Source organism: Salvia miltiorrhiza, chromosome 8 (assembly GCF_028751815.1).
Source record: "Salvia miltiorrhiza cultivar Shanhuang (shh) chromosome 8, IMPLAD_Smil_shh, whole genome shotgun sequence".
Classification (NCBI taxonomy): domain Eukaryota; kingdom Viridiplantae; phylum Streptophyta; class Magnoliopsida; order Lamiales; family Lamiaceae; genus Salvia; species Salvia miltiorrhiza.
This window is the reverse complement of record NC_080394.1, coordinates 45660791-45732879: the sequence shown is the minus strand read 5'-3', so window position 1 is coordinate 45732879 and position 72089 is coordinate 45660791. Positions and strand designations below refer to the sequence as shown.

At 43.2% G+C, this 72089-nt stretch overlaps 1 long non-coding RNA gene and 2 other non-coding genes across 3 annotated transcripts; all 3 read left to right on the top strand.

Annotated features, from left to right (window-relative positions):
• Positions 1-27178: 27178 nt before the first annotated feature.
• On the top strand, positions 27179-27284 carry LOC131002060 (small nucleolar RNA R71). The gene has a single exon (XR_009094141.1). It is a non-coding gene; the product is annotated as a small nucleolar RNA R71 (small nucleolar RNA).
• Positions 27285-32489: 5205 nt separating this feature from the next.
• LOC131002110 (small nucleolar RNA R71) lies at positions 32490-32595 on the top strand. The gene has a single exon (XR_009094186.1). It is a non-coding gene; the product is annotated as a small nucleolar RNA R71 (small nucleolar RNA).
• A 9463-nt stretch (positions 32596-42058) lies between these two features.
• LOC130996804 (uncharacterized) lies at positions 42059-45119 on the top strand. Its single transcript, XR_009092816.1, has 2 exons — positions 42059-42327; positions 44257-45119. It is a non-coding gene; the product is annotated as an uncharacterized LOC130996804 (long non-coding RNA).
• The last annotated feature ends 26970 nt before the right edge of the window (positions 45120-72089 follow it).

Below are 72089 nucleotides of genomic sequence, written 5' to 3'. Positions count from 1 at the left end.
GCCCCCAAGAGTGAAAGTTAACAATTTTGAGCTGAAAACGGGATTGATCACGATGGTCCAACAGAGCCAATATGGTGGACAAGCGATCGAAGACCCTAATGCACACCTGGCGCATTTCCTGGAGCTGTGTAGCACGGTGAAGATGAATGGTGTCCCTGATGACATTATCCGTCTTCGTCTTTTTCCCTTCTCACTGCGGGATAAGGCGAAGTCGTGGTATCATACGCTGCAGCTGGGAGACAATATCGTGTGGGAGGACTTGGCTCATGCATTCCTACGCAAGTTTCATCCGCCTGGCCTTACGTTGAAGTTGAAGATGGACATCGTGCAGTTTCAACAGTACGATGGAGAAAAGCTAGCGGAGACTTGGGAGAGGTACCAGGAGAAGCTCAGAAAGTGCCCAAGCCATGGTTTTGATGAAGGCACGCTCGTGATAATGTTCTACAATGCCTGCGGGGAGCGTACAAGGATGCACATGGATACAGCTGCAGGTGGCTCTCTATTGCAGAAAAGCAGTTCTGAAGCATGGAGCATTATTGATAGCATGGCTTCTACAAGCTACCAATGGCCATCTGAGCGATTACAATTGAAGAAGGTTGCAGCTGCGTCAAGTTCTGATCCTATGGCAGCAATGGTTACTCAACAGGCAGCGATGGCTACACAGCTGGCAGAGCTGACTACAAAAATTGGTGAGTTGAATGTTGGACGTCCTGAGCAAGCTGTGATAGATCCGTCAGTCATGGAAGATGTCAATTATGTGAATGGCAGAAATTATGGGAATTTCCAGCATGGACAGCCAGGAATGTATAGCAGAGGTCAGCAATATCAGCAGGGCCAGCAGCAGTTCCAGCCAGGAGCACGCCCGCATCCGAATCTTTCTTACGGTAATCCAAACAATGCTTTGCAGCCTCCACCTGGATTTTCTGTGTCTAGCGGAGGAGTTATAAATGATCCGAAGAAGGTATCAATGGAGGATATGATGCAGCAGATGTTAATGAAGATGACTGGGATGGAGACAACTGTTAATTCAAGGATGACTAATTTGGAGTCTCAAGTGGGTCATATTGGAAATAATTTTTCAGCACTCTCCAAGCAAGTACAAATGTTGGAGACTCAAGTTGGTCAGATGGCCAACCAAGCAGCTGCGCAGCACACACCAGGAAAGTTTCCTAGCAACACTGAAATAAATCCCAAAAATCAGTGTAATGCGATCCATCTTCGAAGCGGGACTGAGTACCAGAATTTTCCAGAGCTGCAGAATGACAAGGGAAAAAGCAAAGTAGTGGAGAACGATGATGATGACTTGGAGGAGCTTGCAGCGAAACAGCCGCCTACCCCTAAGAATGATTCGAGCTCTTTGGCTGTGAAGGAGCCCAATCCTACTCCTACGTTTCCCAGGCCAGAGTACAAGCCTGTAGCGCCTTTTCCGAATAGCCTGGCAAAGCCGAAGATGGATAAGAAGTTAGCCAAGTTCATGGAGATGTTTTCAAAGCTTCACATCAACATTCCTTTACTTGATGCTTTGAGAGATATGCCAGGCTATGCCAAGTTTCTCAAGGACGCAGTCTCCAACAAGAAGAAGTTGGGGAAATATGAGACGATAAATCTTTCCGAGGAATGCAGTGCTGTGCTACAAAGAAAGCTACCATTGAAGCAAAAGGATCCTGGCAGCTTTACTATCGCGTGTATGATGGGAGGACAGAATTTCGCTCGTGCTCTTTGTGATTTAGGAGCTAGCATCAATTTGATGCCCCTTTCTATTTTCAAACGCTTGGAGATTGGAGAGATCAAGCCTACCTCTATTGCATTGCAGATGGCAGATCGTTCCATCACATATCCCAAGGGAATTGTGGAGGATGTCCTAGTTCAGGTGGAGCAGTTTATTTTTCCTGCAGATTTTGTAGTCCTGGACATGCCGGAGGACAAGAATACTCCATTGATCTTAGGACGTCCGTTCCTAGCTACCGGCCGTGCTCTTATTGATGTGCAGGATGGAGATCTCACATTTAGAGTCAATGATGAAAAATTGACTCTATCTATCTATGATGCTATGAGAAAACCAGCCGAGCCGCCGCTGGATGAGTGCAACATGATCGACTCTCTGATAGCTTTTCCTGCAGCTGTAGAGGATCCTTTGGAGGAGTGTATCACACAGAAACCTCCACAAAAGGAAGTTCCCCAGAATGAAGTGATTAATTTGGCTGACAGTTTTCTAGCAAATTTGGAGGATGAAGAGGTTGAGAAGAATGAGCTCCCCAAGTTTGAAGCCAAGAAAAAAACTCCAAAACCAAAGGAAGTTCTGACTTTTGAAAAGTGTTTGTTTTTGGAGCATGATGGGGGGTCATTGAAAACCCATACCCCCAAGAAGAAGAAAGTGAAATTCCGGATTTTTCGGAATAAGAATGAAAAGGGGGCAATGCTTGTGGAGGATGTCCGAGCCAAGAAAAGTGTTTTGGTGGAGAGGGCACCTAAGAGTAGAAAAGCTTTCCAATGGTTAGAGTGCTGTTTCCGACCTCCATGAGTTTTTGAGGTATCGTCGAGCTTTAGACGTTAAATTAAGCACTTGTTGGGAGGTAACCCAACCGTTTTTGTTTTGTTTTTCTTTCTTTTAGTTTCGTTTTGTTTCCTTTTTGTTTTGTTTTTTTTTGTTTTGGGTTTTTAGTGCAGCGTTGAGCTTGGAAGATGCGGGAACTCGCGCTTGGTTCATACCACCACCATGGAGCATTTTTTCTTTTCTGTGAGTAGTGACACACATATCATCATCCCTCCAAACTTATTTTCGAACTTATGTTCTGTAATAAGTTTGGGGGAGGGGGGTGAGAGTAGATATGTGTATCACTTTTATCTTTTTGTTAGCTTTATTGTTTTATCCTGCTTGGTTGGTGGTGTGTGATTGTTTTTGAGATGGTTATTACTCCATTAGAATTTTGGTGAGGGGCTTATGATGATTTCTTTGATAAAATTTTGTAGAATTCAAGATTATTTGACAAGTTGAGTATAATTTGAACTAATTTGCATAGTTTAGGGTGATTTTGACCTTGATTTTGGGACGTTGAATAAACCTGTGAGGATTTGAGCTATAACTGTTTATCATGCACAGTTTATTCTTTGTTGTGAGTTTTGTCATGCATGTGGTGATCTTCTAGAACTTGCCATGGTTTCTGTGTTGAGGTTGCTGTTGTGCCCAGGATTAGGAGATGATTTTAGGCCATCTTTTGTTAGCCACAATTTTTCCCAAACACTGTCCTTAAAAAAAAATTATCCTTTGTTATCCACTTTGAGCCTATTTAGCTTTTATTCTTTAGCCGGATGATAGGGGGTGATGTAGTATATGGGGATCTTTATGTGGTGAATATTCATAGTGGGGTGTGAAAAAGAAGGGATGATTTTGTGATACTATTTACTCTTATAAGCTCTAGAAAGTTGTGAAAAGAAAAGAAAAAAAGAAAAAAAAAAGAAAAAAAAAAGAAAAAAAAAAAGAGAAAAGAAAAAGAAAAAAAAATGTGAAGTCGAGAGTTTATTGAGATATTTGTTTGAAAGTCGACTTTGTTTGTTAGAAAGAAGTTGAGAGCATAAAAGAGTGTTTAGTTCTGCATAGTGATGATTAAATCCCTTGAGTTGTGTTGATTATGGTGATATTGTTGGGTGGAAGATGAAAGTTATTCCATGCTTGATTCGTGAAGTCATAAGGTTGGTGTTCTTGATTTATTTGAGTCACTTAGCCTATATTTCCCTACCTTAACCAATGTCCCTACATTATAACCCAAAAATAAAGACCTATTTGATCTTAGTCTTGGCACATTTTTAGCGATGGAGATTGTAGACGATTGGCAAGCCTATGGTAAGTGATCTGCATTGCATTGAATTCGATGAGAGTATACACGTCCCATTCTACACATTGAGAGTTGAGTGATACATATACATAGTGAGATTCAATTGTTTGAAATTCAAGGTTGATTTTGCTTTAAGTTGTGTTTAATTGGTGAACTTTGTGTTTACTTGTTGGAGATTTGAGAATTCTAACTTTCTATTTTTTTTCTGAGGCCTCTGTGATCCAAATTTCTGCCCATTCGTGTTATTGATTTTATTCTTCCCATTATCCGAGGACGAACAATGGCTTAAGTTTGGGGGAGTTGATAACACTCATGTTTCCATGGTTTTTAGTGTTCATATGATGTTATTTTATAGGAAATTGAGTGTTGGATGATTGTTTTATGCTTAATTTGCTTTATCTTTTGAAACATGATTCTTACTCGAACTTTGAAGGAAATTTCAGGTTTATTGAGTTCGAATTTGGAAACTTTATCTGAAATACAAGTTGTAGATCGTCTCGATAGGAGTTTGTGAGCGCAAACGGATTGCAAATCCGAGTTCGGACGAGAAAGTTATGACCGAAACAAAAACATCGCGCGCAGCAGTCAGAAGCCGGCGATCAACCGGCGACCCAGCCGGCGACCGCCGGCTGATGAAGGAATTTAAGGCAGCAGCCGGCGACCCAGCCGGCGCCCGCCGCTCAGCCCGCCGAGAAATCGGCGTGGCTGGCGATCAGGCGGCGCCCGCCGGGCGCCCGCCGCGTGAAGACCATTTTTTGTGAAGAAACCGGCGACCGCCGGGTGCCCGCCGGGGGGGTCGCCGCCAGTCCGCTATTTTGCGTTTTTATGCGTTTTTCAAAGTCTGTTCGAGCTCAAACTCTGTATTTTACCCTGACACTATAAATAGGTCTTCTTTTGACCTATTTTGGGTTCCCAGCTTTAGTTTTTCAGTTCCCAAACTTTATTTTCTCAGTTTCATAGCTTTAGATTATTATTGCTTTCCAGTTTTTACAGCTTGGATTGGATTTCCACAAGATTGAAGATTCAAGCCGCTACAATTATTTTATTCAGAGTTTTATTTAATTCAGTTCTTTCAATTGCGTTCAATTTAATTATGTTTATGTTTGATTTTACTATGTCTGGCTAGTTTTTTTTATCTGAACCTAGGGTTTGTACATAGCTGATTGATTATGTGTTTTTGATTTATTGATATCAATTTGCCCTCCAACTTATGATTCATGATTCCTGGTGCTTAATCTCTTGTGAATTATCTGATCAATGATTTACATGTTTAGCTGTTCAGTTTGAGTCTTGAATGCGATAATTGTTCAGCCGATTCAGGAATGCATGATATAGTGTTAGCCTTGAGTCTTGAATGCGATAGGTGAAGCTATAGGAAGCTATTCTTTATGTGCTATTTGGAGTTAATTTATTCCTTGGAGTCTTGAATGCGAAAAGGAATTAATTAATCTACGTTCATAGGTGGTCGTTAGAGACGCTTGTGAATAATATAGTGATCTTTCATCAGGGTTGGATTAAAATTGGTAATTGAATCAATAGGTTGAATGCATGTAGTTGATTAGTAAAAGTACATCCCTAGGGTCAGAGTTTTCCTACATTTGAGTTAAGTAATCGTTATTTATATGCTCTTTAGTTTTAATTTAGTTAAATTTAGTTCGTAATTCACCTTCATAATTGTTTTACCTGCATACTGTTAGAGTCTGTTTAGGAGATAGCTAAAGTAGTTTCGTTGTGTCAGTCCCTGTGGATACGATACTCGGTTACTTAATTTGTGCTACAATTGCACCGTGTTAGTTGCGGTAATTTGTTGCTAATAATTTAGTGATCAGGTTTCCCATGTGTCTTTTTTTTTTTTTTTTCTTTTTACTCCAATGTAAGTCTTGCTCTGTACCTCAACTGATGTCTCATTAGTCTTACCTTTAATGAAAAGAAGTTCTTTTGATCTCAACCTGAAGACAATGACTCTTTGTCCAGGCTCTGACTAATGTTTTTATGTTTTCTCCTCGTTCCATGTTAGAACTGTTGTGTTCTTTCTCTTAGTACAAGTTTTTAGGTTCTATATTTAAGGGGGAATAATATTCACCCTGTTTTAGGACTTGTGCTCTGAGTTCAGTCTGTTGTTTGTCTAGAACTGTTGTGTGGTTTTGGCATCATCAAAAAGAGGGAAATTGTTGGGAACTTTATGGAATATCCTAATCCTTGTTTTGATGATACCAAAATCCATAGGACTTAATTGTAATGGACTAGAACCTTTTGAACTCAAGTGTTAGAGTTCGTTTCTAGTTTAGTTAGCGGTTCTGAAGACTGAAGACTGAAGGATGAAGGATTGAAGAATTGAAGACTGAAGGTACCAACTGAAGTATCAGTTGAAGAATCAGTTTGGAACTGATTACTTAATGCGTGCCGTGTGGATTCAACGGACTGATACTAAAGTCAAGTATCAGTTAAACATTCTTCCTCAAACTGAACCTCCAACGTTCAAAGGAAGCCACGTACTCCAAAAGTACAGCCGCATTAAATGTAGAGATCTCAGGATCATCCATCTCGACAGAGGTCATTCCTATTTGGTGGCTACTTAATTTATCAGAGACGTCACATCTCCTGCTCTTCAACATAGCCATTCTCACCAAACAAGGAATCTCAAAGATTGAAGCCTCAGCCCAAATTCAAAAAGCTCTCCAACAGAAGAAATCTTGAAGACGTTCTCCGCCAACGGATCTATTCAAGACCTCTCCTATAAATAGCGCTCGAGGATCACTTCAATCTTCACCGATTCAACGACATAAGCTAAAACTCTGCCAAAATAGTTTCTCAGCCAAAGCTTAACCTCACAAAAGCTTGAATCGAAGAAGAGAATTCCAAAGCCAAGTCACTGCTGATTACACACATTCTCTTAGACCTTAGGCAAACCTCTGTTCACCCAGAAGCCTAGGTCAAACTAGCTGTCCAAAGAACTTGTTCTTTGAAGTTTAGTTGGCAGGATTTCAAACCTCCCTTCGAGATACTGAATCGAGTGTTTGAGTGAAAAGGAGTTCAGGAAGGTACTCTGACTCCGTGAGATCCTAGTGCAGGTCGTGCTAGGAGTGAGAAATCCAACGCGAGTAAAGTGTTGGTACTGAAGAGTGGATCTTCAGTTGTGTCGGTTGTGTGCACCCGGCTAAGCCCACTGATTGGTTTGCAGTGCACCAGTTAAGCACTTGTAGAGTGGATTGTTGGTCTGATCAACCGACCGTGGATGTAGGAAGTGTTTTTCGAACCACGTAAAAATCTCTGTGTTATTTACAGCTTTAAGTTTTACATTCATAATTGTGATCTTACATTTGATAAACTGAATTCTGATTAGCTGCAAAGAGAAACCTAAGATTAACAACGTGCTCAACTGAGGCTATTACAAAACAAAGTTATTTCCGCTGCGTATGTTATCAGTCTGACTGATCTATCCTCTGATAGTCAGGAAGACTTGTAACATCTCCGTCTTAGCAAACTCGACTGAAGCCTTAACGTGCATCAGTTAAGTTCCAGTAACTTAACTGATAACTCCTTACTGAAGAGTATTTCAGTATCAGTCGTCAACCCTGTTTGGTCAAAACTCCTTTCTGTTAATAGGTGTCTTAGTTTGCTTGTAAAGTTTTGTTTTGATCTCTATTTTGAGATCCCTCTGTTTTAGAGGAGAAAAATAGCCCATAGGTGTATTCCCCCCAATACACCTATTCGAGACCCTACGGACCTAACACTTTCCATATTTGCTTTGCCCGCATCAGATGTGCATGCCATAACTTTGGCAAGTAAATTAGGTCAGATTCACTTATACATGGTAAGTGGATATCCGCCTCATTATTTCCTTATGTTGATGGGTGCGCCCTGTGCCCTTGTATGCCAGGTTGTGCCTCAAAGTTGGCATCAAAATTCTGCTTAATTCTCGTTCGACCTCTGGCATGCGGCTGTGCCCGTAAACACCAACTTTTTCAGCTATGCCCTGGAATGCCAGATTTTGCTCCTGTGTCGCTGCTGTGCCTTGGAACGCGACTGGATCCCGCACGGTACTTGGTCTGGGCACATGAGTGCGACTGCTGTGCCCAAGAATGATCTCAAATTTGTGCCTTTTTTGCGGAATGCAGCCTGTTGTGCCCAAGATCTCGTCCACCTGTCCTTATGCCCAAAATGTGTCCTCCCAAACACAAAGGACACAAAAACACACAAAAACAAGACTCGATCTAGACCCAAAAGACACACAAAAAGAGCACAAAAAATGGGCTCGTCACACTCACACACTTTAAGCACGCATTATCCTCAAGCGTGTAAATGCAATCTGCCCAAAACGAAAACCAAAAAGACAAAGACACAAACATACAAACAACCAGCCATGGATGTCGGATATTTTAAATACGGGGATTTAATAAGTCTAAATACAAGCCCCGACTCATCACCGGCAATAAAGGGGTAAGTCAATATTGGTTCTCTAGTGGAATGAACTAATATTTATAAATTAATTATGGTCTGGGCTGACCATAGATAATTAATTTATTTGAGGCCCATCTTTATTCCTTGTATTTGGTCCCTGGACTGGCCCAATGTCTCCTAGCCCAAGAAGGGCTAGAAATCGCCCCACACCCATAACCTGCGCCCCTCTCTGTATTTTCTTATTTAAATACAGCTGTCAACTCTCAGGAAATACACACTGATAATATTAGGATTTTTGAGAGAGCTGTGAGGCGCAGGAAACGTGTGGGAGTTTTCTAGCTTGGGACTTTCATAGTTCGTTGTCCATCCAACGGTGAATGCTGAGCGGGATACAGTTCAGAAGATCAGAACTGGAGTCATTCGATTCAATCATCGACAGCCTTTGCATACACTTTTCAAGTAAGTATTCCTAACACCAACGTGCAGCTGTTAAATTCATAGGAGCATGTTAGGGTTTAATCGTTGTATGATGAATTAATAATAATCCAAGAAACGATCATCGGGCATTAGAGTATTAATTCAATTTAATATTCCTTCAGCCCAATCTATCCTTTCAGTTTATGATCCCTTAGAAGGTTTAGTTAATGGAAATCAACTACCCCGGGCAACATCCACGCTCTCAGCGATGGCCTATCGCTAGTTGTGCTTTGCCTAGAATGCTTTAAGATTTAGATAGACCCACTTGACTCTTACGCAGATATTTCACCGCAGTCACGGCTCCAACACTCGTTGTACTATTTTCGAGGTCGATGGTGTTTCGCCTTGTGCCCAAAGTATTACTTGTGGTCAAAACTCCCTAGTTAACTAGTGATCAATTAATTAACCAAGTTGTTACAACCTTATTGGAATCAAACCTAGTGTATCGGGAATATACTCATACAGTTGTTATGCCCAAATTAGACCTCTCGAGTTAAGTGTTCATGCTTAGATCATCTTGCCCAAATCAGAATATAAAACTTAGTCGAACATAAAGTAAATAACAAAAGCAAAAGACATGATTAAAAGCAAACTAACAATACTTAAAGAAATAAACGAGTACTTATGGCCAAAAGTGCCGTGCAAAACATATACGAAATAACCTAGAACCATGCCCACAGCCTGGGCAAGCTTCAATTCCAAGATGATTGTAAAATAAACGCACAACAGTCGATTTTTCAGCACCCTTGGCTTCGAAAGCTCTTCGGGTATATATAGGTGTGATTAGGGCAACAGAAGGCTTAGCCCATGTTGTTGCGGCCGGATCCATGCAAGGCATGGAGATGCTATCCATTTTCAGACCTAGTATCTTGAAGATTTGTTTCCTTCCGGATAAGGCAGAGGTTTAGCCTCATCGGTCTCTTTTGGATGCTGCCGCCTTCGGCCCATATCAAATGCCCACTTCGTAGTCCTGCCTCGCCCGCCTGTTGTGCTTCTGACTTCCTTCCCTAGTTCGCCTCCTCTTGCCTGTCAGCTTCCGTGCGGTACTTATGGGCATAGGGGATGGTTTTGCCTCCGAATCCCCTTTGCTTCCGGTACATACCTCTTTGACGGAAGGTGACAGCAGTTTTGGACCCCTGGAGCACCTTTTGCCCACAAGCTGGTCCTGCCACAGAACTACGCCCTCCCAGGCGACCAAACGACACAAAACTAAAGGAAAAGACTCTATCTAGACCTAAAACAAACACGAAAACAGAGCACAAACTTGGGCTTATCACACGCACACACTTTAAACACGATTGTCCTCAAGCGTGAACGTATGATTTTGCCCACAAACAGACACAAACGAAACATAACAACAGAACTAAAAACATAAAACATCAAAAAAAAAAAAATCAGTAGCAAGATCAAACAGACAAAGTGCCATCAGTTGAGTCAAGATCCGGTTCTGGGCATGAGGATGTTGCTCCCCTTTCGCTCTCTCTCTCAAGTATTTAGGCTCGTGTTTTCACTCTGGACATCTTGCTGGGTTCTGACCATAAGCTTGCCTATCTTTCATTGTCTCCCCCTTTAGTCAAAACCCTAAGTGCATCTCATTAGGTCTTTTAAGGGTTGTAACGTGGCTTAGGGCATAAGGTGAGAAATTTTTGGCACGAGGCTAAGGTCATTCTGGGCAACAGATTTCCCAGATTTTTCAATTCCTTGCGTATTCTTGCGGGCCTAAGCACATACTTCCCATTATTTTCTCTTTTCTTTCATCTTTTTTTATTTATTTTCTTTTTCTTTCTTTCTTCTTACGGACTTTTCTCTATTTTGGGATCAGATTTCCCATTTTGCAATTTTCTGTGCTAGTCCTGCCCATAAGGTCCACTACACTATCTTTTCTTCTTTTGCCCTTAAGTTCAGTTTGATCGGGACGGCTCAAATCTAGGCAAATTTATGAGTGAATTCAAATGAATTATTAAGCTCAAAAGGGGTTTTCGAATGATAGATGTAGGGTTGGTCAGTTTGGTTCTGTGGGCTAAAGAAAGAATTGCCTAAATCATTCAATACACCTAGGCTATATACACAGGGTTTGACTAAGAATTGAGGCAAGTTCTAGCATTACCCAGGTCAAGATGTCAATTTTCACACAAGAAAGAAGACACTGTTATGGGCATAAGACAACATATATTAAGGCTCAAAAACCTCACATGGTATGCCCACAACCCTATCCATCGTCCTCAACTACATACGACATAAAGCTTGGAAAATCCTACTTTCATAATTGAACTTAAAAACCATCAAAACTTGAATAACTTTGATCATATAGCATGCTGAATCGAAACTCTACTGAAACTAAAAAGAAACTGGGTCTTCCCTCCCACTCACACACTTTGCCTTGAGGTAAAGGGTATGAGAACAAGGATTACCCAGTACAGAAACAACAAGACCCTTGGCCCTCCCCACCCACACACTTTGCTTTGAGCAAAGTCGGTGTGTGGAGGGGGTCAAGGAAAACAACAGACTAAAACGAAAAAGAAAATGACGAACACACAAGTGGCCAATGCTTAGGGTGCCTGCACCAGGTGTGTTGCCTTTTGGGCAAAACACCGGTGCAGGCGGAAGGTTACCCTTCCCTTAGCCTTGGCCAGACAGACTCAACAAGACAAACAAAACAACATAAAAACAAAACAAAACAAAAGACACAACAACTAAAAAAAACTAACAACCTAGGGAGGGTGATAATTCAAAGGGCAGGTGCAGGTGGGTACCTGAACCCTTGGTGCTTGAAGAAGGCCATAAGGGCCTTCTGGGTTGCAGCCAGCGCAACCTGGGTCTCCACAATTCTGGACTCAATCCTGTCCAGCCGGTTCTCCTCGTCCTCTGACTCCGTTTCTTCCACCTTCTCTTTTCCTTTGCCCACAACAGGACTTTGGCCTTCGGCCGCCGAAACCTCTCTCTCTTCTGGGTTGATGAACTTGGGCACACCGCGATCCATCCTCACGTCCCTCATCCGGATTAAGGCCTCAATATTGAGTTTTTTCTGCTTTGATCCGGGTGTTTCCTTCTTCGATCTCGATCTCGATCTCATTCAGCTGGGAAAATGCAGTGGTGAACTGGATGCATGAGAGCCTCTGATTGGATTTGCTGATGATGGACTCTATATGCTCGATCAGAAAGGCTCCGAAGTTGAGCTTCACCTTGTTGTCCATTGCCCAAAGGATGTAGAGATCCTTCTTGGACAATGCATTTCCACTGTCCAGTTTGCGAAAAAGGGAATACGAGAAGATGCAGTGGCACATCCTCAGGGCAGAATCGCGGATTCTATGCCCCTTGACCTTTTGGGTCTTGAACTGCCCTCCATCGCCGATGTCTGCCCACATGACATCCCATTCTTGTGCAGTGAAAGTTGGGATTCCTCTCTTTGCATCCTTGTACTCCTTCTTTTGTAAGTCCTTCAGCTTCACCATCCCTAAATTGAGGTTCAACTCATTCACGACCATATCCCTGGTCTCCCCCTTCATGGAGAAGCTCATGCCCAGAGGACCACAAGTGGGGTTGATGTCCACCTGCATCGAGTCGAAAACCTCCCTCACAACTTTCTCATACGCGTGCCCTGGCCACTCCAGAAATGCCGTCCATCCGATGTTGGCAAAGTACTCCTTAATTCTTCCCACTACGCCCAATGGCTCCAGCGACTCCATATCTGGGATCTTGGGCACAGCAATCCCCTTCCTCGTCTTCTTCTTGCTCCTTGGGGCGGATGCCGATTCTCCTTTGATCATCCGGATTGGGGTCGGACTTATCACTTTTCTCCCCCTCTTGGCTGGTGTCTCATCTGCCTCTTCGCCGGATTCTCCCTGCTCCTCCTACAGCACTGAGCCCGAAGGCTCATTTCTCTCATTTGACGAACCTTCGGCCGGCGTGGCTGATTTTTTCGGCCGCCGGCTTCTTCCTCTTTGGGGCGGAGGGAGTTTGCTTCCTTTTGGATGGCTCTTCTTTGCTTTTCTTCGCCATTTCCGGTGTAGTCTTGCTCTGTCCTGTGACTGCATGTGGTTCATCGATGCCGAGGGTTGGCACGTCTATCTCCGCCGTGAGTTGGTCGATGACGTTTTCATCCATCGGCGAAGGGCTCTCAGGTTGCGGCAGGGTTTTGGATGATGGAGTTGGTGTGGTTTCCATCGGAAAGGGTTTCGGACGTGGGGTTTTTCTCGAAGTTTTGGATTTTGGTGGTCTGGGGCTTTCTCTGGTGAGGTCAATTTTTGTGCCTTGGGGGATTCCTCTGAGTTTGTTCTTTGGCCTTGTGGAAACCATGGTGGCGGAGTGGTGGTTTTGTATGATAAGGGCTAAGAAAGGAGGGTAGTGATTATGGGAAGTTGGATAGTTTAGGGTAGTGACGTCGTGGGTAGGGGTTTTAGGGAAACCAATTTTTGTCACTTGATGTGATGTGCGTCAGGCGGTTTCAGCCGCGTTTTGCCCGAGAGCCCTTCTCGCCTTTGGATCAAACGTCCCTCCTTTGTACTGCTCTTGCCCCAAACTGCTTGCCTAAATTCCTGTACAATTAAATTCAAACCCCCGCAGAAGCGGGAAACTCAACCCTGCCCACTGCTGTGGGCAAAACCTAGTTCCTAGGCAAAACAAAAGAAAACACAAACTTGTGAACAGAAAGAAGAAAAATAAAAATAAAACACCAGGTTACCTCCTGGCTAGTGCTTTATTTATCGTCCTGAGCATGACGTGGTACCTCCAAACCAAACCAGGTGGTTTGTGGTTGGTGAGAGATCTAGTTCCTCCCCAACGTTTGGTTCATGCCCATAATAAGCTTTCAGTCTTTGTCCATTCACCTTGAATACTGCTCCCGACTTTAGACTTTTGACTTCGACGGCCCCATTTGGGAATTGGGCTTGTACTTCAAAGGGTCCAGCCCACTTGGTGCTCAGCTTGCCTTTGGCGAATTTGAACTGCGTTTGGTACAAGAGTACCTTTTGCCCAAAGCTGAACTGCTTGTTTGTGATCAGGGCATCGTGGCTTTTCTTCATTCTTTCTTTGTAGAGCACTGCATTATCGTATGCTTCTCTTCTGATTTTCTCAAGCTCTTGGATCTCTAGCCTCCTTGCTTGCCCTGCCTTGTTCCAGTCGTAGTTCACCTTATTGACTGCCCAAAATGCCTTGTGCTCCAGTTCTACCGGTAGATGACATCTCTTGCCATACACCATTCAATATGGTGACATTCCAAATGGAGTCTTGTATGCGGTACGATATGCCCATAAGGCATCTTCCAGCTTTAAACTCCAGTCCTTCCCTGTTGGGCCAACGGTCTTTCGCAGGATTGTTTTGATGATGCGATTTGATAGTTCTGCCTGATCATTGGCTTGTGGGTGGTAGGCTGTTGAGACCCGATATTGAACGCCATATTTTTTGAACATGTTTTCGATCGAGAAGTTGCAAAAATGGGATCCTTGGTCGCTGATGATTGCTCTGGGGAATAGATATGGTTCGTCCCAAATGTACTCCCTACTCTCCTTGGCCAATTTCTTCTTCTGGGCATAAGTGTACCCGGAGGGCACATATCCAGAGCATAAGTAGTTGCACAAGTCAGCATACCAAGGGTCTTCTTTTCTTTCTTGGGCATGGAACAACTGCTCATCAGGGAACATTTCTATGATTGGTTCCCCTTCTTCTTTTCTCAATATCCTGCTCAGATGATCGGCCACTTGATTCTGTGCTCCAGCCTTGTCCTTAAACTCAACGTCGAATTCTTGCAAAAGTAGAACCCATCGGATCAATCTGGGCTTTGACTCCTTTTTGGCCAAAAGGTACTTCAGGGCCGCATGATCAGTGTAGACTGTGGTCTTTCCTCCAAGCAAGTAGGATCTGAATTTCTCGAAGGCGAACACTACTGACAACATCTCCTTCTCTGTTGTGGAGTAATTGACTTGAGCTCCATTCAGGGTTTTTGAGGTATAGTAGATGACATGACTTTCCTTTCCCCGCTTTTGTCCAAGAACTGCCCCTATGGCATATCCACTAGCGTCGCACATCACCTCAAAAGGCATCCCCCAGTCTGGAGGTTGTATTATGGGTGCGGAGATCAGATTGTTCTTCAAGATCTGGAAAGCCTCCTTACAGTCTTAATCAAAATTCCATTCGACTTCATTTTGGAGCAGCCTTGCCATGGGTTGAGCGATTTTTGCAAAATTCTTGACGAACCTTCTGTAGAAGCCAGCATGCCCGACAAATCCTCGCAAGTGCTTGATGTTTGTTGGGTAGGGCAACTTTGCTATAATTTCAATCTTGGCTTTGTCCACTTCTATTCCTCTGCCTGAGATCACATGCCCGAGCACAATCCCTTCTTTGACCATAAAGTGGCACTTTTCATAGTTCAAAACCAAACTCTTGTCAACGCACCTTTTCAGCAACTTTTCCAAATTAGCAACGCATGAGTCGAAGGTTTGCCCATAGACAGTGAAGTCATCCATAAACACCTCGATGCAGTTCTCGAGAAGATCCGAGAAGATGCTCATCAAGCACCTTTGAAATGTTCCAGGGGCGTTGCATAGCCCAAATGGCATCCTTCGATAGGCCAAAGTGCCGAAAGGGCAGGTCAATGTGGTTTTGCCTTGATCCTCTTCTGCAACCCAAATCTGCATATATCTCGAGTATCCATCCAGAAAACATAAATATTGATTCCCCGCAAGTCTTTCGAGCATCTCATCGATGAAAGGCAAAGGGAAGTGATCCTTCATTGTCTTCTGATTGAGCTTGCGGTAGTCGATACACACTCTCCAGCCGATTTGCAACCTTGTAGCAATCAATTCTCGGAACTCATTCTCTACTACTTGTATGCCAGACTTCTTGGGCACAACGTGCACAGGGCTTACCCATCTACTATCGGAAATTGGGTATATTATGCCCAAATCTAATAGTTTGAGTATCTCCTTCATCACAACTTCTTTCATGGCTGGATTTAGCTTCCTCTGGGGGTCTCGGACGGGAATTGCATCTTCTTCTAGCAATATGCGGTGCATACACACGGTAGGGCTTATGCCCTTGATATCGGCAAGGGTCCATCCAATAACTTCCTTGTAATTACCCAGGGTCTTCTTGACCTTGTTTTCATCTTCGGGTGTCAACTCTGAGTTGATGATTACGGGCAAAGTGTCATTATCGCCCAAAAAGATATACTTGAGATGTTTGGGCAGAGATTTCAGGTTGAGCTTGGGAGCTCTATGGATTGAGGGCACCAATCGATCTTCTTCCTTCAAGGTAGGGATGTTTAGAGCTTCTGTGTGGTTGACTCCTTCGCTCCAAGCATTTAACATCTTCACCGCCTCCCGCAGTGGTTCCTCCTGAATGTCTTTCTCGGTGATGCCATTCTGGATTATCACGTCAAAAGGTTCCCTGAATGTTGTTGTGGGCAAAACCTCCTCAACAACTCTATCGATTATGTCGACACTTTTTACCATCTCTGTGTCAGCTGGATGCTTCATGGCGTTATATATGTCGAATGTCACTGTCTCTCATTCGAACTGACATGTCAGTTTGCCCGTATCACAATCGATGCATGTCCTGGCAGTCTTTAGAAATGGTTTACCCAAAAGCATAACTGGGTCACGTGCTTTTGACTTCCCCATGTCAAGGATGTAGAAGTCTGCTGGAAAAATGAGTTCCTCCATTTTGATCAAAACGTCTTCCAGTATTCCCTCTGGGTATACGTTTGACCTGTCTGCCAGTTGAATCACCACTCGGGTAGGCTTTAGTGGTCCTATCTCTAGATCCTGATACATGGATAAAGGCATAACGTTGATGGATGCCCCTAGGTAAATCATTGCCTTCTCCACCTTCATGGTTCCTATTATACAAGGGATGTAGAACATTCCTGGATCCCCACACTTTATGGGCATATCTCTTTGTAAGACTGCGGATACTGACTCGCCCACCTAAAACTTGGCATCATCAGTATATTTGACTTTCCGAGTGTAGAGTTCCTTGAGGAATTTCGCACATCTGGGCATAGAGCGTAGTGCGACCAGAAGGGGCATATTGACTTCCACCTTTTTGAAGATTTTCACCAATTCAGTTAGTTCTTCCTTTTCCTGTTCTTTGGCCATTCTGCCTGGGAAGGGGATTATGGGCTCAGCCTGGCTCAATTTCTCTTTGCCTTTCCCTGTTGCCTTCTTCTTGGTTTCTCTTTCTTGGGAAAGTTCTTCCTCATCTGCCGATCCCATTCCAACTTCCTCACTAACCTCTGGTTCCTCTTGATTTTTCTTTCCAACAACCTCGCTATGACAATTAACGAAAATATCAAATCTTCACCAGATATCACCCTTGGATATACCAAGATCGACGCACAGGATTTGGTCTTCGTTCTCTAAATTTTTGATGGTCTCCATAGAACTCTATCATATATATATATATATATATATATATATATAATTATACTCCCTACGTCCCACTTATCTTGGCACACTTTCCTTTTTAACTTGTCCTATTTATAATGATATTTTTCAAAAATAGTATGTGGTCCCTACCATCTCTAAACACATAAAATAAGTGGTCCCTACCCACTTTACACTCTTAACCTTTTGTTCTTAATTTTTGTGTCAAAAGCAAATGTGCCAAGATAAGTGAGACGGAGGAAGTATAAGATTTAATATAGAATTTAGTTTAAGTTATTGTAGGAATTTTTTTAAAAAGCGTTGTATTTTATGTGATTAGGTGCGGTGCATGTAAGTTTTCCATCCCGAAATTTGTTGACTTTATTATCTACGACATTAAGGTGAAGGATTATATGCTTGTTCATATATTCATGTATGTTTGAATGTGCTTTTAGTTCATGTTTGATTATGCTTGCTCAGTTACATGTTTAGAATATCATGTCTAAATACATGATCAGAGATTCAAAATATCATATTTAGATACATGATCAGAAATTCAAAATATCATTACATGATACGTGATCAGAGATTCAGAAACACTTATAATTCAGAATATGTGTATAACAATGTGTTTTATTGGCATGTTTATGCGTATGTGAATATTTGCATGGTTACTCACTGAGTATATTTTCAATATGTCCACCCCTTATCTTTTCAGTTTTGTATCGAGTTGAGGTGGCCGTTGAAGTCGAGAATGACTAGGGATAAGGAATTTGCATCGAACATTTAAGTTGAACTCTTTACTTTTTTTTTTATGTCATGTTACTATTTTAGTTTTGGCAAGTTGATTTTGAATTATTTTAAACTTTGATAGTCAAGAAATTTTATTTTATCTATTAGTTCTTCAAAATTTTAAATTGCAGGGTTTATGAAAATTGGGGTGTTACATGTCAAGAAGTGAAAGTTGAACATCAACGATTGTCTAGGTTTCTTAACCCATTGGAAATACATGAATAGAAATAGTAACACATTGTGATGGACTTTGTGGTGGAGATGAATGAAGAGAACAATAACTGGAAGATGTATAACATGTCAAGAAGTGAAAGTTTCACATCAACAATTCTCTAGGTTGCTTAACCCATTGGAAATACTCGAATAGAAATAGTAACACATTACAATGGACTTTGTGGTGAGATTCTTGAGGATGACACACGAACATAATGCAGTTTTGGTAGACGTGGACCGATGACGAGCCCAAGTTTTGTGCTATTTTCTTTGTTGTGTCTAGGTCTAGATCAAGTCTTTTGTGTGTTTTTGTGTCTGGGAGGACACTTGTTTGGACAGGGACTCGTGGAAGCTATAATGGGCACGATGGAGCAATTCTGATGAGATCTGGGAAGGCGCCTCAACGATCAAGTCTAACGAAGCCTGCAGGTTGGATGCAATCCTAAGATCGAAAGTCACATATGCTGACTTGCTGGACATGATGTTGATGAAGTAGGTAGTACCGCTCAGAAGAAGAGTTCTATCGGATCCTGGGCAGTTTGGAGCTGATTTTTGGGAGAGTGAGTTGACGTAAAGACTATTGTCGTCGACCAAGATGTCGACCTGACTACCTCTCAGAATCAAGCATCCACCACGAGAGGTACCGAGGGCACGAGAAAGGCAGGATGAAGGAAGGGACGGAACCATCATAACCAGACATCCAGGGCAAAACGACGACGTGGCAGATCCGGTGCAAGAGGATAAGGCGGGGGAATATTCCTTTTTCCCATGCGCGGAGTGGATATGTTCAAAGCCTCAGGATTTGCACGGATCACGGGCGAAGCTATCCAAGAAAGAGTCCTCAAGCTTAAAGACTCTGTCAAGGGTACAACTTAGACACTCCAACTGGAGTCGAACTCTTCCGAAGCCCTAGCTGCGTGTTGGCCTTCGGCCCACGCCTTGATCTCTATATAAACCTGTTCGCAGTTCATTTTTAGAGGTGCGTAAATTGTTAGGAGCGAGAGTGTGTGCCAAAAATAATATTTTATTTTTCTGCATTTAGTCGTTCAAGTCCTGTTTTGGGCAAGACAGTTTAGTTTATGTTTTTGTTGACAGATTAGCATCCTGCTTTATTTTTCTGCAATAGTAGGTTTTCTTTATTTTATTTCTATATTTTATTTATCTTTTGTTTTCGCAATTTACTTTATGTGTAGCTAAGTTTATAGATATGGGCAAGGCATAGATGGTGTGGATATGAACTTATAAACTCATGAGGTCTAATTGTGTTCTTAAATAATTGTATAATTGTGTTCCCGAAGTGTTGAGCATTATAACCAAGTGTCTAAATTGACTTGATTAGTTAACATGCCATGAATTAATTGAGTAGATTTAGATCACCAATAAATCAAGATTATAGGGTGTGTACAATCACTGAGCGTCTTGAGAGTATTCGCGGGCACGAGAGGTTGAAGTAGACTTCGGTCTGCCTAAGTTTAATATCAGATTCGGGTCTATCTAGGGCTAAATGCTTCTCGATTTAATTGCATGCTATGAGGTGTCCTATTGCATGGTTAGGTCAAGATGGCTTAATAGTATAGGGTGTCTCTTACCTTGAACACACTTAAGGATAGATTTTTTTTAGACAATGGAAATGCACATGACAAGTGAGAATGGGGGCACAAGCCATTGATAAGTTATAATCGGTAGACACAATATTGTAATGAACATCTTGACCAAGAAGGGAGAATAAGAAATTACCCATAGATTCGACGTCTTAACCAGATTGCCTTTTATCACTGATATATATGTTTAGTGTTTTTAGTTTATTTTCATTATTTCAATTCAAGTTGAGTTTAGTCCCGAGACTCGTGACCAATTTGCGAGATTATATATTCAAGAAGTGATGAGGTTATTTTAGGAATCACGTATTGAGCGCATTTTGATTGTCGTTGGATATGCTTCTATTATAGGAAACAAAACACATAGGAGTTTAGTGTCACACCCCAATTCTTGAATGAATAAATACAATCGAGGTGCAACCAATTCATATAAATAACACAAAGGAAAATCCTTGTTAAAACCAAAAAGAAGGTAACAATCGGGATAGGCCCCTGATATGGATAGAAGTGGACGAAGGACCCGTTGGATATAATGACCCAAGAACTCGACGTATGTGAGTAGGCAGCGGACTCCCTAGATCGAGAATCTAGTTTGATCAACCCCTAAGAGCGTAGAAACCTCGACCCGTTGGCTATATAATCGCCAAGAACCTCGGTATGGATGAAAGCCACAAGATCTTGCTCAAGTGTCTTGATAAGTTCTAAAACAATTGAAAAACTCAACAAAAGAGAATTCAACTCACTAAGCAAGAATGCTAATTTTCGTTTATATCAATGGTGTCTTCAAAACAAGTGATTTACAAGACTATTTATAGGTCGAAAAATGACTTTAGGGAGCCTAACACTAATGTCAATACTTAAGACTCATAAATCAAATAATTACACACTAAAATGTAACCACAAATGACTCTTCAACTTGGCTGCACATTTTTAGATGAAAATTCTCTTTATTTTTTTTTTCAATTGGGCTTTAAAATTCATATGTGTAATGAGCCCACACTTCAAGTAGGAACAAGCCCATCAACTTGAATAACATTCACCATTTGACCCAATGTAGATTGGTCTTGGACTTGGGCTTTAATTTCAACAAGCAAAAACATCATGGACTCCTTTATTCTTTTAGCTCTAGCTCTTGTGATTGGCCCACTTTGAATAATCAAAGGATCCATTTTGTCCTTGGCCAGCTTGGATGCGTCTCCATCAGCCCCTTTGGATCACAAGTTTTGTTTCACGCTTCTGATAACCAATATTCATTAGCATAAAATTTAGACTTAAGTGTTTAAGCTCAATCAGAGATATCATTCTAAATCTAACATGAAAGTCATAAGTTGAGAAAACAAAAAGACAAGAGTTATTGCTACAGCGGAAGTCTAAATAAAAAGTTGAACCCTAGCCTCAGCTCGTCCCGTCAGCATCGACCAGCCAACCTGAAAATATTTGAAAGTATTTTTAAGCTAAGTACTAATGTACTCAGTGGGCAAGCATTTTCATAAACATTTCATATTTTCGTAAAGGCAATTTATCCAATCATAATTGACATAACTTAGAAGGTTTTAAATTGAAAGAACTTCTGAGCATGTTAAAATAATTTCTTTCATATTTGTGCGCTCATGTCACACTCCCTTTCCGTTACTCTCTGTGATCCCGGACCTTTTAGCCACCGACGGATCCATTACTCCTGCTTACTTGAACTGAGGGCGTAACCCAGCCAAGTTCCCATTTGGGTCCCAATGCTTCGGAACACATCCCGTCGAGCACCCTTGTAACGCCTCATACATGATTAGTGCCCGATGGAGATCAACCCATCAGGTCAGCTAATAGGTGTACACAATTATCAAATAACGTGTTAGGTCAAGAGAGAACCTCGATCGATTAACTTATACGAGCTTTAAACGGAGCAGAGTGCACAAAATATTTTATTGGATAAACAGTTTGCATTTTATTGAATAAATAATTTGCATTTCATTGAAACATTTAGAGCTTAATAACTCAATCATACTTTATACATTTGGAAAGTAAGCCCACCTGGATAGGCAAAGCCTGAAGATCATACACATATAAACCTGTCTTGGGAAAGCAGCGCTAATCCCCCTGGTCACAAAGCCTACAAGAAATTCTATTCTTAATAGGTCTCGTGAAGCTAACTTAATATCTTAGGGAAAATGCTTAACATTCTATGATTCATCACGCGGGGTTTTCAAAATTTAATTAATAAATATTTGAAAACTAACTCTTAAGTCAAGGACACCAATAATATCCTTACTCAATTTTTCTTAAATAATTGAATTTGTGAAAACCAATTTAAATCATTGATGAGCCCAAGATTGTGCTCTGTTTTCGAGTCTGTTTTAGGTCTAGATAGAGTCGTTTACTTTTTTTTTTTGGTGTTTGGTCGCCTGGGAGGGCGTAGTTCATTGGCAGGGCCCGCTTGTGGGCAAAAGGTGCATTAGGGGTCAGAATTGTTGTCACTTTCCGTGAAAGAGGCATGTGCCAGAAGCAAGAGGGCCGGATTCGGAGGCAAAACCATCCCTTATGCCCAAAAGTTCCACACGAAAGCTGGCAGGCATTAGGAGGAAAGTAGATGTCGCAGCCCGCCCTAGTTAGGGATAGCTAGGCCGAGTGATCCACGACTAAGGACGGGGTTAAAGAAGAAGGGGAAGAAAGGGGCGACATTTATAACCGTATAACTCACTCATTTTAATAAGACTCGTCATTATTACTCATTAATGCAAAATAAAACAGTCTAATGAAAGACAACGTAAGACTCAGTTTAAGCATTAAAGAAAGATGACATAAAACTTAATAAGACGTTAATCAAGTTATTACATCAACAAGAGCTATTCTCTCAACTTAAAGTACGACATGATATATAACATGGTACCAAAAGTACTCTGCAGCGGAAAAGTAGCTAGACATATGTATGAAGACATATTCTAGACAGGTTACATATTTATTAACAACCCCGTAACTCCGCTCATTGCAGCACCATCATCACATCAGCTCAACCTGCACATTTTTGAAAAACATATGCAGGGCTGAGTACAAAAGCACTCAGTGAACATGACTTATCCAAAAACACCTAGCGGATGGACTCGAATTTATACGAGGTCGTCCTAGGGCGGTAAGGTGACTCAAGTCGTCTCACACGGAAGGCTTAGCAGGGCTTTAATTGTATTACTCACACGAAACGGAAAGGAAACCTAAACACTCTAATCGGGTAGTTGGATCTGGCACTATCTCGCACTCTAATCACCACAACATAAACGGAAGGAAGCAATAAACATTAACTAATGCAGTAGACATGTAATAACTAAGATCATAGAGATTGAACATTAAGGCTATCAACTAGGGTTTTAATCTAGTACTCTAAACCAAACGATCATAAACTCATGAACATCAACGATTAATTACTACCTAGGCAAGAAACTAAATCAAGCATTAAATTCAGTTTTCAAGAAAGCTTAAATCACCATAAGAGAGATTCCTAAGCATACTCAAACAAGAGAAATACGTAGGCAAACAATGACGAACTAACGAATCACGTAAATTATCAAGATTCAACGAAAGTAACTTCAAATCATCACATTCATCAAAAGCATAAACCAAAGGATTCAAATAAACCAAAGGATTCAAATTAACTAAGAGAAACAAATGAGTTCTTACAAAACGTAGCGATCCAAGTAATACAAATCCAATGGAAATGAAGAGTGTAATCACCTGTAATCCAATGAATCCGAGAGCGAATGTTGATGTTTTGAATCTCTAAAAACCAAAGGAAAATAGTGGAAATCGCCCTAGAGGCTGCTGGGATCGAGAGTGTGGTGAAAAACCCTAAAAATGGGCTTTTAAATGGAATAAACGTAACTGCCAAAATTACACATGGACGGCGGGATCAACTCCAGCGGGATCGACGCCAGCGGGATCAAGGCCAGCAGGGCCGAGTCCTCCATTCCAGCGGGGCCAAGTGGAGCCGAGTCTAGTCCAGCGGAGTCGGAGGTGCCAGAGGAATCGCGGCTCTCCTGACCAGAGGAATCGCGGCGAGCAGGGAAGTCTCCCCGAGCAGAGGAATCGCGGCTAATAGGGAAGTCTCCCCGAGCAGAGGAATCGCGGCGAGCAAGGAAGTTTCCCCGCTGCCAGAGGAATCGCTCCCCGCTGCCAGAGAAATCACTTCGAGCAGGGAAGTCGCCCCGAGCAGATAATTCGAAGCCCTCCAGAGCGGCGAATTCAAAGGTCCAACACCGTGGATGGCGGCCGCCGTGGGACGGCGCCGCCGTGGCCTGCCTTCGCTGATTTCTCCCAGATTTGCACGGCGCGCGCCGTGGGGCCGCGGCCGGCGTCTTGACGGCGGCCGCCGTGACACAGCGGCGGCCGTGAGCTTGCTTCCAAAAATTACTCGAAACGATGCCAAAAACGCTCAACAACTCCCGAATCCTGCGCACGACAGTAGAACACCCAAATAGTCATCGAGCACGTGAAAAATAGAGCAAAACGATAAGAAACACGCTCGAATGCATAGCAGAAAACTCGCAAATACTACCCAAAAATGAGGTAAACAACCCCCCCACACTTAAATCCTTGCTTGTCCTCAAGCAACAATCACAACATCAACAGAAAATCCACAAGCGATTCTTCTCACCAAGCAAAACACCAACCAAACCAAGTCCTTCAAGATATCAATGTCCCCAATCAGGTGTTCAAAGTTAAGGTTTAAAAATGCAACAACAAAGTGATGCAACTAAATCCGATCAGACCCGATTCTCCGCTAGGGGTGAATTTCCTAATGCAGTTCCCTTTATAATCACATCTCATCCTTTTTCACATTCTTTCATTTTTTCACATTTCACTTCTCTTTTTTTTTGGGGGTCAAGTTATTTTCACTCTTAATATATGGGCCGTAATTCACGAGATTGACACTTTTGGAGGTGATCCAAAGTATTCTCGCGTGGTTTCCCATGCTCATAATGATGCCATTAGAGGAACAGAGATCCAGAGCTATCAAAAACTCAACAACCAACCATAAATTTCAACACAGAGAAAGATATTATGATATTGCACTGAAAACACTCCCCCTAGCCTCTATTGGACAAATCACATCAAGAGTTGCTCATCAGGGTGTTGCATTCAAACATTAAACTAATAACACCAAATTGGGAACAATTCAATCACAAAAGACAAGGACAACAAACCACTCGAAACACCAACCAGAATCGCTAGTGAACCACCATCAACATGCGAGGTGCACTTAAAAACAACAAGAATCCAAGATAAGGGGACCATTCACCCCACACAAGAAAGCCCAAGATCACAGCAAGAAGACACCCACAGGAGAAAGCCCAAGATCACAGCAAGAAGACACCCACAGGATTCACAACTACCAACAAACACCCCCCCCCCACACTTAAACTCTGGCATTGTCCTCAGTGCAAACAAAATGAGGGGTGAAAGAGGAAACTTCCCTAAATATCGATCCAGTGGTGAGTCTGTAATGTCCCACGATGTCTGCCTCTCTCTCATCCAAAGAACAAACAGTCTCCAACGCAACAACCTGCACCAAACAACAAAAGCAACAAAACACAACACAAACGAAACGAAATAAAAACGAAACAAGAAAAAGCAAGAAAACATGGGCTGCCTCCCATGCAGCGCTAGATTTTAAGCCGCCAACCCGACTAAGAGAACCCCTTAACCAAAATCCGATTGGAGCTCCAGCTGCCTTAGCGCCCTTGTAAACACATCTTCTTGAATTGCAGCTGCGGGTCCTCCAAATGAGTCCTCCATGCTCATATCCTGGGATGGCCCTCTATCCACACATCCAACGAAATTGAGTGACCCAACCTCATCTAGCTTCTCTTCCAGTAGCAAGGCACACAGAAAGCCTTGCTCTTTATCATCTTCCTCTTGTAGCTTATCCAGGAATTCTCTCTCAACGTCACTTTCATCTTGCAAGTTAGCAAGAAATTCTTCCACGATCTCGTCCTCTTCCTGTAGCTTATTAAGGAAGTCCTGCACAATACAATTTTCATCCAAAGCATCAAATGTTTCAACATAAGAGCAGATTTAAATTAAGGGAGTGGGGGTAGTAGGTTTTTTTATCAAAAACAGAGAATGTTACCGCTCTACCTGCCCCTACCATACTTACAGTTCCCGTACCCACATCGATGCGAGTATGGGTGGTAGCCATAAAGGGTCGGCCAAGTAGCACGAGATGCCCATTCTCGCTTCTAATCCCTTTTCCCACATCCAGGACAACAAAATCAGCCAAGACTCTAATCCCCCTCACGACCACCTCAACATCCTCAACAAGGCCTCGTGGGCTGCTAATGGAGCCGTCAGCTAGCTCTATCTTAATATTCGTGCATTTCAGCTCTTTGTTTCCCAATTTCTCAAAAATATCAAGCGGCATCAAATTGATTGCCGCGCCCAAATCAAGCATTCCCAAAACCTTTTCAACCCCACCTAAGCTAATATAAAAAATAAAGCTACCTCGATCTCCTTGCTTGGGTGGTGGTTGGTCTGGTGCAACAGTGACAGGTGGCAGTGGCTCACTGGAGTATTGGGTTGCCTTGATTGCTTGCACGGTTTTGCTTCTCCATTTCTCCGTGGGTATTGGGGCATTTTCCTTGATTACCGCCACGGCATGAGCTTGATGCGGCTGTTGGTCCTGGTTTGGGAACTTCCCAGTTAGCTGTTCTTGCTGCAACTGATTCAAGGCTCATGTTAGTTGTCCAACTGTAGTCTCGAGGCGCTTGATGGTAGCACTCTGAGCCTCCATCGCCTGTTTGCTAGCTTGCATAAAAGCTTGCATCTGATCTTCAAATAAGGGGCCTGGAGGTTGGTGCTGCTGAGGTGGGTAGAGTTGTTGCGGGGGTTGATGTTGCTGATATGGTTGAGGGTAATGCTGCTGCTGAGGGAATGAGGACTGTTGTTGATATGGGTAGAACTGCTGCTGGTTCTGATACCCCATTTGCTGTGAAGGTCGGGGGAACTGATTGCCTTGGTTTGATCCCGACCCCTCCATCCTGAATTCTGCTCATTTCTCCAACCCGAGTTGGAGCTTTGTTGCCCTTGATTAAAGCTGGGCCTCTGTTCAAATTGAGGCCTCCCTGGATAGCCCTGAGCAGCATAGACCTCTGCTTGTCCTTCAGGTGGGAATTCGCCCATTCGATGGCACGCATTAATTCCATGGCCAAATTCGCCACATATGCCACAACCTTCTGCGGATGGTGCGTGAACGGGTGGAACCTCCACCTGGTTCATCGTGAGGTGTTATACTTGCCTCATCAGGTCCGCTACCTGCTTCTGAAGCTCATTGTTTGGAGCTACTGCATTCGCTTTCCTTCCTCTTACCGACTTTTGTTGAGAACTCGCGGCAAGTTTGTCGAAGATCTCTTTGAGCTCATTGGCTGTCTTTCGGGCAATGTTGCCCCCTGCGGTACTATCCACCATAAACTGTGCCGTCTGAATCAATCCGTCATAGAAGAACTGCATCAACATGATGGGTGCTAACTGATGCTGTGGGCACTGGCGGAGGAGCTATTGGAATCTCTCCCAAGCCTCGTGGAGAGGCTCATCAGCTTCTTGCATGAAGTTCATTATCTGGCTCCTAATCTCCTGTGTCTTGTGACTAGGATAGTACTTGAGCATGAACTTCTCACATGCCTCTTCCCATGTGGTGATGGAGTTCGGCGGCAGGGACAGTAACCACGTCCTAGCTCTGTCCTTGAGTGCATAAGGTAAGCACTTGAGTCTCAACTGATCCTCGGTGAGTCCCAACAGTGGGAAGGTTTTCACTTGAGAGCAAAAGTCACGGATGAACTGTAAGGCGTCCTCACTTGGCATCCCATGAAAGAGCGGCAGCAGGTTTGAATCGTTGGGCTTCAGATTGCAATTCCGGACTGCTGTGGGAAGCACTATCGCCGAAGTGCTAGTGTTCCCAATGACCGGCCTGGAGAAATCTCCCATGTACTGTACATTCTGCTCCGCCATGGCTTCTTGGTCAGGATTAGGCCGAGCTTCTTCTTCTCCTTCAGAATGCACTGACAGTGTATCCTCAACGGCTTCCAGAATGGGGTTGGAAGCGATTCTCTCTTCACAGTCTTCCTCTCGAGACTGTGATTCCACAAGGTTTCTCGAACTGGACTCGGACTCCTCCTCCAGGGTTAAAACGACCTCACGAGGTCGGTGAATGTTGTTGTAGTAAGGTGCAAGCTTTCTCTTCAAGCTTCTGTGTCCTTGCATACACAACACGAACAAACAAATCAAACGCATCGGAGGGAGAAAATAACCGAGTTAAAAGAAAGAAAAAAATAAACACTGAAAACAAATGCAACACAATCAAATGCCTAAAGCCTTCCCCGGCAACGACGCCAAAATTTGACTCATCCAAAAACACCTAGCGGATGGACTCGAATTTATACGAGGTCGTCCTAGGGCGGTAAGGTGGCTCAAGTCGTCTCACACGGAAGGCTTAGCAGGACTTAAATTGTATTACTCACACGAAACGAAAAGGAAACCTAAACACTCTAATCGGGTAGTTGGATCTGGCACTATCTCGCACTCTAATCACCACAACATAAACGGAAGGAAGCAATAAACATTAACTAATGCAGTAGACATGTAATAACTAAGATCATAGAGATTGAACATTAAGGCTATCAACTAGGGTTTTAATCTAGTACTCTAAACCAAACGATCATAAACTCATGAACATCAACGATTAATTACTACCTAGGCAAGAAACTAAATCAAGCATCAAATTCAGTTTTCAAGAAAGCTTAAATCACCATAAGAGAGATTACTAAGCATACTCAAACAAGAGAAATACGTAGGCAAACAATGACGAACTAACGAATCACGTAAATTATCAAGATTCAACGAAAGTAACTTCAAATCATCACATTCATCAAAAGCATAAACCAAAGGATTCAAATAAACTAAAGGATTCAAATTAACTAAGAGAAACAAATGAGTTCTTACAAAACGTAGCGATCCAAGTAATACTAATCCAATGGAAATGAAGAGTGTAATCAACAGTAATCCAATGAATCCGAGAGCGAATGTTGATGTTTTGAATCTCTAAAAACCAAAGGAAAATAGTGGAAATCGCCCTAGAGGCTGCTAGGATCGAGAGTGTGGTGAAAAACCCTAAAAATGGGCTTTTAAATGGAAGAAACGTAACTGCCGAAATTACACAGGGACGGCGGGATCAACTCCAGCGGGATCGATGCCAGCGGGATCAAGGCCAGCGGGGCCGAGTCCTCCATTCCAGCGGGGCCGAGTGGAGCCGAGTCCAGTCCAGCGGAGTCGGAGGTGCCAAAGGAATCGCGGCTCTCCTGACCAGAGGAATCGCGGCGAGCAGGGAAGTCTCCCCGAGCAGAGGAATCGCGGCGAGCAGGGAAGTCTCCCCGAGCAAAGAAATCGCGGCGAGCAGGGAAGTTTCCCCGCTGCCAGAGGAATCGCTTCAAGCAGGGAAGTCGCCCCGAGCAGAGAATTCGAAGCCCTCCAGAGCGGCGAATTTAAAGGTCCAACACCGTGGACTGCGGCCGCCATGGGACGACGCCGCCGTGGCCTGCCTTCGCTGATTTCTCCCAGATTTGCACGGCGCACGCCGTGGGGCCGCGGCCGGCTTCTTGACGGCGGCCGCCGTGACACGGCGGCGGCCGTGAGCTTGCTTCCAAAAATTTCTCGAAACGATGCCAAAAACGCTCAACAACTCCCGAATCCTACGCACGATAGTAGAACACCCAAATAGTCATCGAGCACGTGAAAAATAGAGCAAAACGATAAGAAACACGCTCGAATGCATAGCAGAAAACTCGCAAATACTACCCAAAAATGAGGTAAACAACCCCCCACACTTAAATCCTTGCTTGTCCTCAAGCAACAATCACAACATCAACAGAAAATCTACAAGCGATTCTTCTCACCAAGCAAAACACCAACCAAACTAAGTCCTTCAAGATATCAATGTCCCCAATCAGGTGTTCAAAGTTAAGGTTTAAAAATGCAACAACAAAGTGATACAACTCAATCCGATCAGACCCGATTCTCCGCTAGGGGTGAATTTCCTAATGCAATTCCCTTTATAATCACATCTCATCCTTTTTCACATTCTTTCATTTTTTCACATTTCACTTCTTTTTTTTTGGGTCAAGTTATTTTCGCTCTTAATAGATGGGCCGTAATTCACGAGATTGACACTTTTGGAGGTGATCCAAAGTATTCTCGCGTGGTTTCCCATGCTCATAATGATGCCATTAGAGGAACAGAGACCCAGAGCTATCAAAAACTCAACAACCAACCATAAATTTCAACACAGAGAAAGATATTAGGATATTGGACTGAAAACATTCCCCCTAGCCTCTATTGGACAAATCACATCAAGAGTTGCTCATCAGGGTGTTGCATTCAAACATTAAACTAATTACACCAAATTGGGAACAATTCAATCACAAAAGACAAGGACAACAAACCACTCGAAACACCAACCAGAATCGCTAGTGAACCACCATCAACATGCGAGGTGCACTTAAAAACAACAAGAATCCAAGATAAGGGGACCATTCGCCCCACACAAGAAAGCCCAAGATCACAGCAAGAAGACACCCACAGTAGAAAGCCCAAGATCACAGCAAGAAGACACCCACAAGATTCACAACTACCAACAAACACCCCCACCCACACTTAAACTCTGGCACTGTCCTCAATGCAAACAAAAAGAGGGGTGAAAGAGGAAACTTCCCTAAATATCGATCCAGTGGTGAGTCTGTAATGTCCCACGATGTCTGCCTCTCTCTCATCCAAAGAACAAGTAGTCTCCAACGCAACAACCTGCACCAAACAACAAAAGCAACAAAACACAACACAAACGAAACGAAATAAAAACGAAACAAGAAAAAGCAAGAAAACATAGGTTGCCTCCCATGCAGCCCTAGATTTTAAGTCTCCAGCCCGACTAAGAGAACCCCTTAACCAAAATCCGATTGGAGCTCCAGCTGCCTTAGCGCCCTTGTAAACACATCTTCTTGAATTGCAGCTGCGGGTCCTCCAAATGAGTCCTCCATGCTCATATCCTGGGATGGCCCTCTATCCACACATCCAACGAAATTGAGTGACCCAACCTCATCTAGCTTCTCTTCCAGTAGCAAGGCACACAGAAAGCCTTGCTCTTTATCATCTTCCTCTTCTAGCTTATCCAGGAATTCTCTCTCAACCTCACTTTCATCTTGCAAGTTAGCAAGAAATTCTTCCACGATCTCGTCCTCTTCCTGTAGCTTATTAAGGAAGTCCTGCACAATACAATCCTCATCCAAAGCATCAAATGTTTCAACATAAGAGCAGATTTGAATTAAGGGAGTGGGGGTAGTAGGTTTTTTTATCAAAAATAGAGAATGTTACCGCTCTACCTGCCCCTACCATACTTACAGTTCTCGTACCCACATCGATGCGAGTATGGGTGGTAGCCATAAAGGGTCGGCCAAGTAGCACGAGATGCCCATTCTCGCTTCTAATCCCTTTTCCCACATCCAGGTCTACAAAATCAGCCAAGACTCTAATCCCCCTCACGACCACCTCAACATCCTCAACAAGGCCTCGTGGGCTGCTAATGGAGCCGTCAGCTAGCTCTATCTTAATATTCGTGCATTTCAGCTCTTTGTTTCCCAATTTCTCAAAAATATCAAGCGGCATCAAATTGATTGCCGCGCCCAAATCAAGCATTCCCAAAACCTTTTCAACCCCACCTAAGCTAATATCAAAAATAAAGCTACCTGGATCTCCTTGCTTGGGTGGTGGTTGGTCTGGTGCAACAGTGACAGGTGGCAGTGGCTCACTGGAGCATTGGGTAGCCTTGATTGCTTGCACGGTTTTGCTTCTCCATTTCTCCGTGGGTATTGGGGCATTTTCCTTGATTACCGCCACGGCATGAGCTTGATGCGGCTGTTGGTCCTGGTTTGGGAACTTCCCAGTTGGACTGTTCTTGCTGCAACTAATTCAAGGCTCATGTTAGTTGCCCAACTGTAGTCTCGAGGCGCTTGATGGTAGCACTCTGATCCTCCATCGCCTGTTTGCTAGCTTTCATGAAAGCTTGCATCTGATCTTCAAATAAGGGGCCTGGAGGTTGGTGCTGCTGAGGTGGGTAGAGTTGTTGCGGGGGTTGCTGTTGCTGATATGGTTGAGGGTAATGCTGCTGCTGAGGGAATGAGGACTGTTGTTGAGATGGGTAGAACTGCTGCTGGTTCTGATACCCCATTTGCTGTGAAGGTCGGGGGAACTGATTGCCTTGGTTTGATCCCGACCCTTGGCCAGGAGCTTGGTTCCTCCATCCTGAATTCTGCTCATTTCTCCAACCCGAGTTGGAGCTTTGTTGCCCTTGATTAAAGCTGGGCCTCTATTCAAATTGAGGCCTCCCCGGATAGCCCTGAGCAGCATAGACCTCTGCTTGTCCTTTAGGTGGGAATTCGCCCATTCGATGGCACGCGTTAATTCCATGGCCAAATTCGCCACATATGCCACAACCCTCTGCTGATGGTGCGCGAACGGGTGGAGCTTCCACCTGGTTCATCGTGAGGTGTTGTACTTGTCTCATCAGGTCCGCTACTTGCTTCTGAAGGTCATTGTTTAGAGCTACTGCATTCACTTCGACCCTCCTTCCTCTTACCGACTTTTGTTGAGAACTCGCGGCAAGTGTGTCGAAGATCTCTTTGAGCTCATTGGCTGTCTTTCGGGCAATGTTGCCCCCTACGGTACTGTCCACCATAAACTGTGCCGTCTGAATCAATCCGTCATAGAAGAACTGCATCAACATGACGGGTGCTAACTGATGCTGTGGGCACTGGCGGAGGAGCTCTTGGAATCTCTCCCAAGCCTCGTGGAGAGGCTCATCAGCTTCTTGCATGAAGCTCATTATCTGGCTCCTAATCTCCTGTGTCTTGTGACTAGGATAGTACTTGAGCATGAACTTCTCACATGCCTCTCCCCATGTGGTGATGGAGTTCGGTGGAAGGGACAGTAACCACGTCCTAGGCTCGGTCCTTGAGTGCATAAGGTAAGCACTTGAGTCTCAACTGATCCTTGGTGAATCCCAATAGTGGGAAGGTTTTCACTTGAGAGCAAAAGTCACGGATGAACTGTAAGGCGTCCTCACTTGGCATCCCATGAAAGAGCGGCAGCAGGTTTGAATCGTTGGGCTTCAGGTTGTAATTCCGGACTGCTGTGGGAAGCACTATCGCCGAAGTGCTAGTGTTCCCAATGACCGGCCTGAAGAAATCTCCCATGTACTGTACATTCTGCTCCGCCATGGCTTCTTGGTCAGGATTAGGCCGAGCTTCTTCTTCTCCTTCAGAATGCACTGACAGTGTATCCTCAACGGCTTCCAGAATGGGGTTGGAAGCGATTCTCTCTTCACAGTCTTCCTCTCGAGACTGTGATTCCACAAGGTTTCTCGAACTGGACTCGGACTCCTCCTCCAGGCTTAAAAGGACCTTACGAGGTCGGTGATTGTTGTCGTAGTAAGGTGCAAGCTTTCTCTTCAAGCTTCTGCGTCCTTCCATACACAACACGAACAAAGAAATCAAACGCATCGGAGGGAGAAAATAACCGAGTTAAAAGAAAGAAAAAAATAAATACTGAAAACAAATGCAACACAATCAAATGCCTAAAGCCTTCCCCGGCAATGGCGCCAAAATTTGACTTATCCAAAAACACCTAGCGGATGGACTCGAATTTATACGAGGTCGTCCTAGGGCGGTAAGGTGACTCAAGTCGTCTCACACGGAAGGCTTAGCAGGGCTTTAATTGTATTACTCACACGAAACGGAAAGGAAACCTAAACACTCTAATCGGGTAGTTGGATCTGGCACTATCTCGCACTCTAATGACCACAACATAAACGGAAGGAAGCAATAAACATTAACTAATGCAGTAAACATGTAATAACTAAGATCATAGAGATTGAACATTAAGGCTATCAACTATGGTTTTAATCTAGTACTCTAAACCAAACGATCATAAACTCATGAACATTAACGATTAATTACTACCTAGGCAAGAAACTAAATCAAGCATCAAATTCAGTTTTCAAGAAAGCTTAAATCACCATAAGAGAGATTCCTAAGCATACTCAAACAAGAGAAATACGTAGGCAAAAAATGACGAACTAACGAATCACGTAAATTATCAAGATTCAACGAAAGTAACTTCAAATCATCACATTCATCAAAAGCATAAACCAAAGGATTCAAATAAACCTAAGGATTCAACTTAACTAAGATAAACAAATGAGTTCTTACAAAACGTAGCGATCCAAGTAATACTAATCCAACGGAAATGAAGAGTGTAATCAACAGTAATCCAATGAATCCGAGAGCGAATGTTGATGTTTTGAATCTCTAAAAACTAAAGGAAAATAGTGGAAATCGCCCTAGAGGCTGCTGGGATCGAGAGTGTGGTGAAAAACCCTAAAAATGGGCTTTTAAATGGAAGAAACGTTACTGCCAAAATTACACAGGGACGGCGGGATCAACTCCAGCGGGATCGACGCCAGTGGGATCAAGGCCAGCGGGGTCGAGTGGAGCCGAGTCCAGTCCAGCGGAGTCGGAGGCGCCAGAGGAATCGCGACTCTCCTGACCAGAGGAATCGCGGCGAGCAGGGAAGTCTCCCCGAGCAGAGGAATCGCGGCGAGCAGGGAAGTCTCCCCGCTGCCAGAGGAATCGCTCCCCGCTACCAGAGGAATCGCTTCGAGTAGGGAAGTCGCCCCGAGCAGAGAATTCGAAGCCCTCCAGAGCGGCGAATTCAAAGGTCCAACACCGTGGACGGCGGCTGCCGTGGGACGGCGCCACCGTGGCCTGCCTTCGCTGATTTCTCCCAGATTTGCACGGCACGCAGCCGTGGGGCCGCGGCCGGCGTCTTGATGGCGGCCGCCGTGACACGGCGGCGGCCGTGAGCTTGCTTCCAAAAATTGCTCGAAACGATGCCAAAAATGCTCAACAACTCCCGAATCCTGCGCACGACAGTAGAACACCCAAATAGTCATCGAGCACGTTAAAAATAGAGCAAAACGATAAGAAACACGCTCGAATGCATAGCAGAAAACTCGCAAATACTACCCAAAAATGAGGTAAACAGAACACATGTCAAAACATCACATCTCATGCTTTATAAAGCTATACATTGTCATTGCCATACTTTAAACAAAGCATAAGGGATTTATCTAAAGCCTTATGTTTGCTAAATTCATCTTCATTTCTCAAAGTTGACTGGCCAGTCTATGTTTTCAAGTAAGTACCATATCTGTTAACTCATGCACTGAGAGGGAGGCCTCCCTCTGCAGCACTGCAATCGGCCAACCTGGGAGCTGACTCACGATCACTGTGTACACTAATTCTACCTCGCGTAGAACCGATATCATTATACTCAGACAGATAGATAACATACTAAAATCTCAAATATTTGGCAATACAATAACTTCAAAATATATTTTCAGATCATGCTTTGAAAGGAAAATAAAACATCAATGCATTTAACATCCATTTAGTCATACATCATACATCATACACCAATACATCATACATTAATACATCATACATCTTACATCATACATCATATATAAAACGCATAAACATCTTGATTTTAGCGTAGAAAAGCCCACCTCGTTGCGTCTCTGCAAACAGGTAACGTCACTCTCTCTCTCGAGTCGTCACTTCCTAAACGAACCTTCATTGTTATGAAGAATCGATAAGAAGAAGGATCATCATAACAGAAACTCACTAATTAAACTCACTTAGGAAAAATAAAACTAACTCAACTGCCCTGCCAGCGCTGACTTGGTAGCCAGAGCTGACCTCACGGCAGTGCTAACTCGGCAGGGCTGAATCTCACTCTGCAGAGCTGACTCGGCAGTGCTGACTTTGGTCAGCCAGAGTTGACTTTCAGAGCTAACTCGACAGAGCTGACTTTGGTCGGCCAGAGCTGACTTTCCAGAGCTAACTTCGCGAGAGCTGACTTTGGTAGCTAGAGCTGACTTCCCAGAGCTAACTCAACATCCAGTGCTGACTCGCCAGAGCTGACTTGCCAGAGCTGACTCAACATCCAGAGCTGACTCGCCAGAGCTGACTTCAACAGCCAGAGCTGACTCAACATTCAGAGCTCGACTCGCCAAAGCTGACTTGCCAGAGCTGACTCAACATCCAGAGCTCGACTCGCCAGAGCTGACTTTCAAGGCCAGAGCTGACTTGCCAGAGCTGACTCAACAGCCAGAGCTGACTTAACCCGACAGAGCTAAACTTCAATAGTCAGAGCTGAACTCAACAGCACTTCAACTGCCAGAGCTGACTCGCCCGGCAGAGCTGAATCCACTCGTCAGAGCTGGATTCCGCCGCCAGAGCTGACTAGCTCGGCAGAGCTGGAATTCACGCACCAACTCTAAAAGTTCAAAACTCACCACTCATGCTCAACAAACGAAAGGTTCTCATGCTTCTCTCTCAATCTAACACTCCTCAAAACTTTAAACTTAACCTATCATGCTCAACTTACAACTTAGAACACAAAACTCAAGAAAACCTTAACATGCATTTCTAAGTTCACGCATAGTACAACCCTCTCTACAACCTACAATTATCATGCTTGGTAAAAACAATATTAACAAAGAACAAACCTAGCATGCTCCTAAAACACAAACACAAGTTACATCGATTAACAAAAATCGAAGAATAAGTGATGACGAAGAACACGGACGGCTGCCCTCATGGGTTCCATGGCTAGGGTTCGAACCATCCTTAACTCCTTCATTAAACATGCTCAACATCTACCCAAGAACAACATACTAAAAACTCACGACGATCCGTCGTCGTTTCAAAATAAAGTCGAGAATCGACGTTTTTCGACGATGACGAAAATCGAAAAGAAAACCGTCAAAATGTAGGTAGAGATGTTACCTACGTAGATGTGTGATCGAAAAGATGATCGGCGCTCGTCTCGATGCTCGAATCGGAGCTTAAAAGCTCGAACAACCTTAAATGAAAGAAAGTGTGTGTTCTTGGTGTTTGTGCGTGTGTGATGGCTGTGGGGGCTGACCCACAGCTGCCTTTTAGAGAGAGGGGGGGGGAGCTTTTGGGCGGTTGGGGGGGTGGTTGATGGTAGGGTAGTCCTAGATATTTAGGATATTAATCCCACTTAGTCGTTAAATATCTCGTTTTAACGACTAACTACTCGTACTCTTCGTTACTCGCCACCTCGACTCCCACTCACTTTCATCACACTCGTAATTCCATATAAATATAGAAAACATAAGCTCGTTCTCGAAATTCTGATAAACGAGCTCGGTTCATTTATCGAGAAATTCCAGTTTACTATTCACTCGTCGTCCAAAAATAAAAACTTTCGTTGTTGGACTCGTATCGAAAAACTAAGAATATTTCTCGACTGAAGTGCACGTAAGATTTTTGAAAGCCGACAAAAAGGCGAAATAACAGTATTTACTATTCATCGTCAAAAAGTCTAAAATTTCAAAAACGTTTAAACAGACTCAGATTTCAATTCCGAGTTCATCGTTCTCATTCAAATAATTATTTCTAATTATTCAAACACTCGAACTCAATTACGGATATAAAATCCCACATCATTAAAAGAATATCTCAACATCTCTTCATCAAAATAACTAGAAACTTCATATAACACATCACATCATTACACAAAGTAAATCAAACAAGGGATCAAATCCCAAAATACTCAAACTTAAGCACTTAAACATGGCATCGGAAGCCCGGGTATTACAGTAGAGAAGGAAGGGAGCAGCGCAACAAACAGGAGATGTATGATTGTGGTGTAGGGGCTTGATATGGGCCGAAGGCGGCAGCATCTAAGAAGAGACAGATAAGGCTAAACCATTGCCTTATCCAAAAGGAAAGAAATGTTCTAGATACTAGGTCTGAAAGTGGATACCATCTCCATGCCTTGCATGGATCCGGCCGCAACAACATGGGCTGGGCCTTCCGTTGCCCTAGTCGCGCCTATATATACCCGAGATTCAGCCGAAGCCAGGGGTGTTGAAAAACCGGCTGCTGCACATTTACTTTTACCAGTTCTTAAGTACAAGCTTGCCCAGACTGTGGGCGTAGTTCTTAGTTATTTGCTTATGTTCAACGCGGCACTTTTGGCCGTAAGAACTCCTCTATTTATCTAAGTATTTTCAGTTTGTTTTTCTTTATGTCTTTTGCTTTTGTTAATTCATTTATGTCTAGCTAATTTTTATATTCTGACTTGGGTGAGATGATCTAAGCATGAACACTTAACTGGACGTGGATGTTGTCCAGGGTAGTTGGTTTCCATTAGCGATAACTTCTAAGGGATCATAAACTGAAGGATAGATTGGGCGAGGGGTTTTTGCGTGCGTGACGAGTGACAATAGGGGCGCAACAATTCTTATGCCTATAACCACTGGTATGCGAGTAAAGTAATTTATCTTTGCACCGATGATCGAGTGCCTAGTTCATTTTTAGTGATTCGAACCCAAGTCAGGATTGTTTTGTTATTTGATTAAGTTACCTTTGTTATTTTAGTTTTAGTTGGAAACCCCGTTCTGCCCATAAGCACGTTGTGGTCAGAACCCGTCAGAATCCAAACCCTTTTTAGTGATACCCTTGCAGGAGGAGTTACTGCTCAGTTCCCTGTGGATTCGACTCTGGACTTACCACTAGCTAGTCTAGTTGTGGGCACAGGATATTTTATTTGCGCGAAGCTCAAACGACAGCTTCGTCAAATTCTCCGCTAGAAGTGAATTCCCTAATGTGATCGCCTTTATAATCAATATCACCATTTTTCACACTTTGTGTGCTTATGTTTTTCGACAGTTTAGCCATAATTCATGAAATAAAAACCATTTGGATGTAATCCAAAGTCTTTTCATGTGGTTTTCCATGCTCATAGTTAGACTAGAGGAGCAGAGACTCAGAGCTGTCACGTTTCAGAGTTGGCCAGATGTTTCAGAGCTGGCATTTTCAGAACTGGCAATTCGTCCAGCATTTTCACATTTCACAGATAAGGATACGATCGTAGGCAATCACAATGACAACACTCCTTCTAGCATTTACCAGACAAATCACGTTTTACTTACTTACAATCGTGTTGCAAGAAAACTCATAATTCTTTGCACAAACAAGAAATATATATCAAAAGTAAAACAAGAATAACCACCATTCAAACACAAACCCGAAAATTCATATCGAAAACCATCTTCTCTTCCACAAATTCATAAAAATTAGCAAGTTTCCAAGAGTAAGCTAAGAATAGTGAGATTAATCGCCCAAATGAAAACATGCAACAAAACAAGACACCCCCCCCCACACTTAAAGCATACCATGTCCTCAGGGCACAGAATAAAAAGAGTTAGAAGACATCACTGATTATCGGCAATGAAAAACTGAAGCACTATGGGAGGCGGCGAAAAGTAGGTTTGCGGTCTGTGGCAGAGTAGGAAATGTCAGCGCTGTCTTCTGCAGAGTGGAATTTCAAACCTGGCCAGTTCAGAGCTGGCCTTTTTCAGTGCTGGCATTTTCAGAGTAGAATTTCTGCTCTGGATCTGGACGACAGAGTCAGAGTAAAAGTGCAGCGCTGGCGGCAAAGTCAGAGTAGAAATCACAGCGCTGGAAACAAAGACATTAACACCCAAAAATCAAAGCATCCGCACAAGTAACCAAAGACAAAGAAAACACAAAGAAAAATGAAAAACAAAGAACAAGAAAAACAAAACTAAAACAAACCAACAGTGGGTTGCCTCCCACCAAGCGCTAGTTTTAAAGTCGCCAGCCCGACGTAGAGAAACCCCTTAACCAAAATCACTATGAAAAGTCAGCTAAATTAATCCTTTTGAAAGCACATCCTCCTCCATTTTAGCTGCGGGTCCTCTTAATGAGCAAGCAGTGCTCATCACATTCATCATTCTCTCGAACCAAGAGCTAGGTCGAGAGATCTCCTCTTTCTTCTTCTCCAACGGCAGTGCACTTTGCACTCTTTTCACATTATCATCATTGCATTTCAGCACATCAGCACGTTCTTCTTCAGCTGTTCCCTCTTCTATGGGAGTCGGAACTTCTTGATCTGCATTTACGTCGATGTGCAACTTGTTCAAAAACTGATCTTCAATGGCCTCCTCATCTTGCAGATTGTCAAGAAAATCCTGTATAAGTTCAGCCTCTTCCGGGCTGGTACTCATCATTTTCTCCCTCTGTAAAATTCTGGCAAGTGCTCTTCAGAGCTGGCGGACTGATCAGAGCTGGCGAAAAAGTGTCTGCTCTGGCTTCCAACGTCAGAGCTAGAATCGTGGACAGAGCTGGCGGAATGGTCAGAGCTAGCGAAAGAATTTTTGCTCAGGCGTCCAACGTCAGAGCTGGCGGAACGGGCAGAGCTGGCTAAAGACTATTAGCTCTGAAAATTTCCACTTCTTCCTCATGGTCAGAAATCTCAACAAGAGAACAGATATGCATAGAAGAGTTAGAAATAATAGGCTTCTATAAAAAATAGATAACGTTACCGATCTACCTGACCCGGCCATACTCAAGGTTCCAGAACCTACATCAATGCGCATCTGGGTAGTAGCCATAAAAGGCCGGCCAAGTAGGACAAGGTGCACATTCTCTCCGGTAATACCTTGCCCTGCTTCAAGCACCACAAAATTTTCCAGCACGTTAATTCCTCTTACCGTGACTTCAACATTCTCTAAAAGTCCATGCGTGCTGCTAATTGCTCCATCAGCTAGCTGAAGTCTCGTATTTGTGCATTTAAGCTCCTCTTCCTTCCTACCCAATTTCGGAAATATAGCAAACGGCATCAAGTTGATTGCCGCACACAAGTCTAACATGCCCGAGAGCTCTGCAGCTCGACCCAAACCAATACCAATAATGAAACTCCCTGGATCTTCTTGCTTTGGTAATGGTTGGGTTGGATCAAAACTTGATGGTGGCAGAGCTGGGCTGGGATTCGGTGGTTGATATGGCGTAGTGGATTTGTGAAGTTTCTGCTCTGGCCTTATCAACTTTGGCACTCTTCTCTGGTCTGGCGCCCTTCTCCTCTGCTCTGGCGCCCATCTCTGTTCTGGGGAACTTCTCTGCTCTGGCTGCCAAGTCAGAGCTGACATCCTACTCTGCTCTGGCATCCTCGCCAGAGCTGGTCTCCTAGTCTGCTCTGGCATCCTCGCCAGATCTAGCGCCTGATTTGTTTTCCCAGACTGTTGCTGCTGCAATTGGTTCAAAGTTCCCGATAGCTGCCCCACAGTTGTCTCGAGGCGTTTGATGGTGGCAGCCTGAGACTCCATGCTCTGCTTGCTAACCTCCATAAAAGTCTGCAATGTCTCCTCTAGAGATTGTTTTTGCGGTGGCATCTGCTGTGCATTCTGGAATTGTTGAGTGCGCTGAAAGTTCCCTTGTTGCTGGTACCTCGGAGGGTATTGTTGGGAGTAGTTTGGCTGTGGTGCTGTAACACCCCGTACTTTTCCTTATGTTGTGAGATAGTGTCTTAACACTATTGAGAGTACTGAGATGTCGAAATACGAGACTTTTTTTTTATGAGCAAATAAGACAGATTGTCTTTAAATAGAGATATGAGTGAATAAACCAATGATAGAGTTAGAATGAAGAGATTTGAGAAATGAGTTGAGATAGAGATGCTGATTGAATTGAGCTGAGATTTTATTTTATTTCCAACTACCGGGAATAGAGTTACCGGATACCGAGTTATCAGAGTTTGATTGTACTATTAAGAAAATAGGAATAATAAGTTGGAAATAGAGTCGAGAAAGAAAGAGTGAGAACCTTGATGAAAAGAGTCGGTCAGAGAGACGTCTAGTTTGTTGTGTTTGCCGACTGCTTTGATGTGATGATATGTGAATTTACGTGACTGATTGATTATGTGATTTCTGTGACGTGTGTCATTATGACCAAGTTAACACTTGGAATTTTAATTAAGTTTCCAAAGCAAGTGCAGTTTATTTTTACCGTGAAATCGAATGATGCCGGTTTATGGAAATTTTTCCAAGCATATATTTTTTTAATTATTTTTTTTTCCTACGAAGAGGAATATTACAATTGAGTGAGTGCACTAGTATTAGTGCTATAATTATTTTATTTTGGTCACATGGATAATTATGTTATGATATTTATTAATGAGTGACATTTCCATAATTATTGTGATTAATATTTAATCACCCTTCTCACACTTTATTTTAATTTTCCAAGCATGTGACTAATTACCAAAGTTTACCAAGTGTAGAGATTGAGAGAGTAGAGATTGAGAGTGTAGAGATTGAGAGTGTAGAGATTAGAGAGAGAGATTAGGCATTTAATGCCATATATTCTCAAAGATATCAAATCTTTACTTAAGATTCACAAATCTTTAAAAGATTAGCCAAATCCTCACAAATCTTGCAAGATAATTCTCTCTCTCCCTCCACCCATTTTCGAGCTCTCTCTCTTTCCCCTTCATCTCTCATCTTCCTCCATTAACATCCATGGTAGAACCTTCGAAGCTTCACCAAAATATGCCAAACACATAAATCACCAACAAAATCCCACATAAACACATCCTAGCTACTTGAATTCAAGAGAATCATTGGAGATTGCTTCCAAGGCTAGAGAGAGAAAGTGTGATTGTTGGTGTAAAGTTTGGGTAAGTGATGTATAAATTCATAGATATGACTTGTATGAGATTGTATGTGTGTATTCTTGAGAATTTGAAGCAAGAAAATCACCCCCTTCTTTTTTTCTGAATTTTCGAAAATTTGGGTCTCATACCCTTCAAAAAATTTTATTCTTCTTTCTTTTAATTGGGGTGAGAAAAGTGATCTATGTGATGTTTGGTGATGATTGTTGTGTGTTTTGAAAAGCTATGCTTTGAGATGTAAAAATCGGATGAGTTTAGTTTACCCCAATTTGGGAATTTTTGAGTTGATGATTAAAGTGATAAATTGATGATGAAGATGAGTCCATGAGATGTATATGATGATGATTGATGGAGTAATTTGAGTATATGATGTCAATTGATGAGTTTGATGTGAGTAGTTTAATAAAATTAGGGATATGTGTATCTATGCTCTAATTTGTTAATTGATGGTTTTTATGTGAGAATAAATGGGTTAAAATTGATAGATCTATAATGAGATTAAAGATCCATGTGTGTTTATAAAATTTCAAAGAGTTTAGTTTAATAAAAATTAGGATTTTCTTGCTTATGTGTCTATTAAGTGATTTGACTTAAGATATATGAATTTGAGCATGATATTAGTGTTTTAATATGTTTGATTAAGTCTATTGTAAGCTAAGTAAAATTTGGACTTAGTTTAGTTTGAATGAGTTTTTGAGTTTTCATATTTGGAGAGGTCAATGAATGATAAAATGAGGTCTAATCGATTTATGATCATTATGTGAACGTTTGTCATGCTTTTATTAAGAGTTTGCATTGATACATGAGTTATCATTAGAGTTTAGTTTACATGATAAAATTGGGATTTATATGTGTAAAATGAGTTATATGATGTATGAGGTCATTAATGAGTGTTTGGGTAATTTTGAGCATGAGAATGAAAAGAGAATTGAATTGATGCGTTCGTTGAAACGTTTCCCTTGAGATTTGAGTTAAGATGTAAAAGAGGAGAGTTAATTTGAGTATGATGAGTATTATAATGTTTTTGAATGTTTGTGAGTGTTATATGTGTTTAAGATGAGCTTTGAATGGTTTTCTTTGAAGGAATGTTGAGTTGAGCATTTAAGAGTTTGAGATGAGATTTTGGTGATTTTCGTAGGCTTACTGACCTACTGTGATCGACGATTTTTCGATGTCAAAAAGCTTTGAAAATTTGATAGCAATTCTCTACATGAGTCTTGAGCACCCCTGTAAAATTTCAAGTCATTTGGACTTCATCTACTATTTTTATAAAATACAAAACTTAAACTGCACATTTCTACCGAGAGTTGCAGAGAACAGGGGAAAGAGTCATTACTTTCAGTGGCTTCCTGTGTAACCGTATTGTGTTAGCTAGATATCCACCAAATTTGAGCCCAGTTTGACAACATTTACTATTTTTCAAAAATCAAAGTTTTCGATTGCTCAAAACTGCCAAATATGGTAGACTGTAGTAAAACAGTCATATCTCCCAAACCACTTGGAGTTTTTGACTCTACTTTTTTTTATATGAAACTAGACTCGAAGACCTTTCTTTTGGTATGAGTCTCGAGTCCAGGAGATGTCGGATTCAGAACAGCTTAATTTTTGAAGTTGAGTCAGTGTATAAACAGAGCATGTTTTGATGATGTTTGATTGTAGTTTCTTATGTGCCTTACGTGTTCGTGTTGCCTATGTGTTTGAGTGAAAATTAGACGAGTCTTATATGAGAGGTAAATCGAGACTTAGAACCGATGATTTTCTTGAAACCTATCTTTGAGCTTAAGGATTTGAGATGAGTGGAGAGTCTATATAGAGTTGAATAAGGAAATAGAATATGAGATAGAGCAAGAGTTAAGGCATGAGTTTTGTTAATAAGTTTCTAATCGAGATTCATTTTATGACATGAACCTTCGATGATGATGATGATCCCTGAAGACACGAGCAGACCAAGGAAGTAAGTAACTCCGCTTTGACGGGAGATTTTGAGTAAGGTCTTCAGGTGGGCAATATTTTGAGTATACGTATTTCGTACGAGCTTTCTAAAATGATTTGATGATGTTATGAGATTAACAAATGTTTTGAGATAAATGATATTTGAGAATTGTTTGACTTGCCAATTTTTGATGTTGAGCTTGTGTGTTACCCTCTACTGATGAGACGAATTCGGTCCTGCCTCAAGCGGGATTTTGTGCACAGAGGTGACTGTGAGCCGTCTTCGGGTCGGCCGGTCACGGTACTTGAGAGGGAGGCCTACTTCTCAGTACCTTTGATGATGAGTAGTGGATGTGGTACATACATGATGAATGTTTAAACTGCGCAGTTACTTATTTATGATGTTGATTATGAAAACTGCATGCACAGATTCCTTGATGCTAACTTATTTCTGTGTATTGCTGAGATGTGGCAAGCTTCAAACTTATAGCTCTAAGAGCACCTTTCATGTTTTTCGGCGTTTACCCACTGAGTATTATGTACTCACGCCCTGCATGTATTTCTAAATGTGCAGGCTAAGCGGGGAGCGAGATTGGTCTGGTGCTGGTGGGGAACCGTTTCAATCGATGTGATCATATTTAATATTGCCCTTATGATTGATAGAGTCTTGATGATTAAAATACTTCGTTTCCTTTCGAATCAAGTAATATACTCACGGTTATGTGTCTTCATACATATAATCGGTTCGCCTTTTGCTGCGATACTCTGCATATTATGTTTCCTTATGAAAAATAAGCTATACCTGTTTTGTTTTTGTTTGTGAAATTCCTGATAATTAAAAAGTTATAACAACGTTGACGATTTTACCCTTGGGTTCACTTATGATGATTTTCCTTAGCATGCTTTGATGCGAGCTTCCGCTTGATGTTTAACCTATTCTTCTTATCTTTTATTCTTTTAAAAATAGTCGTATCGATACTCGTACCCCACTATCACTAGTGTCGGGAATCAGGCTGCGACAGGTGCATAGGGCTGCTGTCCTCTCCATCCACCATTAAAATTCCGTTGCCCTTGGTTATAGCTCTGCCCATACTGCAGTCTGCTCTGTCCGTCTGGTCTGCTCTGGAATCCTTGCGCAGAGTGGACTTCAGCTTGCCCTTCCGGCGTGAACTCGCCCATTCTATTGCAATGATCAACTTCGTGGCTGAAATCACCATAAATCCCACAAGGCTGTACATTTTGCATAGGGGCAGGGGGTGGTTCCATTCTTCCCATCTTCATTTGCTGCACATCTCTCATAATATTGGCTATTTGCTTCTGCAGCTCATACTGATGCGTCACAGAGCTGGCCTCAACTCTCTTTCCACACGGAGCAACTTTTGTTGAGAGCTCTCCGCTAATGTTTTAAATATTTCTTTAGTCTCTGCTATAGTCTTCCGGGCTATGTTCCCTCCTGCCGTGCTGTCCACCATGAATTGGGCAGTTTGCACTAACCCATCGTAGAAAAATTGCATCAACATCACATTGGTAAATTGATATTGCGGGCACTGGTGGAGGAGTTCTTAGAATCTTTCCTAAGCCTCATGAAAAAGCTCGTCCATTCCTTGGGTGAATTCCATGATTTGCGTTCTGAGCTCCTGAGTCTTGTGGCTGGGATAATACTTTAGCATGAACTTCTCACAAGCTTCTCCCCAAGTGGTGATGGAGTTGGGCGGCAGAGTTAGCATCTACGTCCTCGCCCAATCTTTAAGTGCATAAGGGAAGCACTTGAGCTTTAATTGGTCCTCTATGAGATTTAGCAAAGGGATGGTTTGCACTTGCGTGCAAAAATCGCGGATGAACTGTAGGGCATCTTCACTCGGCATCCCGTGGAACAGAGGTAGCAGACTTGAATCATTCGGCTTGAAGTTGTAGTTTCTGACGGCGGTGGGAAGCACAATGGCCGAAGTGTTAGTGTCTCCTATGACGGGCCGGGTGAAATCTTCCATGTACTGTAAGTTGTCTTGCGCCATCTCCTTCTTCTCCTTGTTTGTGTTCTACTCTGATCGGTCAGAGTCAGAGCTGGCTTCCTCCTTCGTGTCTATGATCTGTTCTGTAGGCTGTTCTTCTTCCGTGGGCTGCTCTGAAGAGTCAGAGTCAGAGTTCGCTGGCAGCTCTGTAGGCTTGTGTTCTTCTGTTTCTACAGTCTGCTCTGGAAGGTCTGAGTCAGAGTCAGAGTAGAAACCGTCAGCTCTGGCAGAGTCAGACTCAGAATCGTCTGCCTGTCCTCTGCAAAAACTCCTTTGCAGCTGTTCTTTCTGAAAATCCCTTCGCTCGTGCTATGCAACGGAGACACAAGTTTGCCTTTAAAACTACAGCGTCCCTGCATGCACAATACTGAACAAACGGATTAAACGCACCGGGTGGGAGAAAAGAAAAACAAAACGTAAAGTAAAGAAAGCAAGTAAAAACAGAAAAGAAAGTGACACAACTAAAAAGCCTAAAACCTTCCCCGGCAACGGCGCCAAAATTTGACTCAACTAGAACACCTCTAGATTGACTTGCAATAGGACTAGGACACTCTAGCAGTGGTAAGCTAACCCAATGTCGTCTCTCAAAGAAGATCTTTAAGGGCAATTAATTATATCACACGAAAACTATAAACTTCGATTATTAAACTAGAACTTGTAAAATAAACTTAACTTGAAATTAAACTTAACTATGCGAAAAGGAATTATTAACTAATGCTTGTAACTTAAACTTAACTAAAAACTTAATCTTAAAATTAACTATGCGAGAAAGAACAAACGTAAATACTTAAGCATAATTAAACTATTAAACCTTGGCATGATTAAACGCGTAAAGTAAAGGTAGAATTTAAATACTTGAATTAAAGCTTCTAATCTAATGAACATAATTAAATTGCAGAATTTAAAGGAAAGCAAGTAAAAGCAAAGCAAGTAAATAAACGGAAATACGAAATACCATAAATCATCTCGAGAAGCAACCTGTCACGTGATTACAACTCTAAACTGGAACTAACTAAAACATGAACTGAAGAACTAACAACATAATTCGAAACCAAGACTAAGAAAGCAATAAACCTAAACTTTGGCTGCCTAGCGTAAACTAAAGATTAGGGCAAAGGATGTTAAGTTTTACAATGAAAAGTATGGCCCTATTTATAGACTTCAATCCAATCCTGATCACCATCAAACTTGCCATGCAAAACTGGACTCTTAAGGAAATAGAATCGTGCATCCAAAGGTAAGTCCAGCTGTATCGTGCTCTGCAAGTTATCTTCACTCTAGACAGAATTGGCTACTCTGGAAGTTCGGCTCTGTAAAGGTATGACAGAGCTAAAAGTCAGCTCTGCAAAGTTCAGATCTGGCAAGTTGACTCTGTCGATCTTTAGCTCTGCTCTGTCAAGTTTACTCTGGCGCGTATGTCAGCTCTGTCGAGTTTAGCTCTGCTCTAACATGTTTGTTCTGCTCTGACAAGTTTGTTCTGCTCTGGAGATTTTAGCTCTGATAGGGAAGTTCAGCTCTGGAGACTTCAGCTCTGACTATGAAGTCAGCTCTGAACACCAAAGTGCACCTGAAAACGCCATTCTAACCCAAAATCTCCAAAATTACACTCTTCAATCTATAAAACCTAAATCTCCTGCAAAGCATAAAACAAACCATAAATGCACCAATTTCCAGAATATTTAACTTAAAATACGCACATGCAAACCCCTAAAATTAGAACAATTAGGCATAAATCACCTATGCAAAATGTAGAGCCTTGTGGAATATGTGGAGATTTCAGCCATGGAGTGAATGAGTGCCACAGAATGGGCGAGTTTACACCAGAGGGTGAAGCGGAAGTTTATGCCGCATAAGGATTCCAGAGCAGCCCTGGCTTCAGGCTGAGCTATAATCAAGGGCAACAGAATTTCAATGGCGGCTGGAGAGGTCAGCACAACACTGGGTGGGGAAATTAAAATGCAGGAGGAAGTCAATTCCGTAGACCACCACAAATGGGATATCAAAATCAGCAACCATATTTCCCACCGCAGCAGAGCTTCCCACAACAATATCCACAGCAGTATCAGTCGTTCCCAATGCAGCAAGGGAACTTTCAACCTTAACAATTCCAGAATGCGGAGCAGTCTCAAAAGCAAACTCCACAGCAGAGGCCGTCTCTGGAGGAGACTATGCAATCTTTTTTGGAGATTAGCAAGCAGAACATGGAGATGACCAAGCAGAATATGGAATTTCAGTCCGCAACGATCAAAAGACTTGAGACTACCATGGGGCAGCTGTCGGGCACTTTGAACCAATTGCAGCAGCAGCAGCAGCCCGGAAAATTTCATGGCCAGCCCTTGCAGACTCACCAGGCTCAAGCTATCACTGTTCTCCGCAGTGGTAAGATGGTGGATATTAAAGTGAATGCACCAGAACGGACTACGGTACCAGAGCTAATGTGGATGCCAAAAACTACGGTACCAGAGCAGACCAGGGTACCAGAGCAGACATGGACACCAGAGAAGACGAGGGTACCAGAGCAGACCAGGGTACCAGAGCAGACAAGAATGCCAGAGCTGATCAGATCGCCAGCTCTGACGAGTTCAGCCCTACCAAGTGCAGCACTGTAGAATCCAGCTATGCGGAATTCAGCCCTGCAGATGCCAGCTCTGTAGAATCCAGCTCTGCAGAATCTAGCTCTGCAGAATCCAGCACTGCAGAACCCAGCCATGCCAAATCCAGCTATGCAGAATCTAGCTCTGCAGGATCCAACACTGCAAAGTTCAGCACTGCCGAGCTCAGCTCTGACGAGCCCTTGCGAAGAAGAAAAGGCAGAGCAGCAGAGGCAGCCAAAAGACGGAGAGACGGAGAAAGGAAAGGAGGATAAACTTCACAAGTGTACTACACCTTATTGACCACCGATCCCTTTTCCGAGCAGATTGAGGAATGAAAAAGCTGGATAAATAGTTTGCCGACTTCTACAACATGCTTGCTAAGGTCAATGTGAATTTGCCTCTTTTTGACGTGATCAGAAATGTCCCTGCATATGTGAAGTTCTTCAAGGAGTTGGCATCCAACAAAAGAAAGTTCGGAGACAATGAGAAAATGCTAGTCTCAGAAGTTGCGAATGCGAGCATGCAGCAATCCTTACCTCCGAAGCAGCACAATCCAGCTAGTTTTGTGATTAATATTGCTTTGGAGAATGGTAAGGAAGCTACGGGAATGTTAGATCTAGGTGCGGGAATTAACTTGATGCCTTACTCTATTTTTCAACAATTAGAGTTAGGTAATTTGAAATCTACACTCGCATGTGTCTACAACTCGCTGATAGGTCCGTTAGGTATCCTCGTGGGATAGTAAAGGATATTTTGGTTGAGAAGGTATTTGTGCAGGAGCAGGAGTGTGTGGAAGTCTGTGCAGGATCGGCCGATATGGAGGAGCTAGCTCGGGAAGCTGACGAGATGGAAAAGGCCAATTCTGAACTGGCCAGCTTTGAACTGGCCAGATCTGAAAAGGCCAGCTCTGAAAAGGCGTGCAATACAGTGCTGCCGTTGGATGAACCGGTGGGGTCCAGGAAGCCAGAGCTGGAACTGAAGGAACTCCCTGCCAATCTAAAGTATGTGTTTCTAGAAGCAGGAGAGGAGAAGCCAGTCATCATTTCGTCTACTCTGACTCTGGAGCAAGAAGTAGCGCTGCTCGAGGTGCTGAAGAGAAACAAGGCAGCGCTGGGATGGAGTCTGGCTGATATATGTGGCATTAGTCTAGCCGCATACATGCACAGAATCAACCTCGAGGAGGGAGCTACACCAAAGCGAGACGGCCAGAGACGACTGAACCCTATTCTAATGGAGGTCGTGCGCAAGGAGATCCTTAAGTTGCTGGCCGAAGGGATTATCTACTCTGTCACCGACAGTGAGTGGGTGAGCCCAGTGCATGTCGTGCCCAAGAAAGGAGGGATTACGGTTGTGCGCAATGACAAATTGGAGTTGGTATTGACTCGTCCTACCACGGGTTGGCGGATGTGTGTCGATTATAGGAAATTAAATGCTGTCACTAAAAAGGATCACTTTCCTCTCCCTTTTGTTGATAAAATGTTAGATCGTTTAGCGGGGCATGAATTTTATTGTTTTCTTGATGGCTTGTTGATGCGTCTTCGACTTTTGGGCCATTTGTCCCTATTTTTCTCTTCTTTTTTGTTTTGTTAGAGTCCTCTAGGGAAGAAAACCAGTATTCAGGAGGCGAAAGCTCGGAAAAGGGTATATGCACGAAATATGGTCAGAATGGGCATTACCGGAATAAAACTATCCAAGCTTCAAGAAGTGAAACTTACCAGGAAGAGAGCTCGGCGAAGTATCTCTCAGAACCATTCGAGGCGCAGGAATCTCCAAAGTGTACCACCTAGTGTGAGGCTAACCGAAGGAAGCAGTTGGTAAGGCCATAACAGCGGTCGCAGTCAGCACATATGGGTTATATATGAACCAGGAAGAGAGCTCGACGAAGTACCCCTTAGAACCATTCGAGGCGCGGGAACATTCGAAGTGTACCACCTGGTATGAGGCCAACCGAAAAAAGAAGCTAGTACGACCATGCCCGTCAACAGCAGTCAGCAACTGGAGCTATATATGGAAAAACGTGTGGAGAAGATTGCCCGGAAGATTCTGGCGAATTCTAGCAATGGAAGGATCTGGAATAATGTGGAATCAACCCCAAATCCGCTGGAGATCCATTATCTATCAAATGAAAGCAAGGATCAAGCTAAATATGGAAGGAAATAATCTGCCAGATTTGGTCTGCCGGCTAGGGTTTGACTGCTACCGAACTACTATTTAAAGACCAGCATGTGTGGCTGCCAAAAAGGGGATGAACGAATTTTTACACTTACACATCAGTTTTCAGTGCTCTTCCAGACTTAGACTTTTGTTAGTTCACCAAGAAAATAATTTACTTTTAGTTCTTTTATATTTTTCGCACCAAACAATTTAGTTGCTTTTCGTATTTCAATTCCGTTGTGACGAACAAAGCCAAGGTTGTTGCCTTAGGTATTTTTATATTAAGTATTTCGAATTCCCTTTCATTCATGTGTTCATTCTATTTCGAATTTACGTTTTTCAATATGTGTGAGTAGTCCCCTTGGTGAGATTTAAGGGGTGAAAATAATTGTTATCAATATGTAAACATTCGTGAGGCATTTGTTCTTTCGGTTGAGTCTCGTGGTTCCAGACAGATCTGTGCCAAGCCATGGATAGTAGGGGCCTAACGGGTGATCTCCGTTCGGTAAAACCGTTGTCCGTGTTAAGCAAAGGCTAGGGCATACCAGGGCGTGACAACCGGTATGCCCACGACTGAGTAGCTGAGCAGCATCAACAAAAGGCGTTGTAGATCTGGAAGGTGAGGAAAGGATTGATGGGATACACTGTCCTTCCTTAGTCTTGGGCTTCTCTAGAAACTACCCATCAACTGTGACGAAGCATAAAGCCATGGTTATCAAACGAGAAAGGTAACTACTGCACCATAGCATGTCTATGACTGATCGACTGACAAGCCGGAAATGGTTGTGTCCAGGAGGCATGAGTCACTCAAAGTGCAGAGTTGGGGACCTCGGGAGAGAAGGTTGGTGAGGGTCATACTTGGTGAGTAACGGGTATGACTACTATCTAAGGAGGAGTGAAGCACTGCCTTGTGACCGGGGATTGTGTGACATTCGGACCAAGTGATCGCAATGGACTCAACCATCCTAAATGTGAAGTATAGCCTCTTGAAATGCCCCAATATCTTTGGGCCACGCCTTGAGTCTATACGGATCATGGACGGATCATCAGTATGCCTATGACCGAAATAAATATTAACAACAGTTATGACCTAACCGTAAACCTTACCCCTTGTTATATTTGATCTTTGTTTAAGTTTAATTGTGCAGATAAACAGGTTGAGACCGTGACAACTCAATTTGTGCACCCGAAGAGTAAAGTAGTTCCTCACTCTCCGTGGGATCGACCCTATACTTGCTGCTAAGACTGTTCTTTAGTTGCGAGCAATAAAAGCGTGTACTGTCCGTCTAGGGCATACACAAATTATTTTGATACCGCGCGCCGGACGACGAGCGTGAAGGAATATTAAATTGAATTAACGTTCTGTTTGTTCGCAACTAAAGAACAGTCTTAGCCCTCTGCGGAGGAGGTTCGTGAGGTGGTCTTTTCGATGGATGGGAATAGCTCTCCTGGCCCGGATGGCTTCAATGGTGCCTTCTTCCAACACTCTTGGGTGGTGGTGGGGGAAGATGTGGTTGGAGCGGTCAGACGTTTCTTCTCGCTTGGGTATATTCCTCATGGTCTTAACTCCAATCTCCTTTGCCTTCTTCCCAAGAAAGCGGATGCAGTTCTGGTTTCGGATTACCGGCCTATTGTCCTTGGTAACTTCTTCTTCAAAGTCATCACCAAAATTCTGGCTTCTCGTCTTAATTTGGTGGTGGCTGAGATCGTTTCGGCCAATCAGTTCGGGTTCATTTCTGGACGTTCTATTCAGGAGTGTATTCTGCTGGCTTCTGAAGGGGTCAACTGCATGGAACGCTCGATTCAGGGGAGGAATTTGGCACTCAAAGTGGATATCCGGAAGGCCTTCGATACCTTGAGCTGGGATTTCGTCGACGTTGTCTTGGATTGCTTTGGGTTCCCTCTTACTTTTCGTCAATGGATCAGCGCTATCTTCCAGTCGGCTAAGATTTCCGTCCTTTTTAACGGTGAGCAGCATGGGTTTTTCAGTTGCTCCCGGGGGGTTCGTCAGGGGGACCCCCTCTCTCCGATTTTATTTGCTCTGGCGGAGGAGGTTCTGAGCCGCCTTCTTTTGGACGCCGCGGATAGGGGCTTCATCAGACGTATGAGGATGTCCCGCTCGTTGCTCTTTCCTTCCCATCTCCTGTACGCGGATGACGTGCTCTTATTCTGTAAAGCGGACAAACGCAGTTGTCGGATGATTGATTCTATCTTGCAGATTTATGCTAGCGTCTCCGGGCAACATTGCAATATGATCAAATCCACTGTTTTTTTCGGCAAAGGGGTTTCTCTTCCGTCCCGTCGCAGGTTTCAACGCGATTTGGGCTTCTGCTCGGGCTCCTTGCCTTTTACCTATCTTGGGGTCCCTGTTTTCGCGGGTCGGGCCTCTTCGGTGCGCCTGGCGGGTATTCGGGACCGCATTATTGCTCATTTTCCCAAATGGCAAGGCTTGCAGCTTTCTATGGCCGGTCGCCTCTGTCTGGTTACCTCCGTCATCCAGAGTGCCGCAGTGCACAGCATGTTAATTTATAAGTGGCCGGCTAAGCTCCTTCATGACTTGGATCGCGCTTGTCGGTCCTTTATTTGGACGGGCAGCACCTCTTCGAAGCCTAGGTCTTCGGTGGCTTGGAATAGGGTTTGTGCACCGAAGGAACAGGGAGGGTTGAATGTCAAGTCGTTCACCCACATTAGTCAAGGTTTCATGCTTAGGCTGGGGTGGTTGGTGCTCACCTCTGATTCCCTTGGCTTTCGCCTCTTAGAGAGCGCTATCTTGATCCCTGTCTGTGGCCTCGGTCGCCTTGGTTCTCCTCCACGATTTGGCTGGGCTCGAGGGAGTCCATTCGTACTCTGGTCAGAGACACGCACTGTTCTATTGGCCATGGCTCCTCTGTTATGTTCTGGTTTGATAACTGGCTTGGCTACAGGCTGGTTGATCGAATTGGGATTTCAGAGGCGGACTATCATCTTCTTTCTCAGCCGATTTCAGATTATTATTTTGACGACACTTGGCACTTCACTCTGGACTTCGTGAAGGCTTTTCCGGATATTGCTGTTGACATTGTGTCAACTCCTATCAGCAGGGGGGAGGATCGTCGTGCTTGGATTCATTCTCACTTTGGTGATGTCTCCTCCGCAATAGCCACTGATCACGTTCGTCCTTCTTACCCGAAGGTAAGCTAGGGTAAGTGGATTTGGGCCCCGTTTATTCCGGTGCGTCGCTCTATTGTGACCTGGCGGGTTATTCTGGGTAGGCTCCCTACGGCCAACGCTTTGCGTCGTTCGGGTTACTGCGGTCCGGGTTGGTGCCCTTTGTGTAAGAATGCGAGTGAAGATATTTGTCACCTTTTTTGGGAGTGCGAGGTTGCTAGACATGTTTGGGGTTTCCTTTTTTCCTGGTTCAGGATGGACGACTCTGGTTCTCAAGAGGTTGGAAGCTTCATCATTTGGGCCATGAACAGGACTGTGAGCAAACAGGTGTTTAACCTCTGGCGGGTGGGTGTTATGTCTACTATTTGGAGTATTTGGAATCTGAGAAATAGGGTTATTTTCGAGGACGCTCCGGTGTCTGCTATGGCCTTAGCGGTGCAGATCAAGGCTTTCATTCTGGAAGCTTCTCGCATCAGCCTGGGGGAGATGGCGAATCCTGTGGATGATCTTCTTGTTCTTCATGGTCTTGGGGTCCCGGGTCGTCCTCGGCGGCCTATGTCCTACATCTATGTGTTTTGGCTTCCTCCTCCTCAGCCTTGGCGGAAGATTAATATTGATGGTTCGGTGCATGGCTCCCCTCCCCTTATTCACGCTGGTGGGGTTATGCGTGACGCCTCATCTGTCTTAGGTTGCTTCCATTTCTCTGCTGGCCGTGGTTGGGCGTTTGAAGCCGAGCTTCTTGCCCTCATCATTGCCCTGGAGCAGATCATTGCTCAGAACTGGGACTTCGTGTGGATTGAGACGGACTGCACTTACATGGTCGATCTCCTCCGTTCGCGCTCACACACGGTCCCGTGGAGATTCCTCAGTCGTTGGCGGAAGGTACTTTCCTCCATTGACAATTTGCACATTATTATTACTCACATTTACAGGGAAGGAAACAGGGTTGCTGACTACATGGCCTCTTCGGTGACGGAGGAGGGGATTTGGCCTTTTGCGATACCGGATATTCTTCATTTGGTGAGAGATGATAGAAGAAACCTCCCTTACATTCGGATCGTCCCCTAGGTGCGCTGGGCTGTACAGGGAAGTTTCTGTCTTTTTCCTGTTTTCTGTTGTCCTCTGTTTTTTGGTTTTTGGGCTGTTTTTCGGGCTTTGCCCTCGGGTTCCCTGGGTCCACTGGTCTTGGGTGGATTTTTCTTTACGTACCGATTAGCTACTCCTCTGCTCTGGTTTTGCCCTGGCTTCCGAGGCTCTTTGGCTTGTGTTGGGTTTTGGTGGCTGATCTTGGCCTTAAGCTCGGTGCATTCCTTGGGTGTGATCCGGAGTTTACGGTTTTGGGAGGCAACGGATGGATGAGCTTCTTTGATGGGATTTGTCCGGTTGATGTTTGCAGGAGTGTCTCCATGGCATGCTGGTTTAACTTGTTGTGGTGTTGCTTTCTTGGTCTCTGCTCCGATGACAACCGAACCGTTATGAGCATGGGAAACCTCGCGGGAAGTCTTTGGTGATCCCAATTACTTCATCCCGTGAAGTTAGCCTCCTCTAGGCCTCTGCTCCTCTGATGGTGGCATTGTTATGAGCATGGGAAACCTCGCGGGTTTTCTTTGGTTACCCCAACTTTTTCATCCCGTGAAGATGGCCCTCAATGTTTTATCATAAGTTTGTAACAATGGTTGAGTTTCTTAACGGCTTCGCTTTAGGAGACTCACTGCTTGCGGGGAATCGGGTCTGACCGGATTGGTCGCTTTTCTGGATGTTGCCTCCCCAGACTCTTCTTCGCTCTCATCCTCGGTCTGCAGTGCTTAAGGCAGGTCTGTATCGGGCTTGTTTTTGGTGGGGGAGCTTCGCGAAGCCTTTGCTTTCCGGGGCCAGTTTGGTGGTTTGTTGGAACGTTTGAGTTACTGATCCTCCCTTGACCTTTGTCCCTGGGGGCTTGGTTTGGTTTTTCGCTTTGTCGTTCTTCTGTTCTTCGTTGCTCTTTTTGTTTTGGTTTGTTTGATCTGATGCTTTCTTGTTTGGAAGGTTGGATCGGGCACGATGTTGGCGCTTTGATTCCTCTGGCGCTTTGTCTCCTCTGGCGCCCTGACTCCTCTGGCGCCTCGCCTCCTCTGGAGCCTTCACTCCTCTTGCGCCTTGGCTCCTCTGGCGCCTCGACGACTCTTCTGGCACCCCGACTCCTCTGGCACACCGACCCCTCTGGCGCCTAGACTCCTCTGGCGCCTTGACTCCTCTAGCGTCGTGATCCCTCTGGCGCCTCATTTCCTCTGGCGCTTTGACTTCTCTGGCGCTTCGTTCCCTCTGGCGTCTCGTCCCCTCTGGCGCTTCGTCTCCTCTGGCGCCTTGATTCCGCTGGCGCCTCGTCTCCTCTGGCGACCCGGCTCCTCTGGCGCTTGGACTCCTCTGGCGCCTTGACTCCTCTGGTGCCTCGTCTCCTCTGGCATCTCGACTCCTCTGGCGCTTTAACTCCTCTGGTGCCTTCACTCCTCTGGCGCCTCGTCTCCTCTGGCGTCTCGACTCCTCTGGCGCCTCACTCCCTCTAGCGTCTCGTCCCCTCCGGCGCATTGTCTCCTCTGGCACCTCGACTCCTCTGGCGACCCGGCTCTGGCGCTTTAAATCCTCTGGCTCCTTTGACTCCTCTGGCGCCTCGCCTCCTCTGGCGTCTCGACTCCTCTGGCGCTTTGACCCCTCTGGCGCTTTGGCCCCTCTGACGTTTTGACGCCTATGGCGCCTCGGGTCCTCTGGCGACTTGACTCCTATGGTGCCTGGACTTTTCTGGCACCTTGATTCCTTTGGCGCCTTGCCTCCTCTGGCGCCTGCGGTCCCGTCTTTTGTTCTTTACGCTTCGGTTTTTGTTTTCTTCTTGTTTTGTTTTTCCAGACTCTCCTTGTTTGCGCCTGTGCTCGCAAGGGTTTTTGTTTTTCTTCAATAAAATTTCTATTTCAGCAGCTCCTATGAATTTAACAGCTGCACACAGGTGTTAGGATTTACTTACTTGTGAATCGGATGCACAGATGATTGATGATCGTATCGAACAACTCCAGTTCTGATCTTCTAGACTGTATCCCGCTCTAGACTCACCGTTGGATGGACAACGAACTGTGAGAAAACCCAAGCCAGAAAGTTTCCCACGTTTTCTGCGCCTCTCTCAGTTCTCAAATACTGGATAATTATCAGTGTGTATTTCCTGAGAGCTGACAGCTGTATTTAATAATACATAAAGAGGGAGGAGGCGCTAGTTTTAGGGTAGGGCACGATTTCTGGCTCTTTTTGGGCTAGGAGACTTTGGGCCAGTCCAGGGACCAAATACAAGGAATAAAGATGGGCCTCAAATAAATTAATTTATCTATGGTCAGCCCAGACCATAATTAATTTATAAATATTAGTTCATTCCACTAGAGAACCAATATTGACTTACCCCTTTATTACCGGTGATGAGTCGGGGCTTGTTTTTAGACTTATTAAATCCTCGTATTTAAAATATCCGACATCCATTAATTAATTAGAGCTCTGACAGCGTAAATTAATTAATCTCTTTGTAATCCTTAAGCAGTACCACTCAAACCTTATTATTGCGCCTGAACTTAATCAACCTGCAGGGTTTAGCGCAATAAACATTATTGAGCTCCTTAAGGGGATGTCATTATCCTATACGGATACGAGTACCAATACAGATAATCAGATATCATATATTAACCGCTATCACCCAAGATACAGAGTACTTAAGTTACTATATAACTCTTGCTCATAGTAAGTCAAAGTGATAGACAAATCAACATATATATCTGACATCTTATTAGTATTAAGATCTTATAAGTCACCGAGATCTCTAATTCTTCACTTGAGTCAGATAGAAGAATATATCTCACGGTGGTCCTATCAATACGTATTACGTACCAGTATAGATAAGTAGTCAAGACAAACTACTTCCATCTATACCGCAACCTAAACCAATAACTTGTCCTAGAGTTATTTCGGTTGTGATCATATTATATCTCTTAAGGTTAATCCAATTATATGGTCTTCTGTGATCTACAACACACCATATAATCTACTTATATAGAGATAAAGAACATACATACGCAATCATGAACCCAATCAGATAGGAGATTAAATAGTGAAAACAGGAATCATTGTATACAAGCATAAAAACGTTCTTGCTTTCAGTATACAAATCCAACAATCTCCCACTTATACTAAAGCAAAACTTTTAGTATACAATGTGTCTAAATACTAGCTATTACAACATCCACTTCACTCTTTACATCTTCTCCCACTTATACTGAAAGTTTTTCTCTAAGTGGGTGGCATCAACCGCAGTCCCATCCCTCGAGCATTCTTCTCGTAGGCCGTTTGCGGTAGGCGAGGCAAGGCGAGGCAAGGGCTGGGCTAGGCGAGCGACGGGGAAGCAGCCGGCAGGAGTAGTGCGCGCCCGGGGCCGCGTCTGCGCGCTTTGCGCGTTGAGCGCCCGGCGGGCGGCGCGCTACCGCTGCTGCCGCTGATGTTGCCGCCTGCTGGTGCTACTGCTGCTGTTCTCGCCATCCGCTGCTGCTGCTGCGCTGGAGGTCACACCGGGCAGCTGCTGCTCGCATAGGGGCTGCCGCCTGGTGCTGCTGCTGGAAGCGTCGTGCGCTGCCAGCGAGCTGCTGTGGCGCCGGGTGTGCTGCTGTGCGGCGGAGGGCGGCTGCGCAAGGTGAGGCGGCGGCAGCTAGGGTTTCCAAACCCTAGCTGCGATTTCCAAACCCTAGGGGGCCCAAACCCTAGTTTTTCCAAAGACGGGCCTATGTGTTCAGGACCGAGCTTTATTTTGTTTTGGGCTTATTTTTATTTTATTTTTCTTTAAAAATAGAATAGTTTTGGGATTCCACGAATGGGTCACGAAGAATTTTAATTCTTTTATTATTGTTCTTTGCATGCCGTGGTGTTAATCCTTTATGCTCTTAACTTGCTTTTGTTCGTCTCTGCTTGTTAATATGCTTTATTAACTGCGCTTAGACAAGCATGATAGTAGGTTTATCGTTTTCTTAAGCATGTTTTAGAATTCTACGAGCATGATTTACATGTTGCGTTCTAGAAAAGCATGATTAGGATTATGTGCTTGAGCATGTACAAACCTTTTGAAGTTAAAATGACTAAGCAGTTTTAATAATTTTAAATCTTTAAAATTATTTTAGACCTCCACATGCGGTCTCTAGACAAAGTGATTAGCAATGTGAGTAAACATCCACCCAACGTGGCTTACTTCACATTTGTTTTTCATAAGTTTGTCAGAAGAGGTTTCTATAAAAATATTTAAACCATTGAAGTAGTGGGAGTTATGCAGTAAACGTCCACCCAACGTGGCTTACTTGTGTAATTTTCACAAGTACTTTGGAGAATGGAATTAAATAAGATAACCAAGAAAATTAAATTGAAAGCGACATGGTCCGCGTGAGTATGTTAATTTCGAGAATTTGATTTTCAAGGTTAAAATGTGGTCATTGCTTAGATATCATATCAAGTACAATGTACAACTCCCAAAGGAGTCCCTTCTTGATGATGATATGGTCTAGTCAAAGTGCCAACTATTAATTTCTTTTGTCATAAGGTTAAGTTGACATGGAAATTAAATGACTAGGTGAATAGTCTGGTTAAGGAGTTCGTGTGTAAATGTCCACCCAACGTGGCTTGCACATGGGATTCTTTGAGCCGTTGGAGGTTTCACTAATATTATTTTATCAAAAGGTTACAATATTATTGTTTACTTTCAGATATGTCTATGTCTCCGATTATTAATATACTAGCAAACAATCCTCTCACCGGTCCTAACTATACCGAATGGAAACGCCATATCATGTACATTCTTGACGCTGATGAGCACATTTTTGTGCTTACCACTCCACGTCCCGCGGCCTTAACTGATCAGTCAACTGATGCGGAATGTGAGGCGCATAGGAGGTGGCACAAGTCAAATAATATGGCCAAGTTCTATATTATGATGACTATGTCGCAAACTTTGCAACTCCAGCATCAGGGCATGGACGATGCGACTACGATCATGTTAAATCTCTCTGAGGTTTATGGGGAGTCCGAAAGATCTGCCCGCTTTAACATCATGAGAGAAATCTTAGCATGTGTTATGAGCGATGGCAGTTCTGTGCATGATCATGTCATGCATATGATAAATTTGTTTGACAGGCTTGATCTGCTAGGAGGGGGTATCGAAGGCGAAGCCAAAGTCGATATCATCCTCAACACTCTCCCCAAATCCCATGAGAACTTTCGTCTCAACGTCGTTATGAGCAAGGCCAACTATACTCTTAATGAGTTGTTGAATGCTCTAGTTACGGCGGAGGGAGTCATGGGCTCGCGAAAAGGGAAAGAGGTTCTTGTCACTGCCAAGGGATCTACTTCTTCGTCGAAAGGCGGGAAAAAGAAGTGGAAGGGTCCAAAAGATAAGAATGACAACGAAGCTAGTGGGAGTGGCAAAGCCAAAGTGGACGGCCCTAGCGGCGGCGTGAAGAAGCCGACGAGAAAAGGGAAGTGCTTCAAGTGCGGCAAGACTGGGCATTGGAAGAAAGATTGTCCGATGCTCAAGGCAAAGGGACAAGGTACGTCACAAGTTTTAGTAACTGAGACATGTTTAGCTTCGTTTTCTACTCATTCATGGGTAGTGGATACGGGGGCAACTGATCATGTTTGTTACAGCTTGCAGGGCTTCAAGCCGACAAGGGAGCTGGAAAGTGATGAGATCACCATCTCCATGGGCAATGCGTCGAAGGTCGCAGCTGTTGCTATTGGAGATTTATCTTTATGTTTTGGTGATGACATTTTAGTTTTGAGAGATATTTTATATGTGCCAGATTTTCGGCGGAACATAATTTCTGTTTCAAAATTATTTTTGGATGGATATTCTGTTACTTTTGATAGAGGCGTCTCTATCATGAAAAATAACATGACTATTTGTTCTGGAATTTTGAACAACTCTCTCTATACTATTACATGTCCAATTAAAAATTCTGTCCATGTTGCATCTACATCACAAATCTGTCCTAATCCGAATAAGAGGAAGTATTATTCTCATGAACAATATACGCATGTGTGGCACCTAAGGTTAGGCCACATCAATCTAAACTGGATCCAAAGGCTCGTTTCAAATGGAGTCTTGAAAGATTTTCAAGCTGTTCCATTTAGAACCTGTGAATCCTGTATCGAAGGAAAGATGACGGCAATGCCTTTTAAGGCCAAGGGGAATAGGGCCTCGCATGTGTTAGAATTGATTCACTCTGACTTGTGTGGACCGATGTCCACAAAAGCTCGTGGAGGATATGAGTATTTCGTCACTTTCATTGACGATTACTCAAGATATGGGTACATTTACCTACTTCAACGCAAGTCTGAATGCTTTGAGAAATTCAAAGAATTCAAGGCAGAAGTGGAGAAGTGAACGGGTAAATCTATCAAGTCATTGCGGTCTGATCGCGGTGGCGAATACCTCGGAAATGAATTTTTACAATACTTGTCAGATCTTGGGATCACATCCCAATTGACTGCACCGGGTACTCCCCAACAGAATGGTGTAGCGGAGAGAAGAAACAGGACTCTTATGGAAATAGTTCGAACTATGATGAGCTATGCTTCATTGCCTATTTCGTTTTGGGGATATGCCTTGGAAACAGCGGTTTATTTGCTAAATAGGGTACCGTCCAAATCGGTTCCTAAAACTCCTATCGAGTTATGGTCAGGGCGTCAGCCCAGCTTGAACCATATAAAGGTATGGGGTTGTCCTGCATACGTGCTAGACAAGGAAGAGAAGAAATTGGAGCCTAGATGCGAATTGATGCTGTTTATAGGATATCCTAAGGAAACGAAAGGTGGTTATTTATATAATCCTAAGGATCAGAAAGTGGTTGTTATTACCAACGCACGATTCTTGGAACAGGATTATATAAATGAACACAAGTCAAGATCCGAGATTGTCCTTCAAGAAATCGAAGGCAATGGACCGGCGATTCCATCACCCCAGCCAAGTGTGCAAGTGAATGCACCACAGGACACTGCACAAACCATTGTCACAGCTGTACCACCACCGCTTCGTCGTAGTGGGAGGGTTGTAGTTCAACCCGATCGATTTATGTTCTTGGGAGAATCTTCGGATCTTCTCCCTGTTGATGAACAAAAGGATGTCGACCCTGATAACTATAGACAAGCGATGAAAGATCAGGATGCCGATTCTTGGTACGACGTCATGGTTTCTGAAATAGAATCCATGACTGCTATGGGTGTATACGAGAAAACTGAACTACCTGATGGCTTTGAAGCTATAGGTAGTAGGTGGGTATACAAGAGAAAGCGAGATTCGGATGGCAAAGTCACAGCTTTTAAAGCTAGACTGGTGGCGAAAGGCTATACCCAGGAACAGGGTATATATTATGATGAAACTTTTTCGCCGGTTGCCATGCTTAAGTCTATCCGAATACTCCTTGCCATAGCAGCCCACATGAACCTTGAGATTTGGCAAATGGATGTCAAAACCGCTTTTCTAAACGGTTTCCTTGAAGAAGAAAGGGACATCTATATGCAGCAACCCGAAGGGTTTGTGAAGAAGGGCGAAGAGCATCTTGTTTGGAAGTTGAAGAAGTCCATTTATGGACTTAAGCAAGCTTCGAGGTCATGGAACAAGTGTTATGACGAAGTGATTAAATCCTATGGATTTACTCGCTGTGAAAACGAGAGTTGCGTGTACCGTTTAGATGCCGATGGTGACGTGGTTTTCCTTGCACTTTATGTAGATGATATCCTCCTCATTGGCAACAATGTTGAGCTATTATCGGACATAAAGAAGTGGTTATCCGAACAGTTTCAAATGAAGGACTTAGGAGATGCAGCGTACATCCTGGGGATCAAGGTTGTCCGTGATCGCCAGAAAAGGATGTTGAGCTTATCTCAAGCGACCTACATTGATACTGTGATTGCTCGTTTTAGCATGCAAAATGCCAAGAAAGGCTTGCTACCTTTTAGACATGGCATTCCTCTGTCTAAGGACATGTGTCCTATGACGCCTAGTGAGGTTGAGGAGATGAGGAAGATACCCTATGCTTCCGCCGTAGGTAGCCTCATGTATGGAATGCTCTGCACGAGACCTGATATTTGCTATGTTGTTAGCATGGTTGCAAGATATCAGTCAAACCCTGGACCAGGACACTGGACTACGGTAAACCATATTCTCAAGTACCTGAAGAGGACTCGAGATTATAGGCTAGTTTACCAGTCAGACAGTCTATCTCCTTTGGGTTACACCGATTCGGATTTCCAGGCTGACCGGGATGAGAAGAGATCTACCTCTGGATATGTGTTTACCTTGGGAGGTGGAGCCGTATCATGGCGGAGTGCAAAGCAGAAGTGCATTGCAGACTCCACCATGGAAGCCGAGTATGTAGCTGCTTCCGAAGCTGCTAAAGAGGCTGTATGGTTCCGGAACTACCTCTTGGATCTAGGAGTGGTACCTAATTTGCCTAAGAGTATCATAATTTATTGTGATAACTCGGGTGCAGTGGCAAATTCTAAGGAACCAGGAGCCACAAGGCGACCAAACACATAGAGAGAAAGCACCACATCATACGAGAAATCGTAAGCAGAGGAGATGTGCTAGTTGAGAAGATTAACACTTTGGAGAACTTAGCTGATCCTTTCACGAAGAGCTTACCGCAATCATGAACCCAATCAGATAGGAGATTAAATAGTGAAAATAGGAATCATTGTATACAAGCATAAAAACGTTCTTGCTTTCAGTATACAAATCCAACAGGGCGCGCGCGTCTATCACTTGTCAGGATACTACCAAATCGCGATCGCACCGGAAGATCAAATCAAAACTACCTTCACCACTCCTTTTGGGACGTTTGCATGGAAGAGGATGTCGTTTGGGTTGTGCAATGCACCTGGGTCGTTTCAACGATGCATGATGTCCATCTTCTCGAAAATGATTGGTAAATTCGTGGAGGTATTTATAGATGATTTTTCGGTGTTTGGGCAGTCCTTTAGTGATTGTTTAACTAAGATTGACTTAGTTTTACAAAGGTGTATTGAAAGTGGCCTAACCTTGAATTGGGAAAAGAGTGATTTCATGGTTACACGTGGTATTGTCTTGGGTCATGTGGTGTCTAAGCATGGATTAGAGGTCGACAGAGCTAAGGTGGAGGTAATTCAAAAGTTGCCACCCCCTATTGATGTCAAAGGAATTAGGAGTTTTTAGGTCATGTCGGATTTTATCGGCGTTTCATAAAAGATTTTTCTAAAATTAGTCAACCCCTATGAAAACTGCTAGCTCAGGACGTACCCTTTAAGTTTGATGATTCTTGCATGAATGCCTTTGAGTTGTTGAAACTAAAGTTGAGCTCTGCCCCGGTTGTGATTGCGCCTGATTGGTCTTTGCCGTTTGAGATTATGTGTGATGCGTCTAACTCTGCGGTAGGAGCTGTGTTAGGTCAGCGTGTGGATAAGATGTTGCATGTGATTTATTATGCTAGTTTAACTCTGAACAGTGCTCAAATAAATTACACCGTAACTGAAAAAGAGATGCTTGCCATTATCTTTGCCTTAGATAAATTTCGTGCTTACATCATTGGGTCTAAGGTAATTATTTATAGTGACCATGCTGCGTTGAGATACTTGATGACTAAAACACAAGCTAAACCTCGTTTAATCCGTTGGGTGTTATTGTTGCAAGAGTTCGAAGTTGAGATAAATGATAGAAAAGGGAGTGAGAATCATGTGGCAGACCATCTTTCACGCATGGATAATAATTTGATTGAATCTGGTCATAACTTCATCCCTGAGTCTTTTCCTTTTGAGTATGCATATGAATTGACCTCTGCCAAGTTCAGCGTTGCCCAGTCCAGCTCTGCCGAGCTCAGCTCTGCCCAGTCCAACTTTTCCAAGTTCAGCGCTGCACAGTCCAGCTCTGCCGAGCTCAGCTCTGCCCAGTCCAGCCCTGCCAAGTTCAGCGCTGCCCAGTCCAGCTCTGCCGAGCTCCTCTCTGCCCAGTTCAGCCCTGCGAGCGTTGTACCTTGGTATGCGGATATTGTTAATTATTTAGTATGTGGAGTATTGAGGCCTGAGCTGACATCGCAGGAGATGAAGAGGTTTTTAGCTCTGTGCAGGCACTATTATTGGGAGATTCCTCACCTTTTCAAGTTTGGGAAGGATGAAGTCATTCGACGGTGTGTGCCGGCAGAGGAGCAGCAGCAAGTTCTGAAAATGTGCCACGAAGATCATTGTGGTGGACACTTTGGGGGGCAGAAGACAGCGCACAAAGTTCTTCAATCAGGTTTGTTCTGGCCTTTCATTTTTAAAGATGCACATATGTTTACTCTTGCGTGCGATAGGTGCCAGAGAGTAGGAAATCTCGGCCGAAGGAATGAGATGCCCCTCCAGAGGATACTAATTGTCGAAATTTTTGATGTATGGGGCATCGATTTCATGGGACCATTTCCTGCTTTGCATAGGTTTCAATATATCTTGCTTGCTGTAGATTATGTGTCCAAATGGATTGAAGCTATTCCCACGCGGACATGTGATGCTAATGTTGTGCTTAAGTTTGTGCAAGAGAACATTCTTTGTAGATTCGGATTTTCCAGAGCTATCATTAGCGATGGAGGCAAGCACTTTTGCAGCAAGTTGTTTGCAAAGCTCATGAAGAAGAATGGAATCACGCACAAGGTGGCAAAACCATATCACCCGCAGACCTCTGGGCAAGCTAAGACAAGCAATCGACAGATCAAAGGCATTCTAGAGAAGACAGTGCAGCCCTCGCGCAAGGATTGGTCTGCAAATCTGAATGATGCACTCTGGGCATACAGAACGGCCTTCAAGGGCGTGCTTGGGATGAGTCCATACCACTTTGTTTATGGCAATGCTTGCCATCTGCCGGTGGAGATTGAGCACAAAGCATACTGGGCAATCAAGGCTGCCAATTATGATTTGGACTCTATCGTGAAGCAGCGCACACTGCAAATGGAGGAGTTGGATGAACTACGCAATGAGGCGTATGAGAGTGCAAGGATTTATAAGGACAAAGTGAAGCGGCTGCATGATCGCCGCATTTCCCACAAGAAGCTCTGCCTTGGAATGAAGTGCTATTGTTCAATATTAGATTGAAGTTGTTTCCGGGCAAGCTCAAATCGAGATAGAGTGGCCCTTTTTCTCCTAAATGAGATATTTGACCATGGTGCAGTCGAGCTGCACAACGAAAATACTAAGGAGAGTTTCAGAGTAAACGGCCATCGAGTGAAGTCGTACTATGAGCACCAGAGCCCGCCGATGGTGGTGGAGTCTCAAGCTCTGCATAATCCAGGCTGATGACCAGAGCTGAAGTCGGCCTGGCTACTTTAAAACTAGCGCTTGGTGGGAGGCAACCCACTGTTGGTTTGGTTTAGTTGTTATTTTTCTTGTTCTTGCTTTTCGTTTTTGTGTTTCTTTGTTTTTGGTTGCTTGTGCGGTTGCTTTGATTCTGGGTGTTAATGTTTTTGTTTTCAGCGCTGAAATTCTACTCTTACATTGCTGCCAGCGCTGAAAAATGCCAGCGCTACAATTCTACTCTGACATTGCCGCCAGTGCTGAAGAATGCCAGCACTGCAATTCTACTCTGACCTTGCCGCCAGCGCTGAAAAGTCCAAATCCAGACCTAAAATCCCACTCTGAAAGGGCCAACGCTGACATTTCCACTCTGCCGAAACCCGACCTTTCGCCGCTCCTACAATGCTTTGGTCTTTCTTCGCCAATGATCAGGGACGTATTCTAACTCTTTTTATTTTGTGCCATGAGGACATGGCATTCTTTAAGTGTGGAAGGGTATCTTGTTTCGTTGCTTGCTTTCGATTGGGCGATTGGTCCCGCAATTCTTAGTTTGCTCTTTGATACTTGCGATTTTGTTATGAATTTGTGGAAGAGAAGATGATTTTTGATGTGATTTTTGGGTTTGTGTTTGAATGGTGGTTATTCTTGTTTTTCTTTTGATATATGTTTCTTGTTTGTGCAAAGAATTTGAGTTTTGTTGCAACACGATTGTAAGTAAGTAAAACATGATTTGTCCGGTAGATGCTAGAGGGAGTGTTGTCATTGTGATTGTCTACGATCGTATCCTTATCTGTGAAATGTTTAAAATGCTGGACGAATTGCCAGCTCTGAAAAGGCCAGCTCTGAAACATCAGGCCAGCTTTGAAAACGACAGCTCTGAGTCTCTGCTCCTCTAGTTTAACTATGAGCATGGGAAACCACGTGAAAAGACTTTGGATTACATCCAAATGTTTTTATTTCATGAATTATGGCTCAACTGTCGAAAACTTGAGTGATTAAGCACACAAAGTGTGAAAAATAGAGATATTGATTATAAAAGCGATCACATTAGGGAATTCACTTCTAGAGGAGAATTGGGTCTGATCGAGTTACTTGCATTACTATTTTGTATCTTCTTAAGTTACTTGCATGATCGAGAGATGTGTGTTTGATTGAAAAATTTTGAATTGACTTGTTAAATGTTTGAAATGAAATAATCATCGTTGAAACGCTCTCTTCCTAGGATTGATACTGATTTTGCTTGAGGACAAGCAAAAGGCTAAGTGTGGGGGGGTTGATTAAGGCTTAATTGTTCTTATTTTGGGGGTTTGCATGTGCTTATTTTGAGTTAAATATCCTGGAAATTGGTGCGTTTATGGGTTTGTTTTATGCTTTTGCAGGAGATTCTGATTTTATAGATGGAAGAGTGTTATTTTGAAGATTTTGGGTCAAAATTGCGTACTTAGGCGCAAATTAGTGTCCAGTGCTAAAGATCCATGCCAGAGCTGAACTAAGAAGCTACGCCAGAGCAGAGCTGACTTCCATAGTCATAGCTGACCATCTCCAAAGCCGAACTTCACTATCAAAGCTGAATTCTCCAGAGCAGAACAAACTTACCAGAGCAGAAAAAACTTACCAGAGGAGAACAAACTTATCAGAACAGAGCTAAGACTCGACAGAGCTAAAGTTCCAGATCTGAACATTCCAGAGCCGATCTTTTCCAAAGCTGACTTTACGCGCCAAAGTCAACATATTTGTCCAGAGTCAACATATCCAGAGCCGCTTACGTTTCCAGAGCTGGCGATTTTTTGCCAGAGCTACCGCGTTACTTGTAGAGCACATTGCCAGCTGGACTTTCCTTTGAATGCATGATGCTTATCTTAAAGAGTCCAGTTTTGCAAGGCCGAGTTAGATGGTAATTAGGGTTGGAATGAAGTCTATAAATAGGGTCTAAATATTCATGTAATAATCAATCTTTTGCCCTAATCTTTCGTTCCACCTTGGAGAATCATCCTTTTGCAAGGCAACCAAAGACTTAGGCTTTTCACGTTTGCATTGTTCTACAAGTTTTCGAGTTTTTAGTTCTAGTTTATTTTCAGGTTTAGTTTTACTTTAGTTTTGTTTCGAAGATTGTAATTGAGTGACAACAATTCATCTTTGCAACGTTTACGGTATTTCGTATTTATTTCAATCTCTTTTGTTTCATTATGTTTATGCTTTGCTTTCATGTTTATGCTTTGATTTCAATTATGCAATTTCAATTCTGCACTTTAGTTTCATGCCTAGTAGATTAGAAGCTTTTAATTTACAAATCTTTAAATTCTTAGTCAGCATTTAAATTCTTAAGTTACTTTACTTTAAGTTCGTTTAATTCTTGTCTAGGTTTAATAGTTTATTTATGCTTTCGTTCTTTCATGCCTAGTTAATTACAAATTTAAATTCACATGAAAGTTTACTTTACAAGTTTTTAAATCAACCTTTACCGCTTTCTCGTGACATAATTAAAAGCCCTTTCAGATCTTCCTTGAGAGACGACATTGTGTTAACTTACCACTGCTAGAGTGTCCTTGTCCTATTGCAAGTCAATCTAGCGTAGTGTTTAGGTTGAGTCATGCACAGAATAATAATATAATATTATTATCCAAATTATTCTTGAGAATAATTAATTAAACTAAGAATAGTTTAATTAAATAAAAATAGTATAGTTGATCACTAATTTATTAGCAACAAAATACCGCAACTAACACGGTGCAATTGTAGCACAAATTGGTAACCGAGTATCGTATCCAATCCACAGGGACTCATAAACGAAATTACTCTAACTATTCCCTAAACAGACATTCACAGTAGACAGGCAAAGCAAATAAGACGGTGAATCAAATACTAAACTTAATAAAAAATCTAAACAGCTGAAAAACAATGATAAATAAATCAAATAGAAAGAAAACTCTTACCCTAGGGATGTACTTTTACTAATTAATTATATGCATTTAATCTATTGATTCAATTACCAGTTTAATCCAACCCTGATGAGAGATCACAGAACTATTCACAAGCTTCTCTAACGACACCTATGAAAGTAGATTAATTTATCCCCCTTCACATTCAAGATTCCAAGGAATAAATTAACTCCCAAGCGTACACAAAGAATAGCTCCCTACAGTTTCACCTATCCCATTCAAGTGTCAAGGTTACTACTATAACATGCATTCCTGAATCGGCTGAACAATTATCGCATTCAAGACTCAAACTGAACAGCTAAACATGTAAATTATTGGCCAAATAATTCACAAGAAATTAAGGACCAGGAATCATGAATCACAAGTTGGAAGGCAAATTGATATCAATAAATCATACACACATAATTAATCGGCTATGTACAAACCCTAGGTTCAGATAAAAGAACTAGCCAAATATAATAAAAGAAAGTAAAAACATAATTAATGAGAACGCAATTGAAAGAACTGAATTAAATAAAACTCTGAATAAAACAATTGTAGCGGCTTGAATCTTCAATCTTGTAGAAATCCAATCCAAGCTGTAAAAACTGGAAAGCAATAATAATCTAAAGCTATGAAACTGAGAAAATAAAGTTGGGAACTGAAAAAGGAACCCTAGATAGGTCAAAAGAAGACCTATTTAAAGAATCAGGGAAAAATACAGTGTTTGGAACCCAGAAGAACTCTAAAAAACGGAAAAACTCGCAAATCCGCTCAATTCGGCGGTCAAACTCGGCGGTCGCCGAGTTGACCGCCGTTTTTGTGCTAAAAAATGACCAAATTCGGCGCCCGCCGAATTTAACACTCGCAGTGCAAATCTGAAATAGAAATTTCGGCGACCAACTCGGCGGTCGCCGTTTAGGTCGCCGAATTTCTTTTTCAAAATGCCCATTTTCGGCGACCAACTTGACTGCTGCGCGCAATGTTTTTGTTTCGGCCATAACTTTCTTGTCCAAACTCCAATTTATGATCCGTTTGCGCTCACGAACTCGTATCGAGACAGTCTACAACTTCTATTTCAGAAAATTGTTCAAAATTCGAAGTCATTAAACCTGAAATTTCCTTCAAAGTTCGAGTAAGAATTGTGTTTAACAAGATAAAGCAAATTCAGCACAAAATAACTATCAAACACTCAATTTCCTATAAAATTAATATCAAAAGAACATTAAAAATCATGGAAACATGAGTGTTATCAATAGTCCCTTTAATTAAAAATCTACAAAGCCCAATTAAATAAAATAGATTGGGCTCAACATGTAAAAATCGGCCCAGACACTAACAGCCCAATACCAGTCCAAGCGTAACCCCCTTCTTCTTCACCCATATCCGCCGCCCAACACACCCTCGGCTCTCACCAAGGAAAAACTGCTCACTCACACACCCAGCACAGATCTCTCCCTCTCTTTCGGATTTCGCCGCCGCGACTTCACCTCCGGCAACCACAGCGAAGACCGCCACCGGACGCCTTTCTCCTTGGCGACGGCGAGGCGCCGCCGTCTCCCTCGTTCTCAGATCCCCCGTCGCTTCTCTCACAAATTTCTCCCTAAAATAAACCATCGGATCGGAGCCCTAGATCCCCGATTCGTGGCCTTCTCTCCACTCTATTCCTATTTTCAGTGACAGCAATGGCTCTGCACCTTGCTTCCGTCAACCTCGCCACCCCTGTGTCGGACGGGCTCAGCGGCTTCATGCCACCGCCGTCGTCGCCACACTTATAGCCCCATCTCGATGACAACGATGGCTCCTTGCCGGCGCCGCGCCTTCACCGACTTCCTCTCATCATTTCCTCGTTAGAGGGACAACAGCTGTGAACCGTCACCGTCTCCGCCCTCTATTTTTCGGCGAGCGGCAGCCACAGGGCAACTGTCATATGATAACACTCATGTTAAAATGATTTTTAATGTTCATATGATGTTAATTTTATAGGAAATTGAGTGTTTGATGATTGTTTTGTGCTTAAATTGGTTTATCTTGTGAAATATGTTACTTGGTCGTATTTTGATGATTTTTACAGAAATATGGAGTCTGAATTTGGACCATTGGTCTTAATGAAAGTTGTAGATCGTTTCGATACGAGTTTGTAGGCGCAAATGGTACGCAAATCCGAGTTCGGACAAGGAAGATATGGCTGAAACAAGAAAGTCGCACGCAGCAGTGATTAATGCCCGACGGGAATTTCCGAATTTGCGGGATTTTGCGGGATTTTCGGATTTTATCAGTATTTTCGAGCTCTATACTGTATTTATCTCTTGTGCCTATATATAGGTCCTCTTTTGACCTATTTAGGGTTCCTAACTTTATTTTTCAGTTCCCAACTTAAGTTTTTTAGTTTCATAGCTTTAGATTTTTATTACTTTCAAGTTTTTAGAGCTTGGATTGGATTTCTGTAAGGATTGAAGATTCAAGATCATTCTTTCAATTTTATTTAATTCAGTTTTTTCAATTGCGTTCTTTTTAATTATGTTTCTGGTTTATTTTAATATGTCTGGCTAGTTTTCTTATCTGATTTTAGGGTTTGTAAATAGTTAATTAGATTCATGTGGTTTATTAGTTAGCACCTATTTACCATCCAGTTTATGATTCGCAATTCCTGGTGCTTGATTTCTTATGGATTATCT